We start from the raw sequence: 51,587 nt of genomic DNA, 5'->3' as shown, positions 1-51,587 counted from the left end.
AACTAAGTATGCAAGTCATAAGTTTATAAAGCAAGAAACCCAAAGAAGGAAATAACAATCTTATACGCAAAAAGATTTATATTTCACAAACGAATTATTACAAGAATGGCCGGGTAACTACCCGCCTACAAAACAAAATCTATAGTCTATCCTAGCAGCGGGAAGGGATCTTCAGAATCAAGCTTCAGGACCACTTCCACTTGGACCCGCCCCATCAGTAGAGCGTGGCGGTTCAAGGAAAAGCCTTGAGGATAGCAAGTCCATCATCAGCAGCAGCGACTTCCTTCACCTTCTCCACCACCGGATGCGGGAAGGCGGCATATTGGTTCACCGCTTGGTCATATGCAGCTTCGGTGTCCACATCGAACAAAGGGAAGTTGGAAGGCGGGACGCCTTTCTCAACGAACCCTAGACCAAGCAGGAAGCCAGCCCTTTCCCCATCCTCATGAGAAGCGTTGAGGGCTGCGCTCATAGCATCGTCATAGGATGTCTCTGAGAAGACCCGATGCACAACCTACAAAAGAAAATACAAGTGTCAAACACCTTTTCTATGTACAAAGAAAAGCGTAAAGATAAAGAAACATACCTGAGACAACGCTTCTCGAAGAAGCCATTCCTTGGCAACCAGAGCTTCTTGAAGGGCGGCTTGAGCTTGGGTGCAGGCGCGTTCGGCTTCGCTTTTACTAAGTTTGGCAAGTAACACTTCCTTTGCGGCAGCCTCTTCGACGCCCTTAAGCTTCCGCTCGGTATGGTCAAGCACACCCCTCTGGTCCAAGATCTCCTGGAGTTTCTTGGCATCTTCCATTGGCAAGGCATCATGAGCACGTTGGAGAGCCTCTAATTTGGCCTTGAGCTCTCATTCTCCACGCGTAAAGGCTCAGCAACGGCTTCAGCCTTGGTGGCCCTCTCGGTTGCGTTCCTCGCAGTCTCCTTAGCCAGCCGAAGCTGTTCGTTAACAGCTTGGGCAGCCTTGGAGCGGGCCTCGAGTCGCGCTTGAACCTCAACTTCGAGGGCCTTGAAGGCCTTCTCCTTCTCCGCAGCCACTGCGGTTAGTTTTTGGTTCTCCTCCCGGAGAGCACGCGCCTGAGATACTTCTTTAGCGCGAGCTACTTTTAACTTGTCGTTTTCACTACAAAGCAGCTCGACGCGTGGCTGCATCCGGGCCAGGAGAACCCGAAGCTCATTGGTTAGCCTACCCTCCTGGTAGCTAACCAAGGCTTCCCCCAACGCACCATGGGGAGCAGCGTGGCGAGCTCATTCCACGCACTCCACAGGGGTACGAAGGGTTGTTCCTCGGCGTATTTTCCATCGCGGAACATACACTTCATTGGAATCCGACACTGGCAAAAAACAAAAAAGCAGTTAGGAAAAAGATGATAAGAAATAAAAGGGAAAAAGGGCCAAAGGAACCCTACGCACCTGTAGGGTCTATAACAGGCCGATAGCCGCCGAACCCATCACCTGAACCCAAAGGAAACCCATCCAAAAGGTCAGGCAGATGGGAAGGTGGCAAAGATTGGCGAGTATTCCCATGCGTACCTGATGGGCCGGCCGTCGGTGCCGATGGCGGGGGCATGGTGGCAGCCGCCGCAGTCGCTGCCAGCAGAATCCGCAGCAATCTTAACCGCCGGCTCGGTGAAAGATGCTGTAAAAATCGCACTTACCACCGGCGGTGACGTCATCGCGGCTGGAACAGTCGGCTCAAGGGAGTGAGCAACTGATCCAGCGGAAGCAGGCGCAGGCGCCTGGGTCGTCGCCTCAGGTAGGCTGACCGAGCCTACCGTCATCGGCGGAGGGGTACTCCTCTGCGCTCCACCCTGGAATGCGTCAACATCCACGCCTGCACAAGAAGATAAGTGTTTCAATAAATTTATAAAGTGAAATCTACAAAAATAAGGATGTTTGTACTTACGGGTTTTCTTGAGACTGAACGTACGGACGGGCGGGGACGAGCCCGATGGAGCCGGTCTCTTGATGCCGGTCACCGTCGTCGTCGTTGGTTCTCCGGAGGTAACAGTCGTAGCCTCCGGAGCAGTGGTCTTCTCACCACCGGGGTTCCCCGCCACCTCTTCACTATCTGACTCGGTGTCAGATAGAAGCACCGGATCAGCTGTGGAGGCCACCTTCTCCTTCCCTTTCCCGCCGGCAGCCTTCTTCTTCCGCACCAGCGGAGGACCATCTGCGGATTCCTCAGAAGAAGACAGGATGTCAGGAATTCCAGCAGCGGGTACAGCATTGAGGGGTTGAGGATAGAGTATCGCCTTACCTGGCCGCCATTGGCTCAGGATCTCGTGGCCCAGCGGATAGACCTCCACAAACCGATCCGCCGTTTGTTCCAGGATGGGCAACTCGTTCTCGTCTAGAGCACGAGTACCCACCCGCACGGGACCGTCAGCTTCCCGCGGGTACAGAAGCGACTCCAAATCGTTCCCCTCTGAAAGAAAAGAAACAGTTAGAAGACAAACTTATATCAGCAAGAAAGACAAGACATACCATAAGGAATAGAGTTCAAACCGTATTCGAGAAGGATGGGAAACCGAGACGCCTCCTTCCATACCCGGCTCATCCCCAGCATTACCATCCCGGACTCCGCAAACCGGTAAACCGGAGATTGGACCCTGGATATCTTCGCTAACCATTCCGCCTCCTGGTAGTTGGAAGCGTGAAGGCTCGGAAGCGCTTGCCCCTTCTTAAACTTCATGGCAATGGGGATGGCGCGGGCAGAAATGTAGAAGAACTCCCGCTTCCACGATCGGAGACTGCGCTCGGTCACGCAAATCTTCAAACCCTTAATACGGGTTGTCAGGGTGTACCACCCCTGGATGCACCTCCAAGTATAGAAGGTCATCAGGCGGTCCACATAAGGCTCAATACCCAGAATCCGGCACACCCACTCGAAGTGCCGGATCTTGGCAATCGCCATCGGATGCACCTCGGTTATGTGCACACCGTGCCTCTCCAAGACACGGTACACAAACTTTGTCAATGGGAACCTAAGGTTCCCATAGACAAAGAATGCAGCATATACCCCGATCTTGCCACTGGGGGCATCGTACACAGTCTGGTGGGGTTCAGGAAACTCAGGCTCAAGAGACTCAAGCATGAATTTCCTGACGACGTACTGGTACTGATCGACAGGTAGAGCACACTGGCACTCGCCAGCAGTACTCCTATCGTCGGCTACAGCTTCAGCATCATGGGAAGACATATTGCAGAGGAAGAAGAAACGATTTCGGAGGAATGCTCAACTGAATAAGGGAGTATTCACCAGAAATCGCTTTAGAGATGAAGAGAAGTAAAGGTGTGAATTACAAAGGACCCTCTTCCCCTTTATATAGTGATCGCAATTAATGCGGTGAATTTAATGCGAAGGAGAGAGAAATTGAAGGTGCAATGAAACCGTGACATGTGGCACCGGGCAAGCTGGCAACAGCTGTTGACAGGACGAGTGCCATTAATTTCGCGGCCACGCGCCCGAAAAATCGCGCCCACGCGCCGTAAAAAGCGTCTGGAATGACCATATAATGTCACGTCACCATAACTTCCTGCACGTCCTGACACAGTCAGAAGAAACCGTCGCACGACGTTTCAGAGGTTTGGACTGTTCCTATCTTTCCACCAACCTTTCGAATTTCAAAATTCAAATTTTGAAAATATTAAAAAGTAAGCGGGAAAATACCCCTTACCTTGGCAAACAAGTAACCGTAAGACGGATGCGGGTACAGTGTGAAGGCAAAACCCTTCACATACCTAGCACCCACAGGGAATTGAAGCCAAGTAAAACCTTGGCAAACAAGTAACCGTAAGACGGATGCGGGTACAGTGTAAAGGCAAAACATTTCACATACCTAGCACCCGCAGGGAATTGAAGCCAAGTAAAACCTTGGCAAACAAGTAACCGTAAGACGGATGCGGGTACAGTGTAAAGGCAAAACCCTTCACATACCTAGCACCCGCAGGGAATTGAAGCCAAGTAAACTTTGGCGAACAAGTAACCGTAAGACGGATGCGGGTACAGTGTAAAGGCAAAACCCTTCACATACCTAGCACCCGCAGGGAATTGAAGCCAAATATTCCTCGGCAACCAAGTAACTATAAGACGGGTGCGGGTACAGTGTAAAGGCAAAACCCTTCACATACCTAGCACCCGCAGGGAATTGACGCCAGGAATACCTTGGAAGTAAAGTAACCGTAAGACGAGCGTTGGTACAGTGTTAAGGCAAAACCCTTCACATACCTAGCGCTCCGCTGGGAATTGAAACCAAGAAGGATCTTCTGGGCAATGCTTGCGGAAACGGAAATAACATCCCCGCATAGCGGGAACGTCGAGAACTACGTTGTTTGAAGCTCCAGGATGGAATTGGTGGTTTTAACATAATTGATCACTATGTTCAAAACTACCAAAACCTCATGGAGAGTCCACACAAGTGGGACTCAACGCTCCTGACTTGCGAGGAGGTTACAGACCTACCCGCATCATACCCAAAGACCAAGCAGGAAACTCGGGAATTTCTGCAAGTGACAAGGACTTCCGCGGGAGGAATCCCCATGGAAAACCTTAAAAAACCCTTTTCAAAACCCTTTGCTTAAGTCCAAAAGTTCACCTCACTTTATTAAACACGCATGAGAAGAACATTGGACTGGGGGGACTTGAAGAGGTAGGTCCCAGCAGAGCCCAGTTGGACCCGCAAGACTCACCTTAAACAGGGACGTCTGCGCAGAAACCAACTGGATCCGCAGGACCAACCATGCTCAGAGACGTGACGTCCTTACGCGCAGTACGCAAGCTGGTCCCGCAGGAAATGCCTCCCAATGGTGAAGGACTCCGCCTGTCCCCGCAGCCTCGGATACAAGCCATTAGGGAAGGCCACCCGCGCAGCAAGGCTACACGCACAAGGCACTTAGCTCTCAATCATTCAGTGTCACCTGAAGGAATGAGCGAAGCCGGGAACAATCCCGCACAAGGGCGGGAGGGGGAATACTCCCGCCCAAATAAGCCAGTCCGTACGATACGGGAAGATCTTCTGTACTGTACCTGACGAGGTATGGGAAAAAGATCTGACTAAAGATACGACAGCTTAATGGACAACAGTATGGCGAGCAGCATGCTCCTACACTGTATGTCACTATTAGCCGCTGCCTACTCACCAACTCTTGTCATACCACGTGCGTAGCCGGCAGTTGGTGGAAAAGGAATAGTATACAGCAGGCCTGGTCGCTATCAGCCGCTACCTACCCACCAACTACCAGCAGGGCACGTGCGTAGGCTACTGTTGGTGGAACAGGAACACTGTTGCAGCCGGCCATACCTCCTTGGAAACCTACCTTCGGCTATAAATACCACAAATGGTATGACCATCTCATCTTATCACATTATCATCATATCATATCTTATATCATCATATTATACCTGATATCTGCTCTAGCAATCTCTTAATATACTTTTATATTTAAAGAGCAATCTAGTCTGATTCTCACGCCGGATGGTGGTCACAAGGAGGAACCCCCCCCCCCCCTTCTCAGTGACGAGCTCACGGTGTCTGTTTTGCAGGTTATCAGAAGAACCATCTTCCAAGGGTCTAACCCCTCGTGGGAAACATCTCTCTAACCCCCAGGTTACCAGTAATCTGTCCGGGGTCCGGTTAGTGTTTCTTCAAATGTGTTAGTAGTTTTTAAGAAAAGTATCAAACAAAAACATCATTTAAGCAATGAATATTTGAAAAGAAATGACATGGATATGAAGTATCTATTAGGTTTAGGTTGAGGGATAGCTCGCAACTCTCTTGATAAAGTATATATTTTCTTTTTTTTTTATCCATGACTATTCCTGACTATTACTGAACAAAAATTTGTTAAGCTTGTGTTACCACTTAGTTTTTTTCTAGATCCGTCATTACGTTATTGAATAAGTTTTGACTTGTGTTAATTTCATGCTCATATTTTATGCATGATGCTTTGCGTTATTGAATACGTTTTGACTTGCGTTAGCTTCATGCTCATATTTTATGCTAGATGTTTTGTGACTCATGCACCTTCTTTATATCTGCATCTTGTTTTCATATTAAATACTGGTTTTCTTTTTCCGAGTCGAGATCTATGCACATGTCTGATGATCTCATATATATTATTTGAGCACTTAAGTGTCAAATCTTTATTTTTAATCACCAGTGATGATCCTAGATTATTTAAACTCAAGTGTTCTTTATTTTATTCACATGTTTCAAGACCATTCGCAATTAATTTGTATATATATATATATACATAGTGATACCCATGATCTCGATTAAATGGTCTAGTGGTAAGTATTTGATTATTCAAATATGAGATGATAGGTTCAAATTCTTGCAAGATATTTAGGTGAAAACAATTTGTTGCTAAGAAAATATAGTGGGCAGAGAGATACACAAAGATATGTCGTTGGTTTAGTTAGCAAAGCGTGCCCAATGCACATGCGACACGAGCTTGGACCTCGCTATCCCCTCCCTCTTCTGGTTTTATCATCATGTATATACACATTAAGAAGTAAGAACATGTACTTAGGATGTGTATTATAGATATGGAACAAAACCGTAAGTATGATAACAAAAAGTGCATCACATATAATACGCATTAAGAACATGTTTAAGGATGTGTATTATACGTGTGTGGAACATTTTTCAGCTACGTATCGTACAAGAACTATGTCTTGCTAATACATGTATCTAGCTAGAACACAATATTGGGTCTCGTTTTGTTTGCAAGATACATTATTGCTCCGATCGCAATTTATGTATACATGTGGAACATATATTTCTTCTTGCTCTTTTCGGGTAGATCTTATCAACGTACATGTTATGGATATAATTTGATTAGTAACAAGTTAAAAGACAATTAATTACAAATTTCATTTTAAAATTCTCTATTAATAGTGTATATACTAATTCTCTGCCGGCCTACAACCGCATGTGACAATAACTTACTACAAAATTTCTTATTCAATAATCTGAAAGAAGACATTAAACAATTTGAACGCACTTCTCACTTACAAGACAGTCTATAAATTAATGCATACCTCACTCAAGTCTTTCACCACCTCAAAAAAATGGGTTCATTTTATGAACAAAATCAAAACATAAATGTTCTTCTAGTTACTCCATCAGCTCCAGGTCACTTAAACCCCATCCTAAGACTAGGCAAAAGTCTTGTGTCTAAAGGCCTCCATGTCACTCTTATCACAAACGAATATCCCTTCAAAGACAACACCATGATCGGCGGCGTCCGCCTTGAGTTCTTCTCCGACGGTCTGCCTTTAGACTATAACCGGAAAGCGGATTTGGTACACTCCATGGATATGATAAGCAAGTTTGGACCGGGTAGCCTCTTGGCCTTTATCCGATCCCGTCCAAATAAATTTGCATACATTATTCATACACCCTTCTTGCCGTGGGTATCTGATGTGGCAGCTGAGGTTGGTGTTCCCAACGCCATGCTATGGATCCAACCATGCACTGTCTACCAAATATATCATCATTATTACAATCGTCTCGAGGATTTCCCTACCGAAAGTGAGCTTAATATGAACGTTAAGCTGCCAGGATTGCCTGTTTTTCGTACGGATGATTTGCCTTCGTTTGTTCTTCCAACAAATACGTTTGCCAGCTTTGGCAGTGTACTAAAAAAGTTGTTTTGTAGCATGCATAAGGTGAAGTGGGTGCTCGGGAATTCGTTCATGGAGCTCGAGAAAGATGTGATTGTGGCGATTAATAATACTGGCCGTGTATTTTGGCCGGTAGGACCAATAGTTCCCGCAACGCTTTTGGGTAAGGAAGAAGATTTTGTTAGGATTAAACGCACACACAAAACTGAACACACACACGAAAGCAGTAAACGAACACGAGGATTTAACGTGGTTCGGTCTAAACTGACCTACGTCCACGGGTGGCAACTAGGTATATCTTTATTGAGTGACAAATATTACAAGTACATAATGTTGTTTATATAGAGACTGAACTAGGGTTAGTAAATTATTATGCAAGAAATCTAAACCGGGCCGGGCTTGGGCCCGACCGCCCACACCCGTCTCCTCTTTTGACTTCATATAATAAACCGGGCCAACAAGGCCTACGAACCCAACAATCTCCCACTCGGAGGCCTTGAGTACTCTCGTCTGCACTCCTGATTGTACTTCTGTAATCTGAACATTAAACTTCTTCTAGTTGCCACCGCCTTCTCATCAATTAACCTGAAGGCCCGTTGAAGCTCCCCGGAGCTCCAACACGTCAGTCATGGCTGAAACTGCCCCTGACCCGTTCTCTGTCCCTACCGGCTCCCACTGTAACGAACTACCGGATCCTGAGATAACCTGAGAACAAACACTCTCCATATTCAGCAAGTAATTCATTGGAGAGACTTTTACAGCTGGAATACTGGTTTTCTTAATCCACTGTCGACCTGGAACTGTAACTGAAACACGACCTGTGCTCCCACTGTCACGATGTCCCCCAACTGATTTAACCTTCCTAGCTCGTTCATCCTGAATCTTCACTTTGGCTCTGGGTTTGTTACTTGCAAAACGAACCTTCTTCTGCCCACGAGATTCTGTGAACCGGATTTTGTCTTTCACCAAAACTGGATCCACTCCTTTCGGTGACATATCGACCATATACAACGAACCCATTTTCTTGCCACGAGCAACCACAAGATTCCCTTTGACTACTTTCCACTGCCCATTCCGGAACTTAACATCGTGCCCTTGGTCATCCAACTGCCCAACTGAAATCAAACGTTTCTTCAAACTTGGAATAACCCTCACGTCTTTCAAAGTCCAAGAAGTACCGGCTGAAGTTATCAAATCAACGTCTCCCATACCCGTAACCTCTAAAATATCATCATTCGCTAGTCGAACCTTTCCAAAATCCCCAAATTTAAGATTCTTCATCGTTTCACTACAGTGAGTGGCATGAAACGATGCACCAGAATCCATCACCCAAGCATCAACACTACTCTCAACACTACAAACCAAAGCCTCATCACTACTGACCCCGTCATCTGTGTCGTCTTCTGTAACGTTCACCTCTTTCTTACCATTCGGACACTGATTCCTGAAGTGTCCTTTCTCTTTACAACCCCAACATTCAATATCCTTACGAGTCTTAGACTGACTCCTCTTCCTGCTCCCACTGCCTCGCTGTTTTCTCCTGCCTCTACCTTCTGTGACTAGCATATTGCCTGATGATTCACCTGAACTTCTGCGTCTTGAATCTTCTCCCAGAATCAGATCTCGAATCCCATCGAAAGTAATATTTGTAGACGAACTACAAACTGCAGTCACTGTTTGCGACCAACTGTCGGGCAAAGAGGATAATAACAAGAGACCTTGAACTTCATCATCAAACTTAATGTCAACTGACACTAAGCGGGACAAGATCGAATTAAGATTATTGATATGAGTTGTAACTACCCACCCTCTTTCATTCTTGTTGTCACTAGCTCTCGGATAAGATAGACTTTATTCGCTGCCGAAGGCTTCTCATACATGTTGGATAGTGCGTCCATCATACCACGGGCTGTGGTTTCTTTCATGACGTTAAACGCCACATCTTCCGACAACGACAATGTAATACAAGCCCTAGCTTTCTTGTCTAACTTCTTCCAATCTGCTTCTGACAGCTTTTCTGGTTTTTCATCCTCAAGCACTACATCCAAGTCTTTCTGACAAAGTAGTGCCTCAATCTGCATCTTCCACCAACCGAACTTCTGTCCGTCAAACTTCTGTATCGAAAACTTTCCGTCTTCTGCCATAACAATGACTAAAACGAAAAACTGGATAAAAAACAGAGACAGACACAGCAACACGAGCCTGAACTTAACGACTGTTCAACTGAACTCTGTTAAACAATCAACCTATTTAACGTGCAGCGGAATAACGAACTGTAAATCAGAAACCGAAACTTTAAACTGAAACGATAAACCTGACAAACGCGGTTGGCACTGGTTCTAAGTTTCTTTAAATTTCTTCTGACTTGAAACTGTTCTTCAACGAAAATAGGATCTTGATTCGCTGGTTCACCGTGTTCTTCGTGTGATCCGAACCTAAGCTCTAGATACCACTTGTTAGGATTAAACGCACACACGAAACTGAACACACACACGAAAGCAGTAAACGAACACGAGGATTTAACGTGGTTCGGTCTAAACTGACATACGTCCACGGGTGGCAACTAGGTATATCTTTATTGAGTGACAAATATTACAAGTACATAATGTTGTTTATATAGAGACTGAACTAGGGTTAGTAAATTATTATGCAAGAAATCTAAACCGGGCCGGGCTTGGGCCCGACCGCCCACACCCGTCTCCTCTTTTGACTTCATATAATAAACCGGGCCAACAAGGCCTACGAACCCAACAGATTTCGGTTTTGATCTTACTAAATCGAATGAGGACCAGAATAATTGTATAGAGTGGCTAGACAAACAAAAACCATCTTCGGTTGTTTACATCTCGTTTGGAACTTTACTATATTGGTCAGAAAAAGAAATACAGAGTATAGCGGCTGGTTTGAAAAAGATAAACCGGCCGTTTCTCTGGGTGATATTAATGTCACCCAGTTATCAACAACTTCCAAAACTTGAGATCTTGGAGGAGATTAAAGAGCAAGGGCTGATTGTGAGCTAGAGCCCACAATCAGCCGTGTTGTCTCATCCGTCAGTGGGTTGTTTCTTGAGTCACTGTGGGTGGAACTCATTGCTAGAAACAATCACTGCGGGTGTGCCAGTTATTGCTTGTCCGCATTGGACTGATCAGCCTACAAACGCTAAGCTCGTGACTGATGTTTGGAGGGTTGGTGTGAAGCTGAATAAGAACTCAGAAGGGTTTCTTGACAGGGAAGAAGTGAGAAGATGTGTGGAAGAGGTTATGAGTGGGCAGAGATCGAAAGAGTTTACGAAGAATGCTTTGGATTTGAAGAGCGCGGCGCGTCAAGCTTTGGCGAATGGTGGTTCATCCTACGACAATATTCAGATGTTTGTAAATGAAATCATTTCATCTTGTTCAGATCAACAATAAATACGCTTCTGGTTCGAGTTTTGGTTGACTGGTTGGGTGTTTAATAGTCGGTTTCATTTGGGTTTCGAGTTGGTTTCATTAGTTATTTTGTTCCTGTAATATTTGTATATCGTTCAAATAAATAGACTAGTAAGAAGACATGGTTTGAAAAGAAAGAAATATGTCTATCTAATAATATAAGAATATCACATATATACACTTTATAAAAAGTTATTTCTAAAAAGTTATTAAAACTTATAGATCAATCAATCAATCAATCAACTATACCCAGTTTAGTCCCACAAACAGCAAAGCTATAAGTAGGGTCTGGGGAGGATGGGATGTATGCACACCGTACCTCTATCCAACGGGATAAAAAGATGGCTTTCAGAAAACATATGTATGAGGCAATATATAGTAAATGAAATAGTAATAATAATAATAGTAGTAGTATTAATAATAATAATACTAATAAAAATAGTAATAATAAAAACAATAATAGTAATAATAAAATAATAACAATACTATATGGTGTGTGAGTAGAATAAGATAAATAGAAGCATTAGGGTGCTTATTTTTTCTCTAAAAATCTTTAACTTTGATCCTACTTCTTTAAGAATTCCTATCTATTAAAACTTATAGATATTCATAGTAAATCAAACTATATTGATTATATATGCAATCGCTTCGAAAAAGGAATTTCAACTAATTTATCCTCTGTATAACACCTAATTACATATTTTATTTCAGATGAAACAATTTGTTTTTGTTACTTTGTAAATTTAAAATAGTTGAGTGTATGCACATGTATAGATATTAATTATATGTGTTACTGTCATTTAACTATACTATTATTTAATTAATGACTAAAAACAAACTTAAATTAAATGATACATCAAATAATAATACGGAGTAATAGTTAAAACATATAATAAGCTGTTAAACGTATCCAACACCAAATCAGTTTGAAGGTTCCTAATATCTCGAAAAATATTTAATATAATAATTAGTTTATTATTATAAGATAAGTTAGTCTTATTTAATCTTATTTGTTTTGGATTCAAATTTTGTATTTAAGTTAGTATAGGATTAGGAACCATGGGTATATATATACTATTGGTTCAATGTGTTAGTAGTTATTAAGTTTTTCCCGTTTGTCGTTTTCTTAATAAAAAAGTCGCAGTGAGTTCTACAAATCTCGTGATCGTGTTCTTGATTCACCCGCTTAAAAGTTTAACAAGTGGTATCAGAGCTTAGGGCTCGTACCGGGAAGCGGTTGAAGATCGGGGCAGCCTCCACCGGCGAGTGTATCCGTCGGTGGAGGGCAGGCGATAAAGAAAGGGTTTGGGTCGCTACCAGAAGACTAACAACGGTAGTGGACTGGTGAGGTGTTTTAGGTCGACCATTGGCATGCGGGAGTGCCGTTTTGGGTGAGCATGGCGGCGTATGAATTTTAAGGTGGTGAAACTGTTTTTCAACGGGCAAATTGGTAATTGTTTAAAAATCTATATGTTTGGTGGTCAATCTTGTTGGCTCATGTCAAGAACGTTATTCTGAAACAACATTGTTTCATGAACTTTGAATGGTAATTAACTAAGATTGAGTGGGTAAGCATAGAGCACTTGTTTGTAAAGAAAATAATTCTTTAGTTTGTTCAAAACCACTGCATGCCAAAGTAATTTATTCTGGAGTCTCTTGTGTCCAAGAATAAGTAGTCTCAAAGTCAACAGTGCAAACGGGAGGTAAGCATTTTCCAGGTTGTAGTATAAAGAAAACGGAGAAACCGATCGTAGGAAGGTGTGTCTGGGTCCGATCGTGAACAAGTTGCGACCTGTTTGTCGGGCTAGTGATTGAACCGCTCGAAGTCAAAGGAAGCGCAGGCCGGCTGTTTTAGTTCGTTTAAAACAGAGAATCTGAGGTGTGTCCATGTTCTGATCGAGGTGAGTAAGTTTCCGATTAAAGGTGCGTCCGAGGTCAGAATGATGGTGTGTCCATCATGAAGATGGCTATTAATGATGGTAGGCTCGAGTGTTTCCGACTAAGTTTCAAGTTCAATTTGAAGCTGTTTTTCGGTCCATGTGTAGTTGTTTCACAGCGGTTCGGTTGCGAACCAATGACGGTGAGGGCTGTCGACGGGTGTTAACAGCGGTTACAAGGTGGTTCGGGTCTGCCGGGTTAACGGAGTACAACAGGGTTGTGTGTCAACTTTGTTTTGGTGTTCGTCACGTTGAAGGTTTCAGTGATGACGTTGTGCCGGGATGGTTAGATCCCCGTGTGTCGGGATAATGATGAATGATATGTTGTGCCATGATCGTATGTCGGTATGGTTAAATCTCCGTGTGTGGGGATGATAAAATCTCCGTATGTCGGGGTAGTTTAGTGGTAGCGTTATCGGGTTGTCTAAACGAGACAACAACACCAGATGTTTAGGGTCCGGTTTCGGGACCAAACCATAGTGTACGGAGCTGCAACAATTCGAGGTGTTTGGAGGTTGCATGGAACCTATTACGGTACTGTAATCGGTGGTCAAGTGGTACCAAATAGTAGCGGTTTTGGGCTGCAAATTAGGACTATAAATGGGAGACCACGTTTAGTAGTTTCGGGTGTGATATCCGGGCTAAATCGACGTGTACGAACTGTGTGTTCGAAGGTGAGCGTCAAAGATGATTTAGGCATGCGAAAAGTGTTGTTTGGTTGTGAGATAAATTCGTCTCAGAGGCTGTGGTGATTCATAGCCAAAGACCGATGCGAGTGTTGCGGGCCGTGAAAAACCTTGGATGAACAAGTATGAATCTAGAGGGAGTGTTGGAATTCAACACTTGAGTCAAAGCCAGAAGAGACGGCTTGTTGCATTGAATTGTGGGTTGTTTCAAGTCGAGGTGCTTCGTGTGTGTCACGATTAAAAGAAGTTTGGTGTTGAGAGGGAGTGTTAAACGTGTCCAACACCAAATCAGTTTGAAGGATCCTAATATCTCGAAAAATATTTAATATAATAATTAGTTTATTATTATAAGATAAGTTAGTCTTATTTAATCCTATTTGTTTTAGATTCAAATTCTGTATTTGAGTTAGTATAGGATTAGGAACCATGGGTATATATATACTATTGGTTCAATGTGTTAGTAATTATTAAGTTTTTCTCGTTTGTCGTTTTTTTAATAAAAGAGTCGTAGTGAGTTCTACAAATCTCGTGATCGTGTTCTTGATTCACCCGCTTAAAAGTTTGACATAAGCTCCTCTACAAGTGATCCAAATCTCCAATTAGGCAATTATTCATATATTCATACATCTATATTGAACAGAAAACTTCATCTAGACCATATATCTCTAGACTGTGTTCCATAATAGAAGTTGATTATTTCATACAAATATATAAAAGAAGCCAGATTTAAAGCACTATGCATGTGGTCCATTAGTAAAGGCAAAACCTTTAAACACCAAGGGGTTGTGAGGTCAAGTCCTGCGACAGAAATTTGCCATTCAAAAAAAACCACAGGGCATGTGATTAACAGAAGAATACAGTTTCACCGTACGTCGATGACCGACTACTAGAGATGCCCGTGTACTGGTGCAGTGGTGCTGTTTTCTTTATGAAGTTATGGAAAAACTCAAAAAAGTAAATCATACAAGATATTCAGCATACATTGAGGAACATGTTGAAGATAATTTATTAAATAAAACAAGGTTGCTACCTGCCACCACTTTTGCTCAACCTAATTTTTTAACGGATTAATTAAGCAGATCGTAAATGACTTTTTTTCACAAAAGATTCCTATATAATTTAAAGTTAACAAATATTTATTAATATAACATGTTTAAATTCACCTATTAAGTTAAGAGGGCTGTTATATAAGAATTATTTTTGTTTAATCATAGTAGTTAACAAATTTTTTTGGTAATTATTGTTTAATCATATTAGTAAGTTTTTTTAATAGACACACTAAGCTTGTTGATGTTAATACCCAACCTTATATTAAATATTTTGCAGCTAAAGTTTTTATCCATATGATTATCACTACTCAAAAGATAATTTTTCTTGAAGAAAAGATCAAAATCCAAAATGAAAAATAAACTTATCTTTTTAGTTATCGGCGAATCTCAAACTAACACATTAAGAACGTTATAAAAATAAAAATGAGTTCGGTGAATTCGGCTATACGACCTAACATTGCAAATTGCACCTTCGATGTTTTGAACCCACACCACTTTTGTAAGAAGCAAACACCATAGCACTAGACTAGGTTATAGGTTTTTTCAGTCACTGTCTATTTAGATAATTTGGCTACGGACATGACATTACGTTGGTGACTGGTCAGAAATTTTATGACAAAATCTTGAGCCTCTTTAATTCTTCTTTCTCCATCTTTACTTAGTGGTGACACTCGCCTAAGTTTGATAGAATTAGTGATATCGAAAGTAAAGATGTTGGATACCAAATTTATGTTGGTATGGTGGAAATTAGCTTATTAGAATTGGTGGACAGGTTAGAGTTGGTATAGCAAATGTCATGTTTAATAACCCGCGTAGTTACACATTATTTAAATAAAAAAAATCAACTTCCAGCACTTTCTCATTCAATAACATGAATTACAAATTGGTTTCAAAGAATATATCTTCCGGTTTCGGTTTCTAAACTCTTGTTCGACGAGGGTAAGTAAAGAATGAGTCAATCATTTATAGATGAGAACCCGAACTTATACACTTGGTTTGCTATTTTTGTTTATAAGGTTTGGGATACCATTGTTCTCAGAGCCATAAACGTGGCCCATCTTGGCCCGTTTGGTCTCCAGATATCGTTTGTTGTGTTTTGTAATAGGAGTCAATAGGGGAACTCTGCCTGCAACTTCCAAACCATAGCCCTTGAGTCCAATGTATTTAGCAGGGTTGTTTGTCATCAACTTCATCGTACTAACTCCTAAATCTCTCAAGATCTGCATGTTTTCATTAAAACATACAATTACAACCAAGAAATTTATATAATATAATTTATAGAATTTGGAATTTAAGGTGCCAACCAGGCCCGTTTATTCTCAAGTGGGCCTGCGGTAAAATCAAAAGGATTAGTTAAAAAAGGAAACGGGTCAAAGGGTACAAGCAATTCAAAAGCTTCCCAAATATATTTCTGATATACAACTTTATGCAAAAAAATATAATTTTGATATTATTTGTAATCACAGTTAACGTGCAATGTATATAAAAATTTTAAAATAAAACAATGTTTCGGTGAATCGTGTAGTTTTATATCTAGTGGGTCCAATGGGTTAAGCTATAATTAGAGTAACTTACGCAATCGTCTCTGTTGTATGCCACAGGGACGATTTTGGCATACCACGGGGATGATTGTGTAATTTACTCATAATTTAATTAAAAAGATTATAAGTTAAAACGGGTTGAAACTCATTCTAAGCATACTCAAATGCATTATTCTCCTAGATTCCTTTATTAAAAGGAAAGACACTTTATATCAAAATTAGAGTTTTTTGTCACATCTATATATTTAGTTCAATGTTTATGAAACCAAAAGCAAATTAGTTAATTTGCAAGATGAATAGAATTCATATAATAAATAAATTAATATTACCTGTGCACCAATACCGTACTCCCTCGAATCAACAGGCAAACCAAGCTCCTCATTGGCTTCAACTGTATCACGACCATCATCTTGCAAATTATAAGCCCGAAGCTTGTGACCCAACCCGATACCCCTTCCTTCATGACCTCTAAGATAGACCACAACGCCCCTCCCCGCCTCTTCAATTTGTTGCATTGCAAGTGCCAATTGGTTACCACAATCACATCTTGCAGACCCGAATATGTCACCTGTTAAACATTCTGAATGTACCCGTACAAGAATGTCCTTTCCGTCCCCAATGTCACCCTGTTATAAAAAAAAGAATATGTTTCATCCAATTAATATTAATTTCTATGAAAACTTCTAAAAATTGTAGCATGTGGTTGGCCCACAGATATTTTTTGTCCGCTAAAAAACGGGCCGGTTTCCATAAACACAGACAAAATGACTGTTCATAAGTAAACGGGCCGATTTACCGCCTACAAATAATACTTTTTCTAAATGTTCTCTCACCTTGACCATAGCGATATGTTCAATTCCATCCAACATTGATCTATAACAATATGCAACAAACGGGCCCCATGTAGTAGGAATACGTGCAGCAGAAGCCCGTTCCACTAGCTTATCCGTCTTCCTTCTATACCTGTCAAATTTAAACCCGCGTAAAAAAATAAATAAATATTCCATTTCAAAAGGTGGCAATTTTGACCCATTTAATTTTGGTCAAATCAACTTAATTTTGGCAATTTACCTGATCAGATCAGCTATAGATATAATCTTTAAATTTTCCCGTTTAACAAACTCACGAAGCTTTGGCAAGCGAGCCATCGAACCATCATCATCCACAATCTCACATAACACGGCTACCGGGTCAAACCCAGCTAACACAGCTAGGTCAACGGAAGCTTCCGTATGACCTGCCCGTTTCAAAACACCACCTTCCCTATATTTCAACGGAAATATATGACCTGGGCGGTTAAAATCTCCTGGTTGTGAATCTTTTGAAGCTAAAGCATTTATTGTTACCGCCCTGTCACGTGCCGACACACCCGTTGTTGTACCATGTTTTGCATCCTACATAGTACATATAAGGTCATACATACATTCATTTAATTTTTTTTTGAATGTATTAGAAATTACGCGTACCACTGATACTGTGAAGGCGGGTACTGAGTTTTTCTGCATTATCTTTACTATCAACCATTAAAGGAAGTTCCAGTCGTTCCAAATCTTCGCCTTTCATGCTGACACAAACAATCCCGGTTCCATGTTTAACAATAAACGCCATGGCCTCAGGTGTAACACACGATGCTGCCATTATTAAATCGCCTTCGTTTTCTCGGTCTTCATCATCAACAACCACTACCATCTGCAATACAATTCAATATTTATTATAAAATGTTGTAAGCCAATGTTATCTTGAAATTACAACTTCTAATAGCATACAAATGAAGCAAATGAAAGAATGCAAACCTTTCCCTCGCGTATATCTTCAATGGCCTCGGGAATGGACGAGAAGCCCGCAGTTTGTTGATCCAAACCATAATCATATTTAGCAGAAAAACCATTAATGGTAGTCGTTGTTTCAGCTGCCAGTGTGCCCAAAGGTATTGAGTCGGGCTGTATCACAACTCCAGATGACACACTAACGCCATTTTTGTCAACACCGTTAATCCTCTTTTGATTAACGGGAAAACTACCATCTAATGAAGCTCTGAACCTTCCATCACCTTTACTTTTGGAGCATGATCTAGTAGTGAGATGGAGACACGCCTCGGATGCATGCCAGTTGGAGGAAAACATATTTACAAAGTGATGACCGTTATACGAGCTCACATTTGTGATCATCCTGCATCATAGATATTCCATTCCATTGTTAGAGGCAAAGTTTAATCTAAAAGAAAATGTTTAGGAACCCCTTATTATTTAACTTGTTTACTTAGCAAACTATACGTTTATATAAAGACCGCGAGTCCAGAAACATTTTCTTGACACGTAAAGTGTGACACTAACAATTAAAACAGAAACAAAAGAAAAGGCACAAAATGATGAGAAAGCTATAGTAGCAACATATATAATCAGCTAAAACATTTTTAGTAGACGATAAAACGGATAGCTAGCACCTTCATCTTTTAGCTTTTTATTAATTAATTAGTTATTGTGTTGGTTATTAATATAAAACAAAACAAAAGGATTAAACAGTATCAGTTATTTTGTAAAGATGATTAAGAAGTTCAAATAAAAGAAACTTAAAGCCCTATTTTGATAGAATAAGGTTTAAATCTAATTAACATGAATTGAAACATCGAGTGGTGTGAATCGAGCAACAATTAATCAAATAAACACGAGTTCATTTCAAATAATAATAATAATAATAATAATAATAATAAAAAGAAGCTTACTTTGAGCGGAGTAGAGATGTGGATGGAGAAGACATGTTAATGGAAGCCATGAGAATGAATTGAAATTGAAAATGAATTGAAAAAAAGGGGAAATTGGTGGTAATATAATATAATGAAGGCCCAATTGGTGGTTTATAATGTAGACAGAAAGTCGAAGACGTTTGTGGGTGAGAGTTGAGGTCCAACGTCACCATTCAAATCCAAATTGGTGGCTGTTTTTTATACATTGCCCATGTGATTATTGACGTGTGTGATCTTTATGGTTTTTAAACGAGTTTTCGAGTTTCCTTTTTTTATTGTGTTTGGGATCGAGTTAGCTCTTGAATGTCTAAATCAATATAGATAGTTAACATCCTGTTTTAGGATGGTTTACTTAGTTATTGGGTTACTTTCAAACGTTGTTGAAGAAAACATTACCTGTTTGTATTCTCATATTAACGGCGTGTACACGAGATCCACTTAAGGAAAGAAATGAACAATTGTGTTTCCAAGTTTCATTTAAGGAAAGATTTTAAAGGTAGGAAGAAAATGTGTGTTCTCAAATTTCATTTAATAAAACTAACTAGGTTATTGACCCGTGTACGACACATGTGGAAATATAGAAATCGTTAAGTACACACATATATAATTTCAAACGACATTTTTTTTTTGAATTACTTGAAGTCTAATTTCGTTGCACGTAACGTTCTTCTAGTAAATATTCTAAAATAAATTTTTTTGAATTACTTGAAGTCTAATTTCGTTGCACGTAACGTTCTTCTAGTCTATATTCTAAATTAAAAGCATGCATACTACACGGGTAAGGTAGACCCGCCTAGTACATGAACGGAAATATAAAAATTGTCAATTAAACACGTATGTTATATATTTGACCGGATTGTACATGTATTTGTAAGAATAATTTTTTTACTTAAATATTTTGTTTTAGTAATTTATATTAAATTGGAGGGATACAAAGTTATGACAATAATAATGATATGATTCGGTTAAGATAATGAAACGAAAAGAACATGAGAGAACGATAAACTTCAAATAGCAATTCGTCAATAATAATCAACCAAAAAAAAGGATAAATCTGTGAGGTTTTTGAAGCCCACCCAAGAGACAAATCTCAACAAAAGATAAAGATAAATCCCACAATTAACGATCGTTTTGAAACTTAAATATGAAATTGAAATAAATTGGAAAAAAAATAATGTTCAGGTCTTCACGTGTTGCTCATCCAGAATCTGCCACTGGGCCATAACCCGGATCTAGTTCCTCAGACGGGTCTCCAAATGGGTCAGTTGCAATATTGTATATTAGTAACATATTTTCATATGCTAATATATAAACTGAAGCAATTGGCAAATCCTAAAGATCCAACCCATAAATTAATAAAGCAAAGCATGTAGATCCAACCCATAAATTAAAAAAGCCAAGTAAATTGGCACCGATTTAAGATTTATACTATCGTTTATAGTAATTTTCTAAACTGGTTGTCAACCAGTTACATTAAATATGAGTCAACATAGATCTAATGTTGGTCTCAATAATTGCAATACTGAACTAAAATCTTGCATCATGCCTACAGAAAATAAAAATAAAAATTTGTAAAACCCAAACACATATCTTTTAGTCAATAAATAATAAACTTTTAGGAAGCTTTCAATTGACGTTAATCACACCTAAATAATAAAATTTTCAATATCAATAATCAATAAATAAATAAGCTAAAGAATCAATCAACATAAATAATATTTGATAATGAAATAAAACCTTAATCAGACCTAAATAATAAACTTTTAACATGTAATCAAGAATCAATAAACGAATAACATACATCATAAAAACCAATAATATACCTTCAAAACGCTACCTATGTAACATTCCATGGATTTACCAAAAGTACCCCTGCCCCGATAAACTGTTTAAAGTAAACTCATACTTATAAATCTAGCATTTCAATCGGATATATTGAACAACATTGGTGAGCAGGATACATGTGTAACATGTGAGTTTTACTTACTTTCACTCATGTTTGAGTTCTTGCCTAACGCCTGCCATTGAAGAACGCTTGCTTTTGGTTGGAAGACTAAATCAAGTGTTGTGCGAGACCTCTAAACCACCATCAAACAAACATGTTGGCATCACTGTCTGTTCATCATCATCATTATCGAACCCATAACCTCACCAGGTGCTACACCTATTAACATTAGTAGTAAATTTAAAAATACTATTATAATAATTAAATAATGGAAACAAATTACAAAAACACTTATTACATACTTTATTATCTTATCTACTGAGTTAGAATTAGAACATTATGCTTCACACAAAAAAGTATTATCAGTTTTAAGTCTAGGTAGGAACCAATAAACATTGAATCTTCATTTTACTTTATACCCGTGCCTGGACATTTTAATGTCATAATGACAAGTATTTTCTTCTTTGGATTATAAACAAAAACATCATATCTTTATAAATTTAAATAAAAAAACACAAATAAAATATATATGTTCTAATGGACCTGAACAATTCTAATTTGTTGCCCTACTTGCCCACTTTGTCACCAATTTCTTGGTTAAATCACCAAAGTGTTACTCATTACTTAATTAAAATATGATTGCAGGATATGGATCAATCCTTATTAGACGGTAAAATAACGTCATGATCTGAAAAAAATATAAACAAAGAAACTTACTAAAACTATAAAATACCTTAGATGAGGAGCCTATAGAGGGAGCCCACTAATTATCAGATTCTTAATCATCAAGTGCATCGTCAAGCAAGTCACAAACTTACAATCAGAGCAGTAGTAATCTACATGTTAAAACAATAAAGAGTTCAGAATCTTTAACACAAACAGTAACTAAAAATATCAAATTTTACCTTGCTTTTTATCCATAGTTCAAACCAGTCATATCTAGGCCATATATAATAACCTATAATTATGATCATATTCAACCCCACCAATTGGAATAACTCAAGAACACCCAAGTTATCATAATTCAAAGCATAATTTATGTGATCAAACTAATGAAATTGGAAATAAGTTACTTCCAGTATTGGCATTAATATCTTGTGGTCAAACTACTAATGAAATTGGAAAGAAGTTACTTCCAGTATTGACATTAAATTCCTGTGGTCAAACTACAATTCAAAACAAACATGAAATTCAAAATTCTACACCATTAGGGTTTCGATTTCCTATTCTAATTTCGAATTATGGTTTATACAACAGATTAAATTAAAAAAATGAAGCATATAGCATATAAAAAAGCAAAATAAATAAAATACCCATAGACTAAACAACAATGAAAACAACAACAAAAGCTATACATCCCTTTAGATTCAAGTCCTAATTTCAAATCATTTTGCTTTAAATCAGTAAAAGTGATGATAACTTCAAGCCCATATCAAAATCATTAATAAGAAAGCTGCTTTTTGCCAAATATGCTTTATATACATATAGTAACCAAGCGGTTGACTTTATGCATAAAACAGTAGTAACAGGTTATAACGGGTTGAACTCAAAACTGAAAATTGTTATTTATCGTTGGCGGACACATAACTTGATGGTTGAAATTTTTTTTATTTATAATTAATTATCTATGTAACCAAATAGAGCAACATAAAACTAAAAAAAAGTAACTATACTAATCAAAGAAAATGTCTGTCACCTGCTGTACCTAAAGGCGTGCCACTGCGATCATTTCTAGGATAATCTTCACCAGAATAAAACTGATCAACGTGAGAGAGTTGACAACGAAAGACCTTAACATTTGATAATAGGAAAGTAGCATTGAAAATGTGAATAAAAAAATCACACATTTTAATAAATTGAATCAAAACATAATACCATTTATATTTAAGAGTGGTGTTTCCATTGTTCATGTTGGTAAAATAAATACAATTTCTTGAAAGGGCAAGAACTGGGATGCAGAATTACACAAGGGTAAAAATAAAAGTTTACCAAATGAATTATTTAAAGAAGATTTGTGCTAACAAAAATGTATTGAATATTTCATTTCATGGTCATCTAAATATTTCAAAAAAAAACTCTAAATCCGTAGTACGTTCAAAAGCTAACCTATGTATGCCAGTCGATAGGAATACCACACATTTCCTGTATAATGTCATGCTACACAATAAGTGGATATAAATGTTGAAAGTAAATGATAATATGAAAAAGTTTGACTTGATTGATTTATCAACAACTAAAATAATACCTCTGCCACGCGTAATTTATTAAATATTTCAGCTGCATATAAGGTGGACATTATGTCAATAATAGCTTGATAATTTGCATCCTCCACGTTGTTAATAATATGTATTTTTCCTGCACAATGAAATGATTCTTTAAAAATATTAAATACCACAGATTGTGATATTGGTTTACAAAAAATTGAAGACGATATGTTAGAATAAAACTGCTTATTAAGGGGGATTGTATAATATGATTTAAAATCATAAAATTATTTTACAAATAATAACCAAATATATATTACAAATAATTTAGGCAAGAAATTAATTTTTTAATGATATCGGTTATCATATAATTCGTAACTGAATGTTTGACTTAACACTAATATTACGGTAAAGAATTAAAAAGGAATGTTTAATTTTGGCATTCATCTTAAAGAAAATTTAATTTCCAGAAATAAAACAATTATTCATTCAATATCCGAATAAAACTTAAATGAAATTAACAAACATTCAAATAATTGATATTCAAAATCAAAAAATTCCAAAAGTGTCAAATTGCATATCTTAGCATATACCTATAACGAAAAAATAATAACTGTTAACTTGCTATCGAGATATTATCAATTAACCAAAAACATGAAATAAAATCGGAACGATGGATACCCAAATCATCATCAATCGTTAATGTTATATACAAGCAGTAAGTATATAAATCATATTACATACCTTGTCGAGGACATCCAACGATGGCTAATTGATGTAACTATGGCAGAAACTCATACTGCATACCCTGTTTGTTAAAATTACGGGTATTAAACAAAAAAATGATACAAATTAACTTGATATCGAGATATTTAGTAATGAAGCAAAAACATGAAACAAAAGCGGAACTGATGGACACCCAAATCTTATTCGATCGTTAATGTCCGGAAGGAAATTAGGAGAAACTAATAATCGACTGATTGTTAATGTCCGGAAGATAAACAAAACAAAATCGGAACCAATTCACACAAAAAATAGGCAAGAATGGCCGATTGAATGGAGGCTTTGGTTGATTAGGTTAAAAGGTTTAGTATGAAAGATAGCGTGTATTGAATTGAAGATGAAAGAAAAGAAAATTGGAAACCGGGTTTTAGGTTAATGGTTACAATAACTATTTTAATTAAGTATTCTAATTATTAGTATTTTTGATTTATTTAATTGGTAAGAAAAATAGAGAAGTGGAAGTTATATTTGAAAATTAAGGAAATCGTCCAATAGGAAAGGGGCATGGGGAGGCAAACTAATTTGTTTTAATAGTATAGTAGGATGTGTGTGCGTGAGATATTGTTTGTTTATATTCTGATCAGTTCCAGACCTAACAATTTAAAATTTTCGTGTTTGGGTTAATTAACAAGTTCCATAAATATCATAAATATGTCGAGTTCGAGTTTGAGTTTATTTGGCGTATGTTTGATAAAGTATGTAATGTTCCGGTTGTCTTGTGTTTGTCGTGTGATGAACCGGTTATGAAATGGTTGGACTAAAACTATTATAATATACCAACAAGTGGAAAGGGATTAGATAGATGGTGGAACAAGAGTCTGCTGAATTCTAGTGGCCGATAATTATATAAAAATAATGATAGTAATGAATGAATATAGATATAGACATATATAGATATAGTATACCAAACTGGCTTTGTCTTCTACCGTGGCATGCTTTGATTTGTGACCTCTCCCACTATTAAGAAGTGGGTCAACATGGCTAATAATTACCTCTTGACCATTCAGACTTATGATTAATAGGTAATCTTAAGTTTGATGGGTTATGAAGCTACCTCTTAATAATTACCTCTTAACTATTCAGACTTATGATTATCTATTAACATTAAGAGGTTATCAACCATTAAAAGGTAGTCTCTTAATAACCATCAAGAGGCTACCAGACAACCCCTAACTAAATATTAGTAGAGGGTGGTTTAGTGATTTTGACATTTTATTAAGTAGGGTTGATCTGATTACTATATTTTAAATCCATTTTCTTTTTCACCTCTTGATTTCCTTCTTCTTTCTGTACTTTCTTCATCAATCTTCATTTTCCCGTCTATTTTTATGTTTTATATTTAAAGACTTATAAAGTAAACCTCTATATTTATAATAGTCACTAAAGTAAACTCTTAGTTGTGCAAAACTACTAATAATTTATACATGGTCTAAAAGAAGTTGGATACATAACATCATATAACAAACGAGCTTAAATATCCCATAATATCCATCTTGAGGCGAGGCTATGTTATTCCTTTACTCTCTTGGTTGATTTAATTGAAAGTTCACACCACACACGCATTATCAATACTCTATGAATACTTTTACTCGAAAACGTCATTTGGAAAGTGTTTTGTAAATGAGTAGGAAAAATTTGTAAATACCAGCCGTACATTTATAGTAGCATACCTTAAGGCTACAATGCCTTTATAACATAAATTTCATTGTAGATGCATGTACCGTATGGCAGGTAAAAACAAGCGCTTGTATCGCTTAGCTACAAATCTACTATGCTTGTATAAAATGCCATTGACAACATAGGTACACGAACACGTAAATCCAAGCCTTGCCTCGTATGAGTTAATTCTTTTCAAGTATTGATTATGTTAAATAAAGTGAGTTACTATACATAATAACAACGCATACATGTGTAATACAAACTTAACCCTAAAAAAAGAGAGAGACTTTTAAGATAAGGGTGATAGAAGTTGTGCATATTTGTAAATGGTAATTATAACAACTACTAGTATGCGTAAGGCACAAATGCACGATCCATGCTATACAGATACTTCTTCCTAATCTAATATGTACGTGAGAATCGAGTAAATAAAATATTTCAGCATACCATGCACTCTGATTAGTGGCGGACCCAAGATTTATTTCCAATGGGCTCACATTTTCTCGGTTGTCAAATTTTTCACAACCGAATGCTAGAATTTTCAGACGGGACGAAGTACAAATGAAAATACGATATTATAAAAGAATGTTAATTAGAAAACACACAATCAAATTAATGAACAAGGGCTTTACAGTTTTATAGTCAAAAGAGTTACATGAAAGAAGAAAAAATAGCTTAGAATTTTTAAAAATGAATTTACCTAAAAAATATTTATGAGCTCACTGATATTTTTTCTATGCCGTTTCTACAAAAGTTTCAAAAATCATTGGGCTCCCGTGCACCCATGGGCTCCTATGTAGGTCCGCCAATGACTCTGATACTCCACATTACTTTAAAATGTAATATGTAGTATGAGTGCGGGATATGGTTGGTGAAACAAAACCATGATATAATTATATAGATATATATATAGAAGATGGATCAAATACAAAGTCATAACTCTCTGTGAAAAGCGTGTGAATTGAACAAGAAAAAAGCACAGTGACATTTGGTAAATATTTGTATAGCTTAGTTACACTATATCACAAAAAACCATCTAAAATAATAAAATTCCAATACAAATATTACAAGTAGTGTAATTTAATTAATTACACTATAATTTTATAAGTAAATAAATAAATTTAACTGTACTATTTATAGTGCGATAAAATAACATATTAAAACAACAAAATATATTTTCAAATTGAAGAAGTTAAACATCACACACGTATATTAAGGAACACAATAATAAAGCAAAACATAAATATAGCTAGTTTTTGTTGTCTCAAATGTTTCACTAAATCATTTCTTACTACTTGATAAGCTTATTGGTTAGATACTCTTATAATCGTGTCCAACACGTAGGGAACATGGACACGGTTAGGGTTGTAAACAGAACCGGCAACCCGTGAATCGTTTTTCGGAAAGCTTTTTATATTCGTCCGTTTAATAATTGAACCGACTTGAACAAAAAAAATTGTTTGGTAAACTTAATGAACAAACACGAACGTATAGAGGCCGCGTCCATTCAATTGTACGTGTTCACATACCTTTGGTAATGCATTCATTGTTGGGTTTAACAAGATTATCAAAATGATAAAATCCTTATTTTACCAAAAACGCAGCGGATATAAGTTTTAAATCTTGTTAGTTTTAGTGTACAGAACCAATTCAATACATGCAAAACCCAAACCCGGATCCAAATACGAATTACACACTATCAAACACATGCATGTCACTATAAGTTCATGCATGTTAAACTACCTTTCAAGTAACCAAAGAAGTGTGAAAAGGATGATGATTGAAAGGCAAGAACTTGAATATGGAAGCTCCTCAAGCTAGTATACCCCAAGCTCCAACAAGACACCACTTCTAGCTAGGATTTGAACACTTGATAACCCTTTCTTCCTTGCCTTTCTTCCTTGGCCGAAAATCCAAGAGGAAAAGAGAAGAGAGAAACCTTTGTTACTTGTGTATAATTAATTATGTGTTATGAAAGAAGGAAAGAGAGAGACTTGGTTTTATTCAAAAACATCTTTCTCTCCACCAATGATATCCATTGCATGTCTCCACTACCTCAACTTTAATAATAAAATAATATCAAGTGTAAGAGATTCCTTTACATTATTAATATTATTAATTTTGTTTTATAACATAAATATATATCCATATATATATTTATAAGATATAACAAAACTTATTACATGTTGGGTGACATGCTTAGTAACCATTATTCACATATTGTTATTTAACCAACTTAATTAACAACATGTAATGTTCTCTCATAAAACATAAATCATTCATATGATTTGTTTATTACACAAGTACATTTTTATTTAGAAACCCTTTTCCAAATAACTCAAGTGTCAATATTCATTTACTTATGATCATATCATACATAAACAAATATTCTCGGTGTTTGTCTAGCTTGTTATTGGATATGACCCGACTTGGATCAATACGTACTAGCCACATCAACTCTAATATGTGTCTTGGGCAGATCAATTCCAACATTCATTTAGGTTTATTTGTTTACGTATGTCCGGTTATGTTTGTTTACGGTCGTCTAGTTACGTTCGTTTACACATATATGTTCATTTATTAGAATTTTACTATTGCTATTTTTACTTATATATTTATTTATCTTATACTGTTTATGTATTGATATTATTATGCTTATTATTACTATGTTAAGCTTTTTTAATATTATGTGGTCTACTTCCAGATTTTGAGAATTTTTAATTGAATTAGTGGTTATTATTCTCGAATTAATATAATATATGTTCGCTTATGTTCGGTCATGTTTGCTTGTATCCTTAGGGTCCATTAATGTTCGTTTATAAAGTTAACGAGCAGATACGGACGAACAAGAAGAAGCCCAATTCCTTAACTAATAAACATGTTCGAAAAATGTTTATCTGACAAAAGCTTAACAAACAAACACAAACTTGTGATAGAGTCGGTCTTTGTTTTGACTTTCAAACATGTAGTATTAATTTCAAACATGTGCAAACAGCCAAACATGTTATAAAGTAACATGAGCAATAGATAAAACGTGAGACCATGCACAGCCACAGAGTTCCTTACCCATTAGCTAGCAACAACTAGTCTACATATGTGATCAATAAAAAACACTCAATCAAAAACACTTGTTCTGTAAATCAACGTTAATTAGTTAATGGAAACTTATGCAGTATTCTCCTCTTCATTCTCTTCATACACCTTCAACCACCTTTTACACCACCGATCCATCACCACTACAAAACCATCATTAATCTTCCGATCACCACAGCCGAAACCACTCCGACACTTAACCGCAACATCATCATCCAATAACAACAACAATCCAATCACCAAACCACCAAAATTCAACTTCCAAGGCGCCAAACTTGTCCCACTAGCAACCTCACTCGCATTCGGCTTAACCGTACGTTTCATCATCCCCAAACCACTCGAAATCACCGATCAAGCATGGCAACTCCTCTCCATATTCATCTCCACCATTGCTGGACTGGTCTTATCACCGTTACCAGTCGGTGCATGGGCTTTTCTCGGTTTAACTACCACGATATTAACCGATACTTTGTCATTTTCAGCCGCGTTTAATGCGTTTACTAATGAAGTTATCTGGTTGATTGTGATTTCCTTCTTTTTTGCTAGAGGGTTTGTTAAGACTGGATTGGGAGAAAGAATTGCTACTTATTTTGTTAAGTGGTTAGGGAAGAGTACCTTAGGATTGTCGTACGGGTTGACCTTGAGCGAGACTTTGATTGCGCCAGCTATGCCGAGTACTACGGCTCGGGCAGGTGGCGTGTTCTTGCCGATTATTAAGTCGTTGTCAGTTTCGGCTGGGAGTAAGCCGAATGATCCGTCTGCGAAAAAGCTTGGATCCTATCTTGTTCAGTCACAGTTCCAGGTAATAAATTTAGGGGTGTGCGTGAAACTGAAAAACTAAAGCCGACGGCTTGATTTTATGTTTTTTGTAAAATCCGAACCAAACCGAATTTATAGATTCTTAATTTTATTTAAAGTAATTTATAGAAATTTAGTAAATATGTCACATTGTCACTCAAATATTTTATACCAAATTTATAATAATCAGTTAGTTATTAAATAACAAAATGAATTGGGCCCAAATTCTTTTTTTGGGCTCAGAATTTTCAAGCTCAAATGGCAAAACAGAAAAAACCGAAGTCAAACCGAAAACTGAAACCGAACGGTTTTCAAATATTTAGAAAACCGAAGTTTTGGTCCGGTTTAAGCCCAGACCGAAAAGGCACGCCTTAATGAAATGCTGGGCCGTCCCAAGAATGCCGAAATATGTGGGCCCGGGTGGTTAAAAATATTGGTGGCAAATAACAAAACAAAGTATGTACGTCGATAATTATAGTAACAATAAACAAAACAAAATTAAAGTAGCAAAATGATTTAATTTAAATACTTAAACGAATCATGAGACTCTGTTACTAGCATTTTGGATATTTTAATCAAAAGGTCTTTTTTGTTCTTTAAATATAAAAAAGAAAATAATATGAATATGTGTAACAGGTTAAAGATTGAAATTTCATCTTGAATCTATATAAATAATAATTTAGCTGAATTCAAATGTTTTGGAGTCAAAGGCTTACACAATTGTTAATAATCAATGACAGTGTTCTGGTTACTCTAGTGCTCTTTTCTTGGCTGCTGCAGCACAAAATCTGTTATGTCTGCAACTAGCCGAGGGGCTTGGGGTGGTGGTTGCAGACCCGTGGATTGAATGGTTCATAGCAGCTAGTGTGCCTTCTTTCGCATCACTGCTAGTTACTCCATATATCTTGTACAAATTATACCCGCCAGAAACCAAAGACACGCCGGATGCCCCTGCTATGGCTGCAAAGAAACTTGAACTTATGGGTCCGGTCACAACCAACGAGTGGGTCATGATTGGCACCATGGTTCTAGCCATCTCTCTATGGGTGTTCGGGTATTAATATTCACTTCCATAATGTACATCCAAACACCTCCTAACTCTAAGCAGGGGTATGCATGGGTCCGTTTTGGATCTAACTAAGCCAAAAACCGAAATTCGATTTTTGAGCTTTTGAAAATCGTTCGGTTTCAGTTTTTGGTTTGGATTTTTGACGATTTGGGCTTGGAATTTTTGGGAAAAAACAAATTTGCCCAAAATAATGAATTCGGGCCCAACCGAACCAAAAACTGAAAACTCGATTTTAGAGTTTTTGACTGGGCTTGAAATTTTTTGGCCTAAATCATTTTGTTAATAAATAATTAACTAATTATTATAAGTTTGAACTAATATATTTTAGTTAGACTATTTATGAAATTCTTTCAAGCTAATGAACATTCGAAACAAAAGTAATAAATAAAAGATCCATAAATTCGGTTTGGTCGTTTTTTTTCGTTTTTAAATACATACAAAACCAAAACCAAACTGAAAACTCGGTTTTTACAAAAAAAAAAAAAAAACATAAAACCAAACCGTTGGTTTTTGTTTGGGTTCGGTTTTCGGCTACGTGTTTTCGGTTTCATGCATACCCCTAACACAAAATACAAATGTGACTCGTTCGTTCTCTACATAGGGATGCAATCGGGACATCGAGTGTTCTTACTGCAATGATTGCATTATCAATACTATTATTATTAGGAGTGCTCGAATGGGAAGACTGCTTAAAAGAAACTTCAGCATGGGACACATTAGCTTGGTTTGCAGTACTCGTGGGCATGGCTAGCCAGTTAACTGAACTTGGGATCGTTCAATGGGTCTCGGGTTATGTTGCGGTTATTTTGCAGTCATTGTCATTAAGCTGGCCTGTGGCTTTTTGTCTTCTTCAGGCAGTTTATTTCTTGATACATTACATGTTTGCAAGCCAAACCGGTCATGTTGGAGCTTTATATTCGGCTTTTCTTGCTATGCAAGTGGCGGCTGGGGTACCCCGGGTGTTGGCTGCACTTGCCTTAGCTTATAATACAAATTTGTTTGGTGCTTTAACTCATTATAGTAGTGGACAGGCTGCTGTTTACTTTGGAGGTGTGTTTTTTTTTGTATGGGTAAAATGGGCGGATGGGTTAACGGGTCAAAATATGGGTTTGTTTTGGTGTGGGTTGAATGGCATGGGTCCAACCCATGAACACATATAGATAAAAGGGTTGGGTTCAGGTCGGTCAACCTGTTGGGTTGGAGGCGACCCATTTAACCGGATTATTTGTTAAGAAACTTTTTAAATGTGTTTTTATGCTATAACTTATAGCGGTTGGGTGCTTTATGCCAAAATTTAATAGCTAATTTGTTGACTTTGCTATTTAGACTCGTTTGAGATTAAACATAACATGAATCGACTTATGACTTATCTACCCATTCATAAGCAAGCTGAAATTGCCACCAATTTATCAACATTTCATACTTGAACTTGATTGACATTAATGTCGTCAAAGCATAAAAATGATGCATTTGTGTTTCTGTCTTTTGTTAACAGCTGGTTATGTAGACCTCCCAGATATCTTCAGAATCGGGTTCATTATGGCGTGTGTAAACGCATTGATCTGGACGGTTGTTGGTGGTTTCTGGTGGAAGGTTTTAGGACTCTATTGATTCTCAAGTTACATGTAAGTAGTCATCTTAGTTTTGTATATACCACCCCTCTCAACACAAGCGCAATGGCGAAAAATAAGATTCACATTTTATGCAGTTAGGCGTCTCTCAAGTGTTGTTGACTTGTGTTCAGTGAACCATGTAAATATTTGACTCCTGATTAAATTGTGCATTGTTCATAACTTTTGTAATTGTGAATGCAAACTCTTTAATATAATAATATCTGTCGCATGTCCAATGCGCGTTATTATAAATAATTAGGTTTTTTTAATACTAGTGTTAACTAACTAATGTGCTTAATTATAAGTAAAATGACGGATGTATCCTCGATTAATTACAAAATTTGGAACATGTACATGTGTTTATTAACATTAGTAAAAACCCTTGTACAAACACTCATTTTTTAATTAAACTCATAAAACGAGTTTAGGATCCCGATCTTGATATGGTAATCAAGTCAATATTGGTCTTAGTACATTATTTCTTGTTATAATCCTGGCTGCTACCATCCCAGCAGCCAAAGCAGCTCCAAACAACGCATGCAACCGAACACAAAAATATTTCGCCATAAATATCTTAGTATTGTCCTGCAAGAACAAATCCCGTTAAAGGCGTTAATCATCTTGACGTTTTACATAAAGTTTGGTGATTTTGCAACTGACCTGGTGGTTATCTGAAACGAAGCTGACCACGAGCTTGCCCATAGGTACTGTAAGTGCACACAGAACCTGCATCACAAAACTCGGGTCAGTTTTTATACACTTGTTTTTAAAAAAAATGATAATTTGAAAAGCTTACAATGGAAGTGATTGGAAGAGCTTTACATATGCCAAGAATAACCAGAAGTGAATAGAGGGAAATAACCGCCATTTTTACCATATTTGAACCTGTTTCTGTGCCAATTCTCACCTGTATAAATGAACCCGAGCCTATTTAGATTTTTACACCAACCCGTGTGTGCGGTTGTTGTTTGAAAAACTACTTACCAGTGGAGAGAGTTTTCCTACTGCTTTATCACCTGTAATCTGAATTTGCAAGTTAACAAAACTTTTAAGAAACTTAAAAACACAACTCGACTCAATTATAAGTAAATAATATTACCTGGTGAAAATGGCTACAAAACAAAATTAGAGATGTTGTAATGCCAACTAGGACCGAAGCCGATAGAATTGTGCTAGTTATTGGTACTGTGCTACCGCCTTGCAACAGGTAAAAGGCAGTGGTGGCAAACGGACCAAAAGCTGCAAAACACAACGGTTCACCAAGACCCCGGTAACTCAACCGGAAAGGCGGACACTATAACAAGTTAGTTGTAAAGTACTATAAGCTAAGCATAATGGAAACTATAGTATTCGTACCTGATATATGTAACCACAAGTGATTGCAGAAGCTAGTAGCAATATTGACCTCACATTTCCAGCTTCCATCGAAGCCCACACAAGCCCCATTGACCCGACACCGAGTAATAATAATGCAGCCATAAGGGTCCCTGACCGACTGCAAGACACACGATACAAACGTTTAGAGACGTAAAAAGCAAAAACTGATTAGTCAATAAATTATTATTTACCTGCCGATCATGTTAACAACTGATTCTTTCTTGTTTATATCTGCTCCTGTATCAAAATCATAAACGTCGTTGCTGTCCAGATTACACACTATATGAACGTACTTTTCATAGCGAATGTGTAAATTTTATTTCATGAATTTGGGATTTTGTCACCTTAAATTGAGCCAGGTGATAATAAGAACCGACGAAGACAACAGTAGAACATATTGCTTGGCTGAACATAACCCTGTTTGCAGATAAGCCGCTGCGGTTCCCACCTGCAGACATCAATGTCATTTCATTGGCCTGCATGACACGAGTGTTGTATCTTTTTTGAACAACTTACAGTCAAGGGAACCAGTGCAACGGAATAGATTGGTAATTTGATCGCCCTCCACATTAACGTTGCTTTAGAGATATCATCCTCATGTGTAGAAACTATAGCAGGTTGGTCAGGTTGGATATTGGCGCGAATCAGCTGTCTTCGTCGTCTTATTAATTGTTCATGGACCTCTGAGCGTCCGATATGAGTATGTTTAAAGTATAATTGAGAGGGGAAGGAACACCATGATGAAGATTTGAAATCACCCAACAATGATGCTACCGGGTAAAACCTATAGATAAAAAAATTGGAGAAACTAAATCACAGTGTGCGTTGCAGCTCAACTTTTTGGAGGCCTAAAGCGAAATGAGAATACAAGGCCTTTCCAAAATTTTATTATTATTCACCCCCTCTTTTATCCAGGCTTTGGACTAAAAAGTTTTTAACCAGCAGAGTTAAAATTTTGTCAACTTGTATGTTTTTTTGTGACTATAAATATGTTAAATAGATAAGTTTATATAATTCCTATCATTATATAGAAACATAGATATTACATCAATAAGTTTATTAACAACAATAAACAAAAGAACAAAAAAATAACTCTAAAGGATTATTATGTATTGCATGAACAACCAATTAAGTCTATGGCATAATAATATATCAACGCTAAAAATTGCAAGTACATTAAAACAAAATGCAGGTATACATATTTCAAGTTTTGTGTTCTACAAGTTTATAAATTCAGGCTTTCTAAGTTGAGGAATTAGTTCATAAATCTATAAATTCTAAATAAGAAAAACATCAAGATACACCTATATTACAATCAAGTTTCATACTTGTTCCTGCTAAAAGCCTCTATGATTGACTATATGCATGCCAAACATTTTCATGGTAATTTGAGGTTAAAGAAGGAACATATATACCTGGTTAAATTGTGGGTGTTTTGATGATAAACTGCATGCCTCCATGGTCTTTGGCTGCAGTATTTGGGCACCATTTTTAAGTGGATGCAACTCCCACCACATACTATGGGTTTGAAAGTGAAGGCAGAGGATAAGGTAATTTTACACTTGACTCCCCTCTACTTTTGTGCTATGTTTTAATTGATTCATATGGTTTGTATTTTTGCAAGATTTCCCTTGTGTTTAAAGGATATCATGTTTGGATTAGAAGTAACAAACACACTACGTAGTTAATCTCGGTGGTATCTTGGTTATCGGCGATATTGACCGATATATCATCGATATTCTGGATATCATTGTTTTAGATCTTAGTTTTCAATTTTTACTGTTTAATGTTAGTGTTTTGAGTCTTAATCAATTCCTACTTGCTACAATTGTTAGTGTTTTGCAAGTTGCAAACGGATAATTTGTTAATAGTATGAGAGTATATTGAATTGTTAGTGTTAAAGTGTCATATACACAAATTTTGTATGATACTAAAATTATTGATATCCCACTGTGATAACGGATATCTCAAATATCGATCTTCGATCAATATTCGATATTTTTCCGCATTAACTGCTTGAAAAGCACAAAATATTTCATGAAACAATGGGAAAATCTTATATGTAATTTATTAATATTTTAAAACGTAATTAACTCATTATTTTTTAGTCTGGATTGTTTTGGTGTAGTAGAAAAATCTGCACCTTAGGACAAACCAAAGTTGTGGTAATAACTATGATTTGCTTGTTTTTTTAATCATACGAGGAAACTTTTGGAGCTTACATAATGTTAAAAATTTTATTTATGACAATATAAGAGAATACGATTATATAACACATATAGAAAAACAAAATTACAGTAGAAACTCGATAAATTAATACTCGATTATTTAATAAACTCTCTAAGATAATATTTTTTGTCGGTCCCGACTCGGGGATAGGGTGCTAAATTAATAATTCGCTAAAATTATAAGATAATACATTTTTGATAATTTCTTTAGACCCCATATAAAATATAAATTAATAATTCCTTATATATAGCATATTACATGAATGATTTATGAAGGTTTCTTGAAAAATGACTCAATTGTTTTTTGTTTTTTGTTGAAATCAATTTCCCCTTGAATCTCGTCTCTAATTTTCCTTAACATGGTAAGAACTTTTGGTGTTGTTTTCTCATAGCTCAACAAGAAATTGTTCAATGTGTTAACCTATTTTGATCTTATATTTAACCTTTTGTGTTAACCTATTTTGATCTTGTATTTATATAGAAAATATTTTTAATGTCCATAAATTGATACATTGAACACAAGAAGCATAATAAGGTGAGAGATTGAATGTTTCTTTCAAATTGGGCCATTCATTTGATATACATGCATTGTATACAATAATTAAGTGGAAGCTTGAAAGGTGTTTGTAAACTAAGTATTTTACTATAAATTATTAAAATGTTAATTAATATATAAATTAATAATTATTAATTTATCGATTAATTAATAACTCTTTTAATTAATAAATTTTGGTGGTCCCAAATGTATTATTTTATAGGGTTTCTATTGTATAAATCAAATAATTATGGAAGACTATAACGCTTTCCTCACACCCTTAGAACATCCACTTATTTAAGTTACCACTAATGATCATTTTCGTTGAATATCAGGGAACTAACATCATTTTTATGCAACTTTTAAGAACATTTAACCAATCAACGCATAAACTTGTCATTCGAAAGTACTTAGTGCTGATAGTGCTAGTTAATTTTGAAAGAATAAAATATTTTCTTTTGTTATCCTATTTAATCATAGAGATAGTTATAGATCCGTATATATGCAATGCTAGAAGAATTCTTAGATATATTTTTGCAGTTCGTTTTTATTCGTTATTCTCTTGATACTTTATTTTTATTTTTTCAATAAAGAAATTGTCAATCATTATTGTTTATTTCTATTCCATTCAAGTTTTGAATCTTTCGTATGTTGTTCTTTGGTTTTAGAAGTGAATCAATTTCATGATTCAATTTCAAGAATTGGTATATGAGCCCTAGTAATTGGCTTGAATCCAAAGAAGGCAAATTGAAACATGGTTTAACATAATTTAACTTGATGAAATTCTAACGAAATGGTTTTAGATTAGGTGCACTGCGGAATTGTCAAGGCTCTTGATGAAAAAAATTAGATTACGTCACATTTTGGTTTAAAATTAAAATATGGAAGGACTTTTAACGTGTAAAAAATTGTTGAGACACGTTTGTGAAAAAGAAAATCATACTTATGCTGGTTTTAAAGTATTTGCCCTAAAATATGATTATTATTTTTAATCTCATAGTTAAGATTACTTAAATGTAGTAAATTTATATATGAATGTTAATATGCTTTATTACACTAAAATGATATATATATTTTGATGCATACAGCAATCTAGATTATCTTTTTGTGAAGTAGAAAAATGCGAACCTCGGGACAAATTAAAGTTGTGATAAGAATCATATGACTTGCTTGGTTTTTGATCATGCGAGGACTTTAGGTGGTTCTTTTTTGTCTTCTTCAAACTACAATTAAACAACCTTCAAAAGCCGGTTTGTAGTTTGCATCAAAGCAATTAATGTTTCGTTGACAAGATAATTTTGTTTGATTTTGCTAAAACTCATGATATGTTTGACAGAACGACTTAATGGAGTTAGAAGCTAGAGATGGTCGCTAATAGCCGAAACTTTTATTTAGAATAGAATATCGAATCATTTAGTCATATGAAGTTGTTCGATAAAGTAATTATACTTGTAAGAGAAGATAACAATATGACTGATGAAACTAAAACAAAACAGAAATAATGAAAGAGTAATTCGATAATTAATAAAGAACAAGTTACTTTATAGCAAGCTAGTGTTTGGTATAAGGAAATAGAGGTGAAAATGAAATAACTCATTCAAAGATGATAAAAATCGAAAATATTTAGCAGGTCAATTGAATAAAATCAGCTATTAGGTCGGGATTATCATTCTTTCTGAGCATGTTGATCTTATTCGCCCCCCCCCCCCCCCCCCCCTCATGTTTTTTTTACTTATTTTTTCTTTGTATTCATTTCATCTTTAGTTTGTTTTGCCCTCCTATCTTTCTTTCCCAACCAAGGGATGGGGGAGAGGGAGAGAAAGCAAGTGAATTTTCTTTATCGTTGATTATATTCTATTAATCAAGTAATCAACTAAACATTTTTTTTTCTCACAATAAACTATTTTATTTCTTATTATTTCTGCGTACTCTCTAGCAAGGGTCAATTTTAAGTTAGATATAGTCATGTAGATGTATGATATTTAACAGTAAAAAAGAGTGGACTTTGGATGTTAAAAGTCCAATTGTGGGGATGATCTAGGCAATGAAAGTGGGCCAAATTGGCGGTGGTCAGTTGAGTAGATCTGCAAATGGAAGGAAATGAATGCTACCATACCCGCTAGTGTAGGGAAATGGGATCCAAATGGAAAGCAACAACTACTTTACTTGTTGAACGGCTGAAAGCAACAACTGTGAACAGGAATTAATCTAGTGATTGGGTTATCCTCATGAAGAGGTAGGTCCCAGCAGAGCCCAGTTGGACCCGCAAGACTCACCTTTAAGAGGGACGTCTGCGCAGAAACCAACTGGGTCAGCAGGACCCACCATGCTCAGAGACGTGACGTCCTTACGCGCAGTACGTAAGCTGTTCCCGCGGGAAAAGCCTCCCAATGGTGAAGTACTCTACCTGTTCCCGCAGCTGCGGATACAAGCCATCAGGGAAGGCTACCTGCGCAGCAAAGCTACACGCACAAGGCACTTAACTCTTAAATAATTCAGTAGTCACCTGAAGAAGGAATGAGCAAGCCGGGAACACTCCCGCGCAAAGCCGGGAGAACTCCCGCCCAAATGAGCCAGTCCGTATGATATTGGAGGATCTTTTGTACTGTACCTGACGAGGTATGGACAAAAGATCTGACAAAGGATACGACAGCTCACTGACAACAGTATGACGAGCAGCACGCTCTTGTACTGTATGTCACTATTAGCCGCTGCCTACTCACCAACCTGTCGGAGGATGTGCATGGCATGGCCTGCAGTTGGTGGAACAGGAACAGTACACAGCCGGCCTGGTCACTATCAGCCGCTGCCTATCCACCAACCACCAGCATGGCATGTGCGTAGCCCACAGTTGGCAGAACAGGAACACTATTCAGCCGGCTGTACCTGCTTGGAAACCTACCTTCGGCTATAAATACTCCAACACCTTGGAATGGTATCATCTTATCTCATATCTCATATCTTGATATATTACCTGATATCTGCTCTAGTCATTCTCTTAATATACACTTATATTCAAGAGCAATCTAGTCTGATTCTCACGCCGGAGGGTGGTCACAAGGAGGTACCCCCCCTTCTCAGTGACGAGCTCACGGTGTCTGTTTTGCAGGTTATCCGAAGAACCATCTTTGCCGGATCTAACCCCTCGTGGGAAACATCTATTTAACCCCCAGATTATCCGTAATCTGCCTGGGGTCGATTAGTGTTTCTTCATTGGCTCCATCCGTGCATAAAAGCTAGAACTTAATTCTTTTTCAGTTTTCTCAAAACTTCTGGAAAGATGGTTAAAGTTACTCTGGTCCCAAAACCAACGAGTGACCAAGAAACCCCGGTAACCACAACCCCAGCTACTGGGGGGAGTACCGGCGACTACACAGTTTTTACGAACACTACCCCGGTTACCCAAACCGGGGCAAGTGCAGTAAAATTTACGAACACTACCCCAGTTACCCGAGCTGGGGCAAGTGCAGTAAATAATCTTTCACTGGGATTCACCGATACCCAGTTAGAGAGACAACGGAAGAGGCTCCCCCGCCAAACACTCGATGAAGTTAAAGCGTGGGCGGAAGCACGTCAAAAAGAATTCCAAGCCGAGTTGAATGAACGCTTACGTTCACTCCAACAGGCTGATGAATTCGGCGAGTATTTGGACGATGATTCGGAGGAATCCGATAGTGACGCAAACCCTCGTCATAGGGCGAAAGGGAAGCGTAAGGAAACGAACTCCCCACCAAGAAGGCATTTTGGAGAAACCTTCAAACCAAAAAACGTGGGTGGAAACCCACGTGACTTCTCCAAAACCTTCAGACAAACTGTTGCAAATGCGGGAACGTCCAAATTTGCAAGGGACATTGCGGAAGCAATCGCCCCGAAAAGTGCCAAACAGATGTCCAACATCGGCACTTACGATGGTATATCTGATCCAGATGATCATTTGAACAGATTCATAGCGGGGGCAACCGTCAGTAATTGGACGGAACCTACGTGGTGTTACATGTTCCAAATGACGCTTGTTGGGGCAGCTAGAGCGTGGTTCGATCGTCTACCGGTCCACCACATCTACGATTGGGCAGACTTCCAGCAGAAGTTCAGCCAACATTTCAGCCAACAAAGAAAGTATACCGAAGAGCAATGGACAATCCTCAACTGCATCCGAGAGGAAGATGAGTCCTTACCAGACTTCATCACACGCTTCAACTCAAAGAAGCTAAGTCTGGGTAGTATTAGCGAAGATCTTGTTCGCGCTGCTTTCATCCAGGGCGCAAAAGACCCAGAGCTCATCCGCACCTTAACGGATAAAGATGGCATGCCATCCACGTGGGATGCCATCATGACAGCAGCTAAACGCTTCGCGGAAACGGAAAAGCAACTGGGTAGAAATCTCCCCCAGAGCACAAACCTCTACACCCAGAAAACAAGAGAAGACAACGTCCTTACCGCCCGACTAAACAAAAAGCGGAAGCTAGGCATTTGCCAGTCAAGGGTAAACTTTGACAACTCATCCGGCTTGCAACATCGGTTAGGCGGAAGGGATAACGTACAGTCGAACCAGAACTCCAGATGGACGCCACTCACCAAAAGCGTCACCGAGATATTCGCCACTGAGAAGCTCCCATGGCCAAAGGCTCCAATAATCCGACATCGTCACAATGCTGATCGGAGCAAATACTGTGACTTTCACTGGACAAAAGGCCACAACACTGAAGAATGCACAGACGTGAAGGACATCGTCGAAGCATTTGTCAGAGATGGGACGCTCGCGCACCTCGTGGCGTAACGAACGCTGAGCAGGCTGATGCGTGTAGAACCCCAGTTGGGGAAAAACACGAATAAAACTGCAGCTTCAATGTTGGAGACTACATACTGCGTAAACAACGAGATTCCGAACCAAGTGCATATCGGCTCGAAAGGCTCGATGACACTCCCAAGAACATGGAAGGGAGCTCAATTACACAGTCTGCATGTAGATCAATTCCAAACTTGTAAAAGAAAAGGCCCAGAGCCACTTCTAATGGAAATGATTCTCCTTATCACATTGACTCTGATGGTCTTACATTTATACTTATGAATTTTCCACACTGATATGCCGGTCTTCAACGCATACATAAGTGGGGAAAGAAGTCGTTGCGTGTGGAAGGCGGCAAAACCCGCATAAACACAAAAAACGGCAAACCTTCACGCAGGTCAGTCATAGGTAAAGTTTGGTGATCTCACTAAATGAAAGTGCCGGTCCTAACCGCACAAATCATGAGAGAGGAAACCGAACTAACCTATTGACAACCGCACGTCGAACGGTTAACTTATAAAACACTTAGAAAATTTCTAACGAAAAGATGAGGAAAACCTCCACGCAGGTCAGATATAGGTGAAGTTTAGCCATCCTACTAAGTGCAAGTGACGGTTTTACCCGCACAATCACGAAGGAGGAAGCAAGACTTCAACCTATTATCTACCACGTTCAAAGGTTAACTTATTCTAAACACTTAGAAAATTTCTAACGAAAAGATGAGGAAAACCTCCACGCAGGTCAGATATAGGTGAAGTTTAGCCATCCTACTAAGTGCAAGTGACGGTCTTACCCGCACAATCACGAAGGAGGAAGCAAGACTTCAACCTATTATCTACCACGTTCAAAGGTTAACTTATTCTAAACACTTAGAAAATTTCTAACGAAAAGATGAGGAAAACCTCCACGCAGGTCAGATATAGGTAAAGTTTAGCCATCCTACTAAGTGCAAGTGACGGTCTTACCCGCACAATCACGAAGGAGGAAGCAAAACTTCAACCTATTATCTACCACGTTCAAAGGTAAACTTATTCAGAACACTTGGAAAGTTGCTAATTTAAACTAAAGTATGCATGAGCAAGTCATATAACGTTTATAAAGCAAGTCATCCACTGAAAGTAGCGGTCCTACCCGCACAAAGATTTGTATTCCATAATAATTCAAAGTATTACAAGAATGGCCGGGTAACTACCCGCCTACATGAATATAAATCTATACAATGTAAACCTATCCTAACAGTGGGAAGGGATCTTAAGGTTCAAGCTTCAGGACCACTCCCTCCAAACCCACTTGTACCCGCACCATCAGTTGGCTGTGGCGGTTCAAGGAAGGTCTTTAGAATGGTTAGCCCATCATCAGCAGCAGCAACTTCGTTCACCTTCTCCACCACCGGATGCGGGAAGGCGGCATACTGGTTCACTGCTTGGTCATATACAGCTTCAGTATCCACATCATATAAAGGGAAGTTGGAAGGCGGGATGCCTTTCACAACGAACCCTAGACCAAGCAGGAAGCCGGCCTTTTCCCCATCCTCATGAGAAGCGTTGAGGGCTGCGCTCATGGCATCGTCGTATGATGTGTCCGTGAAGACTCGATGCACAACCTACAAGAAAAAATACAAGTATCAAAACCTTTTCTATTTACAAAGAAAAGCGTAAAGATATTATGAAATTACGCATACCTGAGACAACGCTTCTCGAAGAAGCCATTCCTTGGCAACCAGAGCCTCCTGGAGGGCGGCTTGAGCTTGGTTACGGGCGCGTTCGGCTTCACTTTTGTTAAGGTTGGCGAGCAACACTTCCTTAGCAGCAGCCTCTTCAACGCCTTTTAGCTTCCGCTCAGTGTGGTCAAGCACGCCCCTCTGGTCCAAGATCTCTTGGAGCTTCTTGGCGTCTTCCATAGCCAAGGCATCATGAGCCTGCTGGAGCCTCTCTAGCTTGGCTTTAAGCTCCTCATTCTCAATGCGTAGAGGCTCAGCAGCAGCTTCAGCCTTGGTGGCCCTCTCAGTTGCGTTCCATGCAGTTTCCTTAGCCAGCCGAAGCTGTTCATTAACAGCTTGGGCAGCCTTGGAACGGGCCTCGAGACGGGCCTGAACTTCAACTTCAAGGGCCTGGAAGGCCTTCTCCTTTTCCGCAGCCACTGCGGCAAGCCTCTTGTTCTCCTCTCGGATGGCCCGCGCCTGAGCCACTTCCAGGCTACGCGCCGTCTTTAACTTGTCGTTTTCACGACAAAGTAACTCGACGCGCGGCTGCATCCGGGCAAGGAGAATCCGCAGGTCATTCGACAGCCTACCCTCCTAGTAGCTGGACATGGCTTCTCCCAACGCACCGGCGGAGGCGGCGTGGCGCGCCCATTCGACGCATTCTTCAGGCGTCCGAAGGGTTGTTCCTCGGCGGATGTTCCATCGTGGAACATACACTTCATTGGAATCCGACACTGCAAAAGCAAAAAGCAGTTAGGAAAAGATGATATAATATATATATATATATATATATATATATATAAAATAAAGGCCAAAATAACCCTACGCACCTGTAGGGTCGACGACAGGCCTGTAGCCGCCAAACCCATCACCCGAACCTAACGGATATCCATCCAAGAGGTCAGGCAGATGGGAAGGAGGCAGAGATTGGCATGACGCCCCAACCCCGGACATACCTGAAGGACCGGCCGTAGTCGCCGGCGCCGGAGGAGGCATAGCGGAGGCTGCCTTGGTAGAAACCAGCGGAGGTGAACTCACCGGAGGTGAACTCACAACCGCGGCCGCGGCTGCGGAAGAATCCACATCAACATTCACCGCCGGCTCAGTGAAGGAATCAGTAAATATGGCACTGACAGCCGGCGGAGATGTCATCACAGTTGGAACAGTTGGCTCAACCGGGTGAGCAACTGAACCAACTGAAGCAGGCGCAGACGCCTGGGTCATCGCCTCAGGTAGGTTGACCAAACCTACCGTCATGGGTCCGGAGGTGCTCCTCCCCGCTCCACCCTAGAATGCGGTAGCATCCACGCCTGCACAAAGAAGATATAAGTATAATGGTGGAAAGCTATGCAGTTAAAGTAAAGGAATATTATACTTACGGGTTTTCTTGAGCCTAAAGGTTCTGACAGGCGGGGACGAACCCGATGGAGCCGGCCTCTTCACGCCGCTCACCGTCGTCTCACTGGGCTGCCCGGAGGTGACAGCCGTCTCAACCTCCGAAACAGTGGTCTCACTACCACCAGGGTTCCCCGCCGCCTCCTCGCTCTGGGTTTCCGAGTCAGACCGGACAACCGGATCGGCGGTGGAGGCAACCTTCGCCTTGCCCTTCGCGCCAGTGGCCTTCTTTTTCCGCACCAACGGAGGACCATCTGCGGATTCCTCATCAGAAGATGACAAGATTAGAGGAATTCCAGCAGAGGTTTCAGCATTGAGAGGTCGAGGGTTGAATAACTCCTTACCTGGCCGCGTGGCGCTCAGAATGGGGTGGTCTGGCGGGTAGACCTCCACAAACCGATCCCTCGTTTGCTCCAAGATGGGCAACTCGTTCTCATCGAGAGCACGAGTACCCATCCGAGCGGGACCATCAGCCTCCCGCGGATGCAGGAGCGACTGCAAGTCGTTCCCCTCTGAAATAAAAAAAAAACAGTTAGAAGAAAAACCTATATCAACAAAGAAGACAGAGCATACCATAAGGGACGGAGTTCAAACCGTATTCGAGGACGATGGGAATCTGTGACGCCTCCTTCCACACCCGGCTCATCCCGAGCATCACCATCCCGGACTCCGCAAAGCGGTACACCGGAGTCTGGATCCGGGAGATCTTGGCGAACCACTCCGCCTCCTGGTGGTTGAGGGCGTGAAGGGCGGGGAGTGCTCTCCCATTCTTAAACGTCATCGCAAAAGGGACGACGCGAGTGGAGATATAAAAAAACTCCCGCCTCCTGGTGGTAGCGCAGATCTTCAACCCCTTGATCCGATTGACCAAGGTGTACCACCCCTGGATGCACCTCCAGGAGTAGAAGGTCATCAACCGATCAACGTGGGGCTCCACGCCCAGAATGAGGCACACCCACTCAAAGTGGCGGATCTTGGCGATCGCCATCGGATGTACCTCAGTCAGATGCACACCGTGTCTCTCCAGAACACGGTATACAAACTTCGTCAATGGGAACCTGAGATTCCCATAGACGAAGAATGCAGCGTACACCCCTATCTTGCCCTTGGGGGCATCGTACACCGTCTGGTGTGGCTCCGGAAACTCAGGCTCGAACGGCTCGAGCATGAACTTCCGGACGACGTACTGATAGAGGTCGGCCGGAAGAGCACACTGGCACTCGCCAGCAGTACTCTTGTCATCCTTATCGGAAGTGGACGACGGATTCTCGACGAACAACTCAGACTCCTCGGCAGTGGCCTCAAAATCACGGGTAGAAGACATGTTTTGGATGTATCAAAACAACGATTTCAGAAGAATGCTCAACGGAATAGTGAGTATTCGCCGGAAATCGTTTAGAAGATGAAGAGAGAAGTGAAAGTGTGGACTAAGGTGCACCCTCTCGCCCTTTATATACTCATCGCAATTAATGCGATGAATTTAATGCGGAAGAGAGAGAAATCGCAGGTGCAATGAAACTATGACACGTGGCAAAGAGGAAGCTGGCAACAGCTGTTGAAAGGACGCGTGACATTAATTTCGCGGCCACGCGCCCGAAAAATCGCGCCCACGCGCCTGAAAAAGCGCCTGGAATGACCATATACTGTCACGTCGCGATAACTTCCTGCACGTGCTGACACTGTCAGAAGAAACCGTCGGACGACGTTTCAACAGTTTGGACTGTTCTTATCCTTTCACCAACTCTTCGAATTTCAAAAAGATTCAAAAGTAAGCGGGAATATACCCCTTACCTTGGCAACCAAGTAACTATAAGACAGGTGTGAGTACAGTGTTAAGGCAAAACCCTTCACATACTTAGCACCTGCAGGGAATTAAAGCCAGGAATACCTTGGAAGTAAAGTAACTATAAGACGAGTGCGGGTACAGTGTCAAGGCAAAACCCTTCACATACCTAGCACTCCGCAGGGAATTGAAACCAAGAAGGATCTTCTGGACCATGCTTGTGGAAACGGGAATGACATCCCCGCATAGCGGGAACGTCGAGAACTAGATTGTTTGAAGCTCCAAGATGGAATTGGTTGTTTTAACATAATTGATCACTATGTTCAAAACTACCAAAACATCATGGAGAATCTACACAAGAGGTACTCAACGCTCCTGACTTGCGAGGAGGTTACAGACCTACCCGCATCATACCCAAAGATCAAGCAGAAAAGTCGGGAATTTCTGCACGTGACATTAGGACTTCCGCGGGAAGAATCCCCATGGAAAACCTTAAAACTAAACCCTTTGCTTAAGTCCAAAAGTTCACCTCACTTATTAAACTCATGAGAAGAACATTGGACTGGGGGGACTTGAAGAGGTAGGTCCCAGCAGAGCCCAGTTGGACCCGCAAGACTCACCTTTAAGAGGGACGTTTGCGCAGAAACCAACTGGGTCCGCAGGACCCACCATGCTCAGAGACGTGACGTCCTTACGCGCAGTACGTAAGCTGTTCCCGCAGGAAAAGCCTCCCAATGGTGAAGTACTCTGCCTGTTCCCGCAGCTGAGGATACAAGCCATCAGGGAAGGCTACCTGCGCAGCAAAGCTACACGCACAAGGCACTTAACTCTTAAATAATTCAGTAGTCACCTGAAGAAGGAATGAGCAAGCCGGGAACACTCCCGCGCAAAGCCGGGAGAACTCCCGCCCAAATGAGCCAGTCCGTATGATATTGGAGGATCTTTTGTACTGTACCTGACGAGGTATGGACAAAAGATCTGACCAAGGATACGACAGCTCACTGACAACAGTATGACGAGCAGCACGCTCTTGTACTGTATGTCACTATTAGCCGCTGCCTACTCACCAACCTGTCGGAGGACGTGCATGGCATGGCCTGCAGTTGGTGGAACAGGAACAGTACACAGCCGGCCTGGTCACTATCAGCCGCTGCCTATCCACCAACCACCAGCATGGCATGTGCGTAGCCCACAGTTGGCAGAACAGGAACACTATTCAGCCGGCTGTACCTGCTTGGAAACCTACCTTCGGCTATAAATACTCCAACACCTTGGAATGGTATCATCTTATCTCATATCTTATATCTTGATATATTACCTGATATCTGCTCTAGTCATTCTCTTAATATACACTTATATTCAAGAGCAATCTAGTCTGATTCTCACGCCGGAAGGTGGTCACAAGGAGGTACCCCCCCCCCCTTCTCAGTGACGAGCTCACGGTGTCTGTTTTGCAGGTTATCCGAAGAACCATCTTTGCCGGATCTAACCCCTCGTGGGAAACATCTATTTAACCCCCAGATTATCCGTAATCTGCCTGGGGTCGATTAGTGTTTCTTCACCTCATTTCACTGGTTTTATTTAAACTCTTAAGAACTTTTTTATAACTTTGTTAGATTTTAAATCTATCCTGTTGAAATTAATATTTGTTTCTTTTTTTATATATATAAGAAAGATACAATATAAACTTTATTAAAGTTTATGTTACGAAAGTATGAAACTATAATATGTCTTTCGAACAAGTGAGAATCGAACATGCGTCTCTACTTAAAAAGCTAGTCCAAATTCTCATGACACTAAAATTATCTAAGAAAGATATTTGTCGTCTAATTAAATAGATGCATACATTAATGAATTAAAATTCATTTATTTTCGTAATAAAAAGGAAACAATTTAAAAAACAGGAGAAAAAGAAAAGAACTAGTTGAGTAACTTGGACTCTAGTGATGGAATTTGGGTCGAACAATTGGGTCATGACATGATATGAATCGTCGAGACCCGAGATGTTTCTATCCAAGGGCGGTCCTTTCTTTGGGCCAAACCGGGTCGCGCCGCGGCCCGGCGATCTTTTTTGTTTAGTAGTGTATTTTTACCAGAAATATCCCAAATATATATATATATATATATTTATTTATCTATGAGTCTGGTCCAGCCATGTTATTTGAGTCCAGCCCATCCACATTATTTGAGTTCAAACCATCCATGAAAGGTTAAAAATTAAAGCTCAGTTACAATATACAAATGAATCATTTTGTTGAACAACCTACTAACTCTAACATTTGAGTTGTGATTCTTTTTCAAGTACTTATTTTTCTCCTTATATCTTGTTTATTTTAAAAAAAATATTGATTCCTTCTGTGTAAGAACGGTAATCTGAATGACTGAATTTTAATTTGAAATATTGAATTGGTATTTTAGTTGAATGATTGAATATAGAGTTTTTGTTGTTGACCCGACCCGAAACATAGAAGTAGGGTAAAAAAAACTTTTTTAGCTCTCGTGAATTTCGACTCATCCATACTAGATGTTCAAGATCCACCACTGTTTCTATACATTATATATCGGCTCCGTAACATGGGGCATAGTGAAAGTCATGCCATTTTTTTTGTCTATTTCTCTACAATTATCAACTTTGAGTATGTCATTTCTTCGATTCTCTGTTTCGTAAGTTTATAAAAATTATTCACATTTAATAATTGGAGTACTTTTGTCAAAGATGTAAGATTGTGATTTTAATTTTTAATTCCGAGTGATTGATTTTTGTGCCACATCTCTTATTTTTTATGAATTTAATAAAATTTGATAAGATAATATAATTAGGCTAAAAGACCACACGTAGTGGTGGAGATTAGAGAAGAACACCATCTTTCTCCTTGAGAAGTAAAACAAGAAATTAATGGATGAAGAAATATTTCTCAACCAAATTGTGAAGAATATTAGGGGCCAATTTCACATTTATTAATTTTTTATTTATATTCACATTAAAATTATGACACATTATCCGTTAATCTCTTTCACACCACTGTACCTCTAAAATACAATTCATGCTTTTGATAACTAAACATCACGTGGCATACTTCTCCTCTCATTTTTCTCTATCACTACGCATGATCTAACTCTATTTGGTAAAATTCGAATGCCATAATTTCCCAAAATAAATGTATAGCAACATATCTATATCTGGGTTAAAACAAAAGGTGCGAGAAATCATAATTAATTGATATGTGTTAAGTGATGACCAAATGAAAAAACGGTATAAAAGTAATTACATATTTTCTCTCTTCACATGCAAATCAAATGTTAATTCATCCATCATTTTAAAATGTCTATAACTTTTTCATATGATATGTCTTTAAAAAAATTCACCATAATAAGCGATTTTATATCTTTAATATGAGTACGATTTTATTATATAAAAACTTAAACAAAGAATACGTCATTATGTCTTTTAGCTTACAATTTTGTCTTTTTTCGTTATCGTGTCTTTTTTGTTTGTCATTGTGTTTTTTTCGTCATTGTGTCTTTCAACTGATCATTGTGTTTTTTTTTACATCTTAATAACACCGTTGTGTAATAATAACATGTAAATATAATGATAAAATAACAACAAATTATCTAATACCTAAAGTACAATGATGAGTAAATATTATACAATAACTTGAAACATAAAACACAATGATGAATGCATATAACACAACGACCTAAACCATAAGACACAATGATGAATACATATAACACAATGACCTGAAAAATAAAACACAATGATAAATACATATGAAACAATGACTTGAAATGTAAAACACAATAGAAATTACATATAATGACTTGAACGTAATACACAATGAATGTAATATTATTTTTCTCAAATTAAGTGAATGGCAGATGTCAATCCCGAACAAAAGACCATGAACATTTTACACATTGACTATAACACAATGATAAGTATAAAGGCAAATGTTGAATACAAAGACACAATGACGAACAAAAATACACAATGACATAATCTTTGCTTTAATTTTAATCTTTAATATGAGTACGAATTGAAAACACACTAACTATAATCTATAACACAATGCATAGAAAAACTCAACTAAAAAACACAATGAAAAACCAATATCACACTATAAAAAAGCCGACTAATTTTTTTATTTTTATTTGACAATATGATATTCATATTAAAAATAAAAAACGCTTGTTATTATGGTGAATTTTTTATTTCTAAAAAAATATCGTATGAAAAAGTTATATACGTTTTAAAATGATAGAGAAATTGACATTTGTCTTGCATGCAAAGAGAGAAAGTCATCACAGTGAGTTATTACCTTCATATTCTTCTCATCAATTTTTATTCTTAAATTAATCATTAAAATTAAAATCTAAGATCAATGGATTATATTTTTTCTCACACTTCTCATTTTTGTTATCTTTTATATTTCAACCTTATCCTCTATATCTATATACAATATATAATATATCAAATAATGTCAAACTAAAACACTTTAATGTAAGAGTTTTACAAGAAAAAAAACATATGGTAAAAAGAAAACATATGTTTTTGAATAAAGGCAAAAGGTTATTGTAACACTAAAACTCATGTGTTACAACTATATATGACCATTAATCTTTTTCTCATATGTTATTTTTTGTTTTAACCAAACTTCCACATGAGTTTTAAATGTTAATGAACTTTTCATACGTTAATATTTTTTTAAAAATTACACCATAAATACGAGCATATTTTTCTTTAATTTAAGTATGATATTGTTATATAGTGTTTTCTAGTTAAAAAAAATAACATTTTACGTAGGGGTGTTTGTGGTTTGATTTAATTGGTTTTTAAATTAAACCGTGAGCCAAACCGTTAGTAACGTTTTTTTTGTCGTCGGAAACCGAAACCAAACCTTTGAAAATTGAAAACGACTGGCCAGGATTTAAAGAAAAAAAATCAACCGTGAAATCATACCAATGACAAGTTTGAAGGATTTTACGGTTTCAAACCGCACAATGAATACCCATAAACTTGTTACATGATTACCAAGTTCTGCATTTTCCGCTGCTTCGCGTGTACACTCGTCAAGTGTTTGTATATAATTTCCTTCTTTCCGTAGTCATCTTTTCTTCACTTGCCACTTCTCTACCAAACAACGCTTTTTGACATTAGCACTTAGCAGTCTGCATAACATTTCCGAGTTTGAAAATTTAGTGTCCTAAAATGAACAACTCCATGTAACATAAATACATAATTGCATATATGTCTTGCAAAAGACATTTCCGAGTTTCAATTTTCAACATTAGTTAAGATCTAGCAAAAATACTATTGAAGAGAAAACAAAATATTATATTCTCTAGATTGCAAAATTGATGGCGGTGCTGGTTTTAAAGCTTGAAATGGTTTTAAGCTTGTAGATATCAGTTCATAAGATTGTGAACACATTGTTCTGTATTCGTGAGAGCGGCATGATAAATCGTACGTACCACCCAGTAATTAAGGAGGTAATCATCTTCGCACGCTAGCTAGAGGTTGATCGTTAAGAGGAACTTTGTAATTTTTATTTTCTTTCTCTAGCCTTTTGAAATTCATTGAAGGAAAGAAAAGC

General features: G+C 38.4%; 2 protein-coding genes and 2 pseudogenes across 3 annotated transcripts; 2 read left to right on the top strand and 2 right to left on the bottom strand.

The window, feature by feature from the left end:
• The first annotated feature begins 7,052 nt into the window (after positions 1-7,052).
• On the top strand, positions 7,053-11,153 carry LOC143581969 (UDP-glycosyltransferase 84B1-like; annotated as a pseudogene).
• Positions 11,154-15,582: 4,429 nt separating this feature from the next.
• Positions 15,583-19,110, bottom strand: LOC143581958 (bifunctional riboflavin biosynthesis protein RIBA 1, chloroplastic-like; annotated as a pseudogene). The gene is made up of 7 exons (XR_013143908.1): positions 19,000-19,110; positions 18,071-18,446; positions 17,744-17,966; positions 17,349-17,671; positions 17,111-17,240; positions 16,607-16,903; positions 15,583-15,956 (listed from the first exon to the last, which is right to left on the bottom strand). The product of XR_013143908.1 is annotated as a bifunctional riboflavin biosynthesis protein RIBA 1, chloroplastic-like (transcript).
• Positions 19,111-28,688: 9,578 nt separating this feature from the next.
• LOC143581957 (dicarboxylate transporter 2.1, chloroplastic-like) lies at positions 28,689-32,417 on the top strand. The gene is made up of 4 exons (XM_077064633.1): positions 28,689-29,506; positions 30,243-30,556; positions 31,173-31,621; positions 32,067-32,417. The coding sequence occupies exons 1-4, from the start codon at positions 28,769-28,771 to the stop codon at positions 32,180-32,182; spliced, it is 1,617 nt and encodes a 538-aa protein (XP_076920748.1). The 5' UTR covers positions 28,689-28,768; the 3' UTR covers positions 32,183-32,417.
• Positions 32,418-32,524: 107 nt separating this feature from the next.
• Positions 32,525-35,147, bottom strand: LOC143581956 (2-carboxy-1,4-naphthoquinone phytyltransferase, chloroplastic-like). The gene is made up of 10 exons (XM_077064632.1): positions 34,977-35,147; positions 34,078-34,345; positions 33,906-34,009; positions 33,753-33,824; positions 33,541-33,679; positions 33,284-33,478; positions 33,169-33,207; positions 32,981-33,091; positions 32,845-32,910; positions 32,525-32,769 (listed from the first exon to the last, which is right to left on the bottom strand). The coding sequence occupies exons 1-10, from the start codon at positions 35,048-35,050 to the stop codon at positions 32,635-32,637; spliced, it is 1,203 nt and encodes a 400-aa protein (XP_076920747.1). The 5' UTR covers positions 35,051-35,147; the 3' UTR covers positions 32,525-32,634.
• Positions 35,148-51,587: the final 16,440 nt, after the last annotated feature.

The sequence above is a fragment of the Bidens hawaiensis genome, unplaced genomic scaffold, assembly GCF_021521415.1.
Source record: "Bidens hawaiensis isolate Kalapana, Puna unplaced genomic scaffold, B.hawaiensis_p1.1 tig00031314_1, whole genome shotgun sequence".
Lineage (NCBI taxonomy): Eukaryota > Viridiplantae > Streptophyta > Magnoliopsida > Asterales > Asteraceae > Bidens > Bidens hawaiensis.
The sequence above is the reverse complement of the archived record's forward strand: the minus strand, read 5'-3'. Positions and strand labels throughout refer to the sequence as shown.

What these genes read in the sequence shown, in the direction of transcription:
- LOC143581957 (XM_077064633.1), top strand. Translation starts at nt 28,769, where the DNA reads ATGGAAACTTATGCAGTATTCTCCTCTTCATTCTCTTCATACACCTTC. An exon ending in TTGTTCAGTCACAGTTCCAG is followed by an intron (nt 29,507 to 30,242) that starts GTAATAAATTTA and finishes AATCAATGACAG; the next exon opens with TGTTCTGGTTACTCTAGTGC. An exon ending in ATCTCTCTATGGGTGTTCGG is followed by an intron (nt 30,557 to 31,172) that starts GTATTAATATTC and finishes TTCTCTACATAG; the next exon opens with GGATGCAATCGGGACATCGA.
- LOC143581956 (XM_077064632.1), bottom strand. Translation starts at nt 35,050, where the DNA reads ATGGTGCCCAAATACTGCAGCCAAAGACCATGGAGGCATGCAGTTTAT. An exon ending in CTTGTGGTTACATATATCAG is followed by an intron (nt 33,479 to 33,540) that starts GTACGAATACTA and finishes AACTTGTTATAG; the next exon opens with TGTCCGCCTTTCCGGTTGAG. An exon ending in CTCTTCCAATCACTTCCATT is followed by an intron (nt 32,911 to 32,980) that starts GTAAGCTTTTCA and finishes TTTGTGATGCAG; the next exon opens with GTTCTGTGTGCACTTACAGT.